The 60,224-nt window shown below is 39.4% G+C and overlaps 4 protein-coding genes across 4 annotated transcripts; all 4 read left to right on the top strand.

The window, feature by feature from the left end:
• Positions 1–1,569: 1,569 nt before the first annotated feature.
• LOC311057377 (cytokine receptor common subunit gamma-like) lies at positions 1,570–18,237 on the top strand (the record flags this gene model as incomplete). Its single annotated transcript, XM_084074336.1, has 9 exons — positions 1,570–1,666; positions 3,107–3,194; positions 4,583–4,715; positions 16,133–16,160; positions 16,543–16,679; positions 16,874–17,024; positions 17,439–17,699; positions 17,790–17,854; positions 18,127–18,237. The coding sequence occupies exons 1-9, from the start codon at positions 1,591–1,593 to the stop codon at positions 18,235–18,237; spliced, it is 1,050 nt and encodes a 349-aa protein (XP_083930462.1). The 5' UTR covers positions 1,570–1,590.
• A 2,908-nt stretch (positions 18,238–21,145) lies between these two features.
• On the top strand, positions 21,146–25,853 carry LOC311057375 (cytokine receptor common subunit gamma-like; the record flags this gene model as incomplete). Its single annotated transcript, XM_084074331.1, has 8 exons — positions 21,146–21,212; positions 22,304–22,394; positions 22,927–23,102; positions 23,402–23,538; positions 23,866–24,037; positions 24,668–24,766; positions 24,932–25,011; positions 25,338–25,853. 8 exons carry the CDS (start codon positions 21,146–21,148, stop codon positions 25,527–25,529), a joined length of 1,014 nt encoding a protein of 337 aa, XP_083930457.1. The 3' UTR covers positions 25,530–25,853.
• A 1,772-nt stretch (positions 25,854–27,625) lies between these two features.
• On the top strand, positions 27,626–35,998 carry LOC311057914 (cytokine receptor common subunit gamma-like). Its single transcript, XM_084075079.1, has 8 exons — positions 27,626–27,713; positions 30,179–30,266; positions 30,467–30,648; positions 31,409–31,545; positions 31,770–31,929; positions 32,315–32,423; positions 33,536–33,614; positions 33,994–35,998. The coding sequence occupies exons 1-8, from the start codon at positions 27,638–27,640 to the stop codon at positions 34,183–34,185; spliced, it is 1,023 nt and encodes a 340-aa protein (XP_083931205.1). The 5' UTR covers positions 27,626–27,637; the 3' UTR covers positions 34,186–35,998.
• Positions 35,999–36,612: 614 nt separating this feature from the next.
• Positions 36,613–51,473, top strand: LOC311057861 (sorting nexin-12). The gene is made up of 5 exons (XM_084074979.1): positions 36,613–37,025; positions 40,866–40,961; positions 44,448–44,572; positions 46,088–46,178; positions 50,442–51,473. The coding sequence occupies exons 1-5, from the start codon at positions 36,861–36,863 to the stop codon at positions 50,526–50,528; spliced, it is 564 nt and encodes a 187-aa protein (XP_083931105.1). The 5' UTR covers positions 36,613–36,860; the 3' UTR covers positions 50,529–51,473.
• The last annotated feature ends 8,751 nt before the right edge of the window (positions 51,474–60,224 follow it).

Below are 60,224 nucleotides of genomic sequence, written 5' to 3'. Positions count from 1 at the left end.
GGAACCTCTGTTTCAGGACAAAAGGCGGGAAAGATCTGTACACAATAGAATCTTCTGTCTTCTTTGGTTAGTCAAATCAAGAGGTGTTTTCTCTGTGCCTTCTCAAACCCCCACGCATCTGGGCTTCTAAACTTAAACCATGGCCAGAACTTTTAGAGTGCTTGGGAATGCAAATTGATGATCGCCTCCCCCCAGATGGGACAGACACTGTTTCCGACTCCAAACACTGTTAACTGCAAAACTCAAAATCACCTAGCACAATATTAGACCTTCCAATGTTTACCCATTTAGATGGAATATTGTGGTTATATCATGTTGCCATGTTTGAAACGATACCACAATATATATATATATATATATATATATATATCCCCCCGGCCTCAGAGGGACCCGGCCATGGCCTCCCGTGCATATGACCTATATAGAATATATATAAGAGGCCTCCCACATACAGGATCTGAAATTAAGAGAAGAAAAAAACAGAAAACAAAAAAACAAGAACACGGGTGGGTCACTCACCCATCCTACCATTATCCTATACAGCACACGGTCTAGTACAAAACCATCAGCTTATTGATTCACTCTGGCTACTTCTGCCAACCAATTATTAACCAAATAGTTGAAAATAATAGTTGTTAATAATTTCAGACAAATGTATCTACACCTAAAACCCAATTTAGTCCAGTCAGAGTTCAATTAACACTTTAAAACTGTAGTATAAGTGACTGAACTCCCAGACTCTCTTGACTCCTAATATATATCCAAAATGTTGAAGGACTTTAACACAGAGTTTCAAGATAAAGTTTTTGTTTTGTATGTGCTTCATAAAAAAAACACCTGTGACCTGCTCTGTAACTGCAGAATAGAGCGTCGCAGTTCCCGCCCACTTCCAGTTGCCTGAAGTAAATACTCAATGCATTTTTCCCATTGACTTTTCCGAAAATATTTATATAAATTAATTTAAGCCTAGAATCAAGCTATCCAGGATCCTGGTGAATCATGACCATAAAACGTTTGATTCTGTGAAAAAACTTTTTTGAAAACGGCAAAACAAAGGGTATTTATTAAACATAGTATATCATATGATATATCATTAAATATAAAATTTAAAAAATCACAGAAAAAAAGGTTTTATGGTCATGATTCACCAGAATCCTGGATGGCTTGATTCTAGGCTTAAATTCATTGATATAAATATTTTTGGAAAAGTCAATGGGAAAAATGCATTGAGTATTTACTTCCGGCACCCGGATTCTGCGCAACTGCGATGCTCTATAGACGGGTTTCCGAGCGACGTCATCACAGAGCAGAATGCGCAATCTGCGCATGCCTGGGGGAAAGGCGCGTTCGAAAATACAGCCCTGAGCGGCAGTGAGCGCACTGGCCAATACAAACTAATAGGCGAGTGTGCTCCGGTGCGTAATTTCCAAACGCACCCATAGGCTTACCCCCTCCTCTGCGCGGTCATATCCTCTCAATGTTTACAAACATGAAACCCGTCTATAGTTTCTGAAAAAACAAGGGAAGTTGAGAGTATGCAACTACCCCCATTAGTTTGTCACATGCACATCAGATAGTTTCTGTTCTGCCATGGCTCCAGTTGGATTGTTTCTCCTTCTCTACCTGACTGGCAGTGTGATTGCCAGAAAACCATTAAATCAAACCAGTAAGTTAGTCAATCTTTTAATCATTCAGGATTAAGGATTACCTTTAAAAACTATTTTGTGAATGTGTTGAATCAAAATGTGTTTGTTTGCTTAAGGGTTTTTTCAGCTCTCTGTGTGTACATCCAGCCTACAGTAATAAAATAGGTAAACTTGTTCATCAGTGTAATCAGCGTTGTCAGGATCTCTATCTAAGCAATAATAATAATAGGCCTATCTAAAAAAAATCCTATTCCACTTCATTCTTTAAGTTGATCTAATGTTGACCTAATGTTACCAATGTTGCAGTTAGAAATAAGAAATTAAGGTTTTATTTTAGAAATACATTGTTTTCATACTGAGGCTAAACACAAAGGGCTTGTGATAATATGTTGTTATAAGATAAAGATAAGAGAAATGTGGCTTCCGTTCCCAGACCATAACTGTTGGTAACATATGCACTGCAGTTACTGAGTATTAACGCATAGGACGGACAGACAGACGGACGGACGGACGGGGTGCAAAACATGCCTTACGGCCTGCCGAAGACAATGAGTACCGGCCGGATATATATACACAGTACCTATACATATACATATATATATACATATATATACATATATATATATATACACATGCAGAAATATTGTAATGTGTAACCAATTTATATGAAATAGTCCAGGGGCCAACACTGATATTTTCACAAATTGGTACCACCTAAGGTGACCGTAAAGTTTTTGTATTTTTGTCTTCCTACATATGTCTCTAGTTTATATTTTGGTAGGATAACCCTTCCAATCTTGTAGCTTAATGGCAGTTATCACTACCTACTGGCTAATGTATCCGGTAGGAGACACAAAGTAGAATCTTTGTGTCTCCTACAGCCGGGCATCAAATTATTGCGACAAAAAACTAAATATATCCATGTATTCAAGGCTTCATGGGGTGTGCAATTGATAACTTCTCAGAGTTTTGGTGTTTGCAAAAAGACTGCTTTCCATAAGCTTGTAAAAGTTTCCTTTACCCTCCTTCGGTCCAGGGTGGTCATAGCTGAATGGGTAGAGAGTCCCCCTGGGAAACCTAAAGAGGAGTTCACCCAAAAAAATATGTATTTTCTATCAATTGCACACCTCATGAAGCCTTGAATACATGGATATATTTAGTTTTTTGTCGCAATAATTTGATGCCTGGGTGTAGGAGACACAAAGATTCTACTTTGTGTCTCCTACCGGATACATTAGCCGGTAGGTAGTGATAACTGCCATTAAGCTACAAGATTGGAAGGGTTATCATACCAAAATATAAACTAGAGACATGTAGGAAGACAAAAATACAAAAACTTTACGGTCACCTTAGGTGGTACCAAAATATGGCCTGGCCCCTGGACTAAAACAGCAATGTCTTTGTTGAATTTTTGTGTCCCAGCCATTATTGTAGTTTTAACTGTATGTTTGTGATTATAGATGTGAGCTGTCTGCTGGTGGATCTGGACTATGTCCATTGTAGCTGGGATGGACAGAACACAGAGGTCAACTACACTTTCTACAGCAGGTTAGTGTCTTCATCACAGATCCATCCAAAGTGGATGGTTGGAATACCCTGAATACCATGAATACTATAATACAGAATTACTCACACACACACACACACGCGCGCACACACACACACACGCACAAGCAAATCAAGTTTTAACTAGAAAAAGTGCTCAGGTCTCCGCCAGGTCAGGTAGGCTATTGTGGCCTCCTGGTGGCGCTATAATAGGCCAACGTGAAAAGGGTGCCATTTCTTCTTAGGCCTTGCACGACTGCATTCATGATTTGAGGCATTTTGTTAAAAACATGTGTTTCGCTAAATTAGACCTGTTGGTGGCGCTATAACAGGCCAATGTTAAAAAGGTGGCATTTATTCCTCAACATAGTGTGAATGTGCGTGCAAAGTTTGAGCGCAATTGGACGGTGCGTTCATGATTTGCGGAATTTTGTTCAAAACAAGCCAATAATGCAAACTTTACATGTCAATATTAGCCAATCAGTATGGAATATGAAAAAATAAAACAGATCCGTCGTGATCACATAACTATAGAGATCATGTGTACCGATTTGCGTGGAATCTGGATAAAATTGGAAGGAGTAGTATAAAAAAATTTGTTTTACATAAGTCGGCCTCCTGGTGGCGCTATAAAAGGCAGGGCAAAAGGTTTTTCCTTGACCTATAGGGAGTTTGCAAACAAAGTTTTACACAGATCGGTGCAATTATAGGTAAAAACACGAATCGGCCTGTTATAGCGCCACCATGAGGCTGATTTGAAAATGTTCAAATGGTAGTTCTTCCTCGCCCTAGTGGGACTGTGCTTGCAAAATTTCACGGAAATTGCATGCTGTGTTCATGATTTGAGGCATTTTGTTCAAAACGGAGCACTCCTGCAAACTTTGGAAGACATTTTTAGCCAATCAGGATGGAATATGAGAAAACTGAAAGACCCGTTTCGTTTAATGACTATAGAGACACTGTGTACCGATTTGCGGGATTTTTGGACAAAATCTGTAGGAGTACTGTCAAGAAATGTGTTTTGCACCAATCGGCCTCCTGGTGGCGCTATAACAGGCCCCTGTGAAAAATTTGGGGCAGAGGTTCTGCTCTGGTATTCAGGGAGTGTGTGTGCACAGTTTGGCTGCGAGCAAGCCAACGGTGCCGGAGATTAGCTGTACACAGACAGATCGAATGACGGACGGACACACAGACGGACGGACAGGGGGTAAAACATACTCTCATGCCTTTTGGCCTGGCGGAGACAATTAGGAATTCTTGGGTGAAGTGAAGTGAACTACGTGCGTGCGTGCGTGCGTGCGTGCGTGCGTGCGTGCGTGCGTGCGTGCGTGCGTGCGTGCGTGCGTTTTCAATGACTGATCTCCGATTATGTTTCTCGTTTCTGTGTTTAGGTTTCATTCGGACAATAACTTCCAAGAGTGTACAAACTATACCTCAGAGAATTGCTATACTACTGGGTGTAAGCAGCCATACAACAAGTTAGAAACTCAGAGGTTCCTTACTTTTTACACAAAGCTGACACATGACAATAGCAGTTTCCTCCAGGAACACAACCTAAAAACCAAAGGTAAGATCATTTGGTTCCTGCTTCAATCATTTTTGGTTTATATTAGGACATAGCACATTGTATATGTGCTAATATTTCATTATTATTGTAATTGTTTTAAGTTATCGTTTATTAGCAGCCCTCATTAAAAAAAAATATTAATTTTAAAATGGTACAAATGTCACATCTCTAGCTTCTTTATGCCATTTAAACGTGAAGCCGTCTCTAAGTGTGCCACTATGAGTGAAGCTACGCTAAACTTTCCCTTTTTTAAGAGAGACATGATCTTACTGTAATGTTCATCAGTATCATTAACTTCAGGGATCCTAATGCTACTATTGTGAACATCCTGGAACTGTTTGGTTCTTCACCTCTTTTCATAAATTCTGTGTTACATTTTCAGTCAAGCTGTATCCTCCAGTCAAAGTGACTGTTAAGAACGACTCCAACAACCTGTGTTTCTATTGGAATCATACCAATGGTTGGTACCAATGTTTGGAAAATGAAGTTCGTGTGGTGTCTGAACATAGCGGACCGGTAGAAATAAGAATCCATATCCGGCGGCGGAGAATAAGCCAACGCTCAGAGTCCGAGTTTACATTCTCAACAATTCACTTTATTGTCAAAGTTCTCAGCAATCCATACATCCAAGTCAATTCAATATATGGCGCGGCCCATAGAATTTCCTTTATTCTGTAGGCCATGGCCTCTGCGTAGATCCAAATCACAGAGCCCCGTTTCTCACAAACACATCACATTATATGCAAGCCACGGGCCCTCTTTCTGACCATTCACAATACAGGTTGCTAAGAACAATGGATTTCTTGGGGTGGGCCTAAAAGTCACACACTGGGTTACGATCTGCCTTAGTTTTAGTATATAACATTTATCTATCAAACTGTACTTTTACACAAGCTCACATTATAACATTATTATTCAACATTTTATTAGCTTCGAAATGAATCTAAACATTGACATGTCTGACGTTGTATGAATTATTTAGATGATTAAAATGACTTAAAAGAAACGCTTTTCTCCAGCTCCTCTCCTCTGGAGAGAGAGTCAAAATCCCTTACACAATGATGTCGTCTTAACCTTGGCTTAGACACAGAACGATCTTTATTTTACTAAAACTTAGTTCTATCCATCTGTATAATTAGAAAAGACTAGTACACTTTGTATAGGCTTATACTACTTGATTCTTGTCATTCTGATGATTTGGGAGAGACAACTGGCAGGCTCTCCTGCATATAATTAGGCTCTCTCTGAGTAAACAAAAGAATTGGGCCGGGTGTGGTGTCATAGATTCACACTCCAGACAATAGGACAGGATGGTTGAAGGTAATTAACTCAACTGCAGCTTTTTGCCACAGACTGACCCAAACTTTGCTAGTTTTGGTCTCTGCCTGTTATGAGACATTTTGACGGTTTCTGGGTTATAATGTATTAATAACATAATATTTTCATATTTCATAAGCACAGGACCCGATATTACACGACATTCCCCTCTTAAAGAATTACTCAATATTCTTTACAATAAAATATTCGGGGCCTGTCGGGCATACGTTCCTATGCACCACCTATAAAGCAATCTTGAAACTTTGGTTAGAAAAGACAAATTATTCCGTTTAGAATGGTCGACCCATTCCCCCTCTAGGCTATTGAATTATAAAGTGAATCATAAACAAATCATTATACATTAAACAAACAGAAATAATATCACTGTACTCTCCGGCTGGACTTGTTTACACAAACCTAAGGAAAACTCAAGTTAATAAAAACATCATTATTACAAGTTGACATGTTACATTGTGTGGACAAATACAGAGACACAGTTCTGTTTCTTTTTTCTTTTCTTTTTTTTCTATACTAACAAACAAACGCAATTCCTTCTCCTCGACTGTTCATTTTGAACAATTCAACATGAGGCATAAGTTTGAATGCCCTCGCCATGATGTGTGCTCAATCTGCAGATTTGAGCACCCACCATAGTTCGGAAAACCATGCCCCACAAGAATGATGCTCCTTTCTGTCCGAATTTGTGAATCACACAGGAAATATCATCCTGAGGCTTGCTGCTTCTGAACAGAAGACACAGTCATTTCAATACTTGACTGACGTGGTCAATCAGGAGTCACTCACCCATACCTGAACTGTACGGGTTCCTCTTCTTCATGTGATCAAAAGAAAGTATCGTGTCTTTCAATTTCGCAGATGCAACTTGATGTGTCTCAGGTAACTCCGGTACCTGGGACTTCCAAACGCTCGCTTACTTGTCAAAAACCATGTAGATCTGAGACCTCTCGCCCTCCCGTCGCCAGAGGTGTTACACCCTGGCCCTGGCAAAGATCCTGGCAAAGATGTTTTGCGGGGCCGGTGCCGATGAGTTGACAGGTAGCTGATGGCCCCACTTCCTGCTGGTGCGGTGACGCAGAGATGGAACTGCTGTCAGGTCTGAAACTCCCTCCTCCGGCGTGGTGGGTTGAATCTCATGCAGGCTGTATCCTCAAGTCTCCCCTCTTGACCATGGTCTGTGATGGTCGCTGATAGGTGGAGGTGTGAAGATAGGTGTCGCTGCGGTTCCCTGGGGGTAGAAGTCCGATCGACCTCTGCTTGTCCCTGGGTCCGCTGCTTCCTTCTGCCCGCCGTCATCCTGGTCCAAATGGGATGACTTCTCCAACTCAGCACCTGCTTAATTTCTCCTAGTACAAAACAAAAGCCTACCTACACCTGTTCTACATAAGCTCAACAGATGTCCTTCTTGCTTAACACTCATACATTCAGGGGTTAATCACTCATAAACACACAGTTTAACTCATGCTGTTAAGATTAGAGAACCTATCACTAAATTGTTGAATGCACTGATTCTTCAGACAGTACATTCTCCTGGACTCTGGTCCAGTCGTTCCTGCATAATTTGTACTACTACTACTACTCCCTCCAATATTAAAATGATCTTTCCCACTTTATCGATATTTTACTCTTCTAATTCCTTTTGTATTTCATCAATCAATCGTTCCATTTTGTTACTCACTTACCACAGCTTTTATCCTTTTTCCATATGACTCCTATATTTCAAGTTCTTTACTGCATACTGCAATCACATCTTACTTTGCTCCAGATTTTCCTGACTATAATTTCCAAAATTTGTGATTCATTAAAGACACATCTCTTAATTTACACACAACTCTCTTTAGAGTGCTCTAATTAACTTGTTCTTTTGTTTAAGAATGTTCCAATGTATTTTGCCATGATTTGATAATCATGAAAATATCCCAAAACTGTGAAGTCTAAAGGACAACCACAGAACTATTTTTCCTTAAATGAACATTTTCCAAAATAAACTGACAATATTTGCAACCTGCTTACTCTATAATTTTGTTAGTAGACTTTTGAAAGCATATTTGCTAAATCTAATATTAGTTTTAAAGGAAGAGTTTGTTATCAAGTTTCAAAATAGGCATAGAAGCAAGTTTTTAGCTCTTTTTTTTTTTAAACTCCCACACCAAACTATAATCTGTGATGTATCATGTCCTTGTGTCAAGTTCAAAAGGTGGCTTCTATTTTCCTTGTACGTGATACTCCTCTGGTACTTCCAGTATCTCCAATATTCACCAACACCTAAAGTAATGTCTCTGTACATTTCAAATGTCTCTTTTTATTTTCCAATCACTTCAAGTGTCCTTCAAATGTCTTTTTCTGCAATAACTTTGCATCTTTTGCAGTCAAAATATCTTCAGGCTTACCTCATGCCCAGACTCCTCCCCTCTCCGGTGACCCATTACACTGGATCACCGGTTCCTTCGCGTCTCCGCTGAGCCCCCTCGGGGGACAACATGATATGGGACGTTGAGACGAAGGTTTTCTGAGAGGCCGCGGACAGGATTATGCAAGATGATGTAACTGTCAGACTGTAGTATGACATCGTCCTTTGAGCTGCACCTGTGTGTTGGCAAAAACCTGTCGACTGGAACTTATGGGCCTCAATTGGAGGTCAATGACCCCCGGACCCCTCTCGAATTCAACGCAGGCACGTTATGACGGGTGTCGATGCACTGACAACAGGCTTGTCCACTGGCAAACACCTGTCTGCCCCTCTGCCATCAGTGGTGACTGCGGTCTCCTGTAGCAACTGGATCGAACTGTCGGGGACACATGGACCTCTCGCACATAGGGAATTCATAGATGAAGCAATTCCTCCACTGTTTTTTACTGGACAACCATGCGGTCGTCAGTTTTAGTGTGGGATTTCTGTGTGAGCTTTTTCGATTACTTCATTCCCTCTTTTGAAAACCAAAACACCCTCTCCTTCTTTTCCCAATTCTTTTGGATAAAATATGCTTCCCTCAGGCAACATTAATTAGTATTTGTTCAAATCGTTTCAGTCACAAATATTGCCACTCCATCTTTTACTCCAGGCCTTTACTAAAATGTTAGGATTTCTCAGTATTCTGTCTACTGAAAGCACGTTTTACACTGTACTTTTTCTCATAAAATGAAACACAAACCATGGATACCATTGTGTCAGCTAAGTCAGAGCGGTTCGTTCAAAGGGAAACTGATACTAGTGTAATATATTGTATCAGAAATGTGTCATTTTACACAGCACACAATATTCTACAATCAGTATTACATATAAACTGTTAAGCATTGTCAATTTAAAAAAAACTGGGTGTAAATTTGGTCAACACATGTACACTCTATGTACATGCTCAAATACATGTATAATTTTGATTTCTGTTAGAAGCTGTAGCAAATGTAACAAAAGGTATTAAGCTCTATTGCCAAGGATAGGAGGTTTTAAAGCTCCACTTAAGTCCTTAGCTTAAGAACACACTCTATTTTAGAAACATATAATCTAATCAATGAATAGTTAAAATCGAGAATCAAAGATCCTTCTTTCTAGAACTAAGACACTTGTCTGGGACTACACTAAGCCCCTCTGGTTACTTTCAGTGTAATCAAATATTCTAATTTTTGCAACAATTTAAAAGTCTGGTTGATACATTTACTTCTTCCAAACAGGAACGGTCCTTGTTAAGCTGGCACAAGACCCTCAGGCCATACTGACAATCGTTTAGTCTCACTTGTGAAGGCTATCTATGAAATAAACAGATTAATTGTTAACACAACAAACAACAATGTTAGTCAAACATACTTAACATACTAGACCTAGAAATAATACTAAGTTACCTCATTAAACTAAGAACTGTTAGAAGAAAGCAACTCTGTCATCATGCAAGAAAATAGTGTCGAAAAGACCTAATATCAACTGTCCTTAATAGACAGGCTTCATACTTTGACCGCCAGAGGGAGCCAGTCTGACTCTGTCAATCTCAGCTTCCTCTAGTGGTAAAATACGCTTTAATGGCGTCTAATAGGTCACTCCCACAGGCAACACGTCATCACGAATGATCACGGGACGATCAGTGCGTCCAGTAGGGTGAACTCCTAATTTCTTCTTTGCAATACTTAAACCCAAAAACGTATTCTAATTTATTATTAGCATCGGTGGTATATCACAAAAATCGAGTATAATTACACGTCTGTAGCTTCAAATCATACACATTCGTGTCATTAAAATAGTAACATAGACCGATTAACTGTTCATAAATTGTCATTCAAATTCAGGTTTAATCTATTTTAAAAGTATTTACTTTGCTTTTAACATCAATCTAAATAGGTTACTGAAGGGTGTGATAATTCATCTCATCCACCAGTGGGCGTCCGTCAGTTTAAAGGGACAGAAATAGTCACGAATGGTTGGGCGGTGTGCCCCATCAAATATTCACGGGTATTAAACAATTTTAATTTATACTTTTAGTAAGGTTTTAAGGCCACTTATAGCACCACTTTCGTACACCATTCAGATATTATGGGAAAAATATCTTATTTGTGTACTTAAGCAGGCAATCATTTTCATCAATATTTCATCGATATTTGTCCTATCATTCACTATTTAGTTATCATCAAACAATTAGTCTCAACTTGCTATGTTCCTCATCTCACACCTCAGTCAGCCTACATGCAACACATTCATGCATTAAATCACACAGATATAACGCATTATAGGCAGACCTAAAAATTAACATGGAAAAGCAACACTATGCTTCCACAGAAATTATATTCAAATAAAGTCGGACATCACTCTCATGATGGCCCATTGATGATCAATTGAATAATAAAAAAACAAATTCAATGCCATATAACAAAGCAATATGTCTCTTAGATACAATAGGCCTACCTTAACTCTCTTAACTTAAACACCAACAGTGATTTTCGCCAATTTAATCTATCCCTCACAATAAGCAATAGGCCTACAACCAACAGCCTAACCATACTCCTCTTTCAATAACATGGAAACAACCATTCAATAAGCACTCATAGCCTACCATACGATTCACATGAAACAAACACATCCAGTTTCCCCCACCAACGGGATTAACACGCACACGCACGCACACAAACACACACACACACACACACACACACACACACACACACACACACACACACACACACACACACACACACACACACACACACACACACACACACACACACACACACACACACACACACTTATTTGTAACAATAGCCCTAACCATAAACAACGACAAGACAAAAGAAGGAAAGCATTTCCAATCGGCTCTTTTTACTGGCTCCCCACAAAGGAACTGTGACATTCAACAAGTGTCCTAAAGACACGAAAATAAACACAAACAATACTTGTGCTACTGCAACAGAAACCTGATCCATGGATTCTTAAGAAGACATGTCTTCCTATAAAATAGAAAGAAAGCAAGAATGCCTCAAAAACGAACAGCGTGTAAAACTAAACGCCATCATGTGCTTAAAACGCAGTCGAAAGAAGCCTTTCCCACACACGAGTGCCTTTGTACAACTACAGGGTATAAAGTGAAAATTTTAAATGCAAAAATAGAAAATAAATACTTTACTCCCTCAAAAGATCTTATTCCATCCACACAAAGGAATCTTGTACAAGCGTTGAAATAAGAATATATTACGAATGTAATATAAGAAAAGTAGTTTCTAAAGATTTAAAAACTAAAACTCAGCAGTCGCGTCTCGCCGGATATGACGTGGCAACGAGGAAGTCAAGACATGTAGCAAAAACTACATTTCTTGGCCAAAAAAAACTACAGAAGGCGCTCGCTGACGGCTCTCACACAGAAGAACAAAGGAGCCATGTGAAAATGCCATCCCCCTCAAAAACAAACAACTACACAAACAGTAGGGCTACATTCCCCCCCCATGAGACTCATGTTACAGTAGATAATGCTTTAAATTAGACCTCCTAACCTCACCTGTTTACAGTCAAAAGCAAGAACGCTTCATTAATCCTGTAGGCCTACACAGCCACATTCTAACTGGCTCTTACAACAAAATTGAATAATTACACAAATTTCCACTCGACACACTGGGCCAAGATAAAATGCAATTTAACTCCACTCTTTCACTCAACCAAAATATTCAAAGCCAGAAAACTAAGTCCAAACAAAGTTTTTTGAAAGCTTATAATACTCCACTCCCCTCTCGAAAACATGATTCCCTATAACAATGTTTTCGAACAAACACGAGATCTACGCCATCACCATAGACAAACTCCTGTAAAAAAAATTAAACATGTATACTGAATGTCTCGACGCTCCAATACAGCAAGAATCATTCACGTAGAAAAATTATAAATGGACCCAAACCACCGTGTACACCAGCAGCTTAAGTCCACGCAGTTACTCCACATACAGCCCCCACCAAAGTGGTGGCACGCATAATAGGAGAGAAATAATACCACATGACACAGCTTGTAAACACACAACAAAAACACAAGACCTCACAAGCAGCAATAACCAATCGGCCAATATCTGAGACCCATTAGAAGCATATCATCGAATAACACACACAATAAACAAACAGGTCACAAACGCCATATGCAAAAGGTTACCGCGCCGTTTGGAAACAGCACATTATAACACGCTCACAAATACTCCATTCAACTTCTCCCGGGGTCACAATAAGTACTCACCAGATGCAAACCCGTCGCTTTCTGGCACGCTGGCGAACGCCAAGTTCCTCTTCTGGCCTCACCGCTACAGTCCTATCTATACGCTGAATGTGAGAACATCACTTTTCAGGTGCCTAATGCCAACCGCTGTGCTTTTAGGACTAGCAACAAATAGATTTCTTTCCCGACCCAGAGTCCCACTCAAGCCAAATGCAAATTTAAATGCCCCTTCAGCCGTCGTGAGTTACCAGGTAGCTCGCGTATAAAAAAACTGATCAGGCCTAGTTACCAGTAGCGAGAATCCATTTACTACCCTGGAGATGAAACATCATTGTCCAGGTGCCGGATGCAAACCGCTGTGCTTTCCGGACTCGCAACTAAATCCCTATCTATACGCTGGATATGAGATACCATTTACCAGGGATAAGATAGAGTTTTAAACAAACCAGATGTGCAACTAGCACTTTCTAGCCTGTACATTTAATTAAGCCATGACTTGAACAGTCATGGAGTAATCAAAAAGCGCGTCTCCAAAAGACGGTATAAGCTGCGGCTCTGAACGCAGACTAACAAACCCCGCCGGAACCAGACACGCATCTCCACCGGAACGCAGACCAGACACACGGTTCGGTTCTTTTCCATCATACCGAGGGAAAGCAGATTAGGCAACGCCAAAACATAGCACACATACCTTTAACGCTGCAAAATCGACCGGTATCCCTTCAGCAAGAAACTAGCTGGTTCGCCAAGTAATTGTGTGGTGTCTGAACATAGCGGACCGGTAGAAATAAGAATCCATATCCGGCGGCGGAGAATAAGCCAACGCTCAGAGTCCGAGTTTACATTCTCAACAATTCACTTTATTGTCAAAGTTCTCAGCAATCCATACATCCAAGTCAATTCAATATATGGCGCGGCCCATAGAATTTCCTTTATTCTGTAGGCCATGGCCTCTGCGTAGATCCAAATCACAGAGCCCCGTTTCTCACAAACACATCACATTATATGCAAGCCACGGGCCCTCTTTCTGACCATTCACAATACAGGTTGCTAAGAACAATGGATTTCTTGGGGTGGGCCTAAAAGTCACACACTGGGTTACGATCTGCCTTAGTTTTAGTATATAACATTTATCTATCAAACTGTACTTTTACACAAGCTCACATTATAACATTATTATTCAACATTTTATTAGCTTCGAAATGAATCTAAACATTGACATGTCTGACGTTGTATGAATTATTTAGATGATTAAAATGACTTAAAAGAAACGCTTTTCTCCAGCTCCTCTCCTCTGGAGAGAGAGTCAAAATCCCTTACACAATGATGTCGTCTTAACCTTGGCTTAGACACAGAACGATCTTTATTTTACTAAAACTTAGTTCTATCCATCTGTATAATTAGAAAAGACTAGTACACTTTGTATAGGCTTATACTACTTGATTCTTGTCATTCTGATGATTTGGGAGAGACAACTGGCAGGCTCTCCTGCATATAATTAGGCTCTCTCTGAGTAAACAAAAGAATTGGGCCGGGTGTGGTGTCATAGATTCACACTCCAGACAATAGGACAGGATGGTTGAAGGTAATTAACTCAACTGCAGCTTTTTGCCACAGACTGACCCAAACTTTGCTAGTTTTGGTCTCTGCCTGTTATGAGACATTTTGACGGTTTCTGGGTTATAATGTATTAATAACATAATATTTTCATATTTCATAAGCACAGGACCCGATATTACACGACATTCGCTACAGGACCAACTATGAGGAATGGGAGGTAGGCATGGAATTTTTTTTTTTTTAAATGAGCAACCGCCCAAATTATAGAATTTTCCAAAGGGAATATCAATCATAAGAATCATGTAATGCTGAACGCCTGTCTGTCTGTCTGTCTGTCTGTCTGTCTGTCTGTCTGTCTGTCTTTTAGATTCTTAGATTCAGCAGGCAGAGTCACTGTACCAACCTGGCCTCCAGTAACTCCCGCTATTAGCTCCAGGTGAGGTTTAAGGTGGCCAGTCACTGTGGAGAGTCCATATACTGGAGTGACTGGAGTCAACCTGTTTACTGGGGATCCAAAGGTATTAAAAAAGACCCACTAGTTTAACCAGACCAAACTTGTTTGAACATATTTACATTGTCATCAGAATGCAGTAGTGGGGATAAAAAAAAGAGAAAGAGGGAGGTCCACAGCAGAACCTTATTTTATATGGTAGGATAATACAAGTACTTTTTATAGATCGAAGCTCAAGGAAAACAATGATAACAGTAGATAATTTGAAAATAGCGTTGGTGTGTGTGTGTTTTTATCTGTCTGTCGTTCTGTCTGTCTGTCTGTCTGTCTGTCTGTCTGTCTGTCTGTCTGTCTGTCTGTCTGTCTGTCTGTCTGTCTGTCGTTTACCTCATAGGGGCAGAGTCAAATTCAGGAACACATTATATATTATATTAGTTTTACTATTGTCTATTTGTCTCTGTCAGAGGTCAGTCTGGCAGAGGGCAGCAGTGTGCTGTTGACATGCAACAGTGCTGCTACCCCACCAGTACACAACTACACCTGGTACAAGAGGACTGGGCCTCCTGGCTCCAGCTCCCTGGTCCAGGTAGCGTCCGAAGAGGTTCTGGTTCTGGCCTCTCTGCAGCCCTCCCAGACTGGACTGTACTTCTGTCAGACCTGGAACTCACAGGGAGAAAACAACAACTCTACTGAGATTCAGCTGAAGATCCGGGACAGAATGTACTGTGAGTAAAACATAGAAAACCTAAATATTGTAATGTGTAACCAATTTATATGAAACAGCAATGTCATTGTTGTATTTTTGTGTCCCAGCCATTATTGTAGTTTTAACTGTATGTTTGTGATTGTAGATGTGAGCTGTCTGCTGGTGGATCTGGACTATGTCCATTGTAGCTGGGATGGACAGAACACAGAGGTCAACTACACTTTCTACAGCAGGTTAGTGTCTTCATCACAGATCAATCCAAAGTGGATGGTTGGAATACCCTGAATACCATGAATACTATAATACAGAATTACTCACACACACACACACACACACACACACACACACACACACACACACACACACACACACACACACACACACACACACACACACACACACTCGCAAATCAAGTTTTAATTAGGAATTCTTGGGTGAACTGAGCTGCGTGCGTGCGTGCGTGCGTTTTCAATGACTGGTCTCCGGTTATGTTTCTGTGTTTAGGTTTCATTCGGACAATAACTTCCAAGAGTGTACATTCTATACCTCAGAGAATGGCTATACTACTGGGTGTAAGCAGCCATACAACAAGTTAGAAACTCAGAGGTTCCTTACTTTTTACACAAAGCTGACACATGACAATAGCAGTTTCCTCCAGGAACACAACCTAAAAACCAAAGGTAAGATCATTTGGTTCCTGCTTCAATCATTTTTGGTTTATATTAGGACATAGCACATTGTATATGTGCTAATATTTCATTATTATTGTAATTGTTTTAAGTTATCGTTTATTAGCAGCCCTCATTAAAAAAAAATATTAATTTTAAAATGGTACAAATGTCACATCTCTAGCTTCTTTATGCCATTTAAACGTGAAGCCGTCTCTAAGTGTGCCACTATGAGTGAAGCTACGCTAAACTTTCCCTTTTTTAAGAGAGACATGATCTTACTGTAATGTTCATCAGTATCATTAACTTCAGGGATCCTAATGCTACTATTGTGAACATCCTGGAACTGTTTGGTTCTTCACCTCTTTTCATAAATTCTGTGTTACATTTTCAGTCAAGCTGTATCCTCCAGTCAAAGTGACTGTTAAGAACGACTCCAACAACCTGTGTTTCTATTGGAATCATACCAATGGTTGGTACCAATGTTTGGAAAATGAAGTTCGCTACAGGACCAACTATGAGGAATGGGAGGTAGGCATGGAATTGTTTTTTTTTTAAATGAGCAACCGCCCAAATTATAGAATTTTCCAAAGGGAATATCAATCATAAGAATCATGTAATGCTGAACGCCTGTCTGTCTGTCTGTCTGTCTGTCTGTCTGTCTGTCTGTCTGTCTGTCTGTCTGTCTGTCTGTCTGTCTGTCTGTCTGTCTGTCTGTCTTTTAGATTCTTAGATTCAGCAGGCAGAGTCACTGTACCAACCTGGCCTCCAGTAACTCCCGCTATGAGCTCCAGGTGAGGTTTAAGGTGGCCAGTCACTGTGGAGAGTCCATATACTGGAGTGACTGGAGTCAACCTGTCTACTGGGGATCCAAAGGTATTAAAAAAGACCCACTAGTTTAACCAGACCAAACTTGTTTGAACATATTTACATTGTCATCAGAATGCAGTAGTGGGGATAAAAAAAAGAGAAAGAGGAAGGTCACAGCAGAACCTTATTTTACATGGTAGGATAATACAAGTACTTTTTATAGATCAAAGCTCAAGGAAAACAATGATAACAGTAGATAATATGAAAATAGCATTGGTGTGTGTGTTTTTATCTGTCTGTCTGTCTGTCTGTCGTTCTGTCGTTCTGTCTGTCTGTCTGTCTGTCTGTCTGTCTGTCTGTCTGTCTGTCTGTCTGTCTGTCTGTCTGTCTGTCTGTCGTTTACCTCATAGGGGCAGAGTCAAATTCAGGAACACATTATATATTATATTAGTTTTATTATTGTCTATTTGTCTCTGTCAGAGGTCAGTCTGGCAGAGGGCAGCAGTGTGCTGTTGACATGCAACAGTGCTGCTACCCCACCAGTACACAACCACACCTGGTACAAGAGGACTGGGCCTCCTGGCTCCAGCTCCCTGGTCCAGGTAGCGTCAGAAGAGGTTCTGGTTCTGGCCTCTCTGCAGCCCTCCCAGACTGGACTGTACTTCTGTCAGACCTGGAACTCACAGGGAGAAAACAACAACTCTACTGAGATTCAGCTGAAGATCCGGGACAGAATGGACTGTGAGTAAAACATAGAAAACCTAAATATACTGAAAACAATGTTGATTCATTTCATACTTCTTTGATTATTAATGTAAAATGTTCTTGCAGTTGATCGTATCCTCCTGCGTGTTGTTATTGGAGTCAAAGTGTTGGCAGTGCTGGTGTTTCCTTTGGTTATGTTGTGGATGTGGTGAGTTTCCTGTCATTACTCATTCAAATGTGACAGTTACATTTTTGTCAGTATTGCAGCAAACACTAAAAAGCTTAAAAGATGCAGTTATTCCTCTTTAAAATAATATTTTTTTATTTATTTAAAGGAAGCAACACTCTGTCATGGACAAAGCAGTGAGGAGAGCTAAATTATTCTAAATTGATTACACCTATTCATACTGAGACTTCATCATTATGAATGTGATTCATGTTACACTGTGCTGTCGTGTTTCAGGAGGACAGTCCAGATTATGTAAACATCAGTGTTGGTCGTAGACGTAGACGAGGCTTCATCTCCTCTGCTGATCCAGACAGCAGGGTAGTAGAAGAGGAATCCAACATGTAAAGGAGAGAGATGCATGAAGACGTTCCAATTGCATTTGGAATGGAACTGACAGCTGAGTCAGCAGACAAACCTTTATCAGTGTCTGCTGCCTGTATACTGAAATACAGCTTGTGAAGCCAAGAAAAAAGAAAAGTGTGTTCATCTGTAGCTAACGTTAACAATGATACTGCATGACTTGATGACTAACTCCTTACTTAGTTACAAATGTTTATTTTTCTTTGTCCTGCTGTAATATGGTGAGCTAACTGTAGACTGAAATTAACTGGCAGTTATACTCGTTTTATGTCCTTTTGCCTACTATTACTGCATCTCGGCAAACATTTTATATAGTTGGCTAGCTGCTGAAAACAACATGCCTAAAATGATGTACAGGGTCTAAACCAGTGTTTCTCAACCTGTGGGCCATGGGGATATTGCAAGTGTGCCCCCAAATAATTGGAAAAATACAAATATTTTATGATTATATATAATTAATTTACAAAGAATTTGTATTTTTTTTTTTTACAATTATTTGTAAAATAATTGTAAACAGGCTCTGAATGCACACGGCCCACCCATCGGCTGTGGTTAGATGGGTGGGCCGCTAACACTTTCAAGATATCTAAGTGGGATCTGATCCAGAAAAGGATCACTCATAGTTTTGTCTGGCTGTGTGTAAATAATGTATTTTAATATGTCAGGTCAGGTGAGAGGAGACACGGAGAGAGAAGACTCCCGACCAAGGTTCTGTAAAGAATGTCCTTCAAAACAAGTTGGCTATAAAGTAAATTCTTAAATGTGGGGTCATTTCTTGCAATATGCAGAGTATACCAGGGGCCCACATGCCCTCATATCCTCATATGTTACCTGTATAGACAAATGCCTTTTTGTTGTAGACTAGAAAACATCCATTTTCTATATAAAATCATGTGGTTGGATGAACGGAATGTTGGTAACATTGAGGCAATTGCCAGACTATACTGGAAACTGCAATTAGGATATTGCATTCATGTTGTTGATCGATGAGCCCTATGAAAGTTATGATTTCACTGTCAGGAAAATTCTTCATAGTTCATTAAAGTTGCAATCCCATAACTTTCATGTCCTACCCGAGGTTCAAATCCGGTGACCAGTGGCGAGTGCCAAAATGTTTGCTATTGAGCTATAGTGGAGAGCACGTTTGGGGAGGAAAGTTATTACCATTTGAGTTTCATGCAATACCTCTTGTTAACCATGTGGGTGGTCCTGTCTGACCACACGATCTGAATGTACCTCGGCAGTTGTGTTAGTTATATTTTATTAACATACTATCCCATATTGGTTAAAATAATGTTTTATTCACTCAGAAAGTTATGGATTGCAGCTTTTGTGTTAGCCTATATTGTTTCTAACATTATTCATGTTTTGGCACCGTCTGCCAAAAGTAGCCTAATGCTTATGTTGTTTGATTTGAGAATTTTGGACAGTATTGCTTACTATTGTCATTTGTTATCTGGATGCTGGTGTGATACTGAATTATACTCATTCTTTGTAATTGTAATTGTATTAAGAGCATGTAAGACTGACATGGCCATCTAGTGGCCACATTTAAAAACTGCAGGAAACCAGATATAGCCTATACTACAGTAAGTAAGTATATGAGTGGCAATGTACAGACATTATCATGCGATATAGTGCTCAGTACCTAAATAGCAGCCTGATGGCCTAGCTGTAGAAACTGTCCTTTAATCTGTTTGTTCGGCATTTAATACAGTGGTATCACATGCCAGATGGTTGCAGCGTGAACAGATTGTGACTGGGTGGTCATGGTGTCTTCATCTGCTTATAGCAGGGGTCTTCAACGTTTTCAGGCCAAGGACCCCTTGGCTGAGAGAGAGAGAAAGCAGGGACCCCCCATTATATATTGTATAAAGTATTTTTCATTTTCATAGATGTCATAGGCAGCTTCATAGACTTGTTTCACAGCGCTATCATGTTGGATTCATGTTAATGTGTATTTCCAGACATTTAACCGTGCTCTAAAAACAATACTTAGTAAACCTGACCTTTCACTCTGTACTTTCTGTACTTTCACTCTTTTTTTCCACTTTGCCGAAACTATTTTTGGCTAAAGTTCTCCTCAGAATAGGGATGCTTGGTTGAAGTGGTTAATGTAAAAATCACAAAGATTTGGCGGACCCCCTGTAGTAACTCTGAGGACCCCCTAGGGGTCCCGGACCCCCTGTTGAAGACCTCTCGCTTATAGCTTTGGCTACACACCACTCACGCTCACCTCTGATGATGGTGCTGTTGCCACATCCTTGCCACAGCCTACGTAGGTTGTTTCCACTTAACTGTGACTGTCTTGGGTCTCAACTTTAGCTCCTTGACATGAGTTGATAGACAAATTAAATACAGTTAAACTTCTCTGTACTATAGTAATATTCCATCACAGAAAATGTGTGATCATTCAGATAAGCTATACATACGTTATTCTGTCAACATAACCATTTGCTTACCAGTTCACTCCATTCTCCACCAAGTCCTACAATAATAATTTCCCATTATCACCTACTCCTAAACCCAAGATAAATGAACACTTAGGATATTACAAGTTTAGTATAAGTTACTGAAATTCAGATAACATTCACTGCAACAGTTAAAACAAGGCAAGTCAAACCTAACAAAATCCAAGAAATTCAAAATCCATTTTGGCCCCTAAAGATGTCCAAAATGGTTTTTTTTTTTAATGGATTTTAACTAAGAATTTCAAGCTAAAGTTTGTGTTTTGCGATGTCTCAGATAAAAATAGCACATTCTTTGTAACTGCAAAACAGTTCCCATTAACAGGAAGTGGAAAAAAAAACCACATACGTAATTCAAGTTGAAAGCAGCTACCCCCGGTCAGTTTGCCACATGCACATCATGCACTGACAGTTTCTGTTCTGCCATGGCTCCAGTTGGATGGTTGCTCCTTCTCTACCTGGCTGGCAGTGTGATTGCCAGAAAAACCCCGGGTAAGTAAATGTCGTTCTTTTAACCATTCAGGATTATGCTATAGATTATATTATTATTTATATTATGTCTACCCTTATATTTCCCTATTTTGGGGGTGTGTTAAATCAAAGTTAGTCAATTTGATCTAGAGCCTTTTCAGGTGTGTGTGATTCTGATACTTGGTTGTTTGTCTAATTTTAAACTTGGATATATCTTATTAAAGAAAGCAATAATGATGATATTTATGAAATAATCCACTTTGTTCTTAGTGGTTGACAAGGATTTGTCAGAGGAAGGGAAAAAAACACATGTAGTCTGAAATGTTATAAAATGTTAAAATTGATACATTAACAAATGACAAAGAAGTATTGGTAGGCCTACATGTCCTGCAAACCCATTTGTTCCGAACACTTTTCTTTGGGAAGTGGTACAGGTCCATTAAGACCATCATATAGTGACACATAAAACCTTGATTCTAATGATTCTTTATTCATACGCCCAGTCTATACTAGAAGTGTCTCTGAGCAAGACACTTTTAACTAGCCTGGAAACCAGACAAATCTGCCACAGCTAACAAATTAGTCTGGCACTCCTCCGTTTGAATTACATTTCACTCACCCCAGAGTTGTGGGTGACCAATCAAAGCCCACTATTCAAAGCGTGATTTATTTTGCTGTGATGTTTGGATCTGTTTGTAACCGCCCCTTGGAAATTAATCATCCACACCGAAGTTCCAGACTCATATCTACGCAGTGATATTAGTCTGGCCATGCCAAGCTAACTTTTAACCCCTAACTGCTCCCTGGGCGCTGTTGTAGAAGCTCCCACTGCTCTTCACGTTTGCACAAATGTACAGGTTACAAAAAGTACCCCAAAGGAGTGGGGTCTAAATGATTACTTATTATTATAAGCTGTTCTGGCCGCTCGTGGTGGCCGATTAACACCGTACCGTGTTTTTCTTTTTTCTCCTCTTTTGTCACACGCATGCAGAAATCTTGTAACATATAACATTTTTTTAATATGTAACCAATTTATGTCACAGCAACATTTTGGTGCATTTTCCTGTCCCATTCATTATTTTGGTTTTAACTGTCTATGTTTGTGATTGTAGATGTGAGCTGCCTGCTGGTGGATCTGGACTATGTCCATTGTAGCTGGAATGGACAGGACACAGCAGAGGTCAACTACACCTTCTACAGCAGGTTAGTGTCTTCATCATCACAGAGCTGGATGGTTGGAAGATCATGAATATAGAAGCAAAGGATTTGTTTTTACACATCAAGTTTTAGTAAAGAATTCTTATGTGATATTGACTTTAACCAACCAATCTGCCACCAGTTGATGAAAGACATTTAAAGGGATAGTTCACCCCCAAAATGACTTTTTTTCTATAGATTAGTCACCCCATGGGGAATTGAATTCATGGATTTTTTTTTTGTCGCAACATTTTTGGGACGAACTAACCCTTTAACTCCGAATGAAAGTGTTAAGGGAAGAGATGAAACATAAGAGATGGTAGAAAATTAAGTGCCCATTTGCACGTGTGTGTGTGTGTGTGTGTGTGTGTGTGTGTGTGTGTGTGTGTGTGTGTGTGTGTGTGTGTGTGTGTGTGTGTGTGTGTGTGTGTGTGTGTGTGTGTGTGTGTGTGTGTGTGTGTGTGTGTGTGTGTGTGTGTGTGTGTGTGTGTGTGTGTTCAATGACTAATCTCTGATCTCTGATAATGTTTGTGTTCAGGTTTAATCCAGATAAGAATTTTCAAGAGTGTACATTCTATACGTCAGAGAATGACTATACTACTGGATGTAAACAGACATATGGAAAGCTAGAAACTCAGAGGTTCAAAACTTTTTACACACAGCTGACACATGGCAATGACAGTTCTATCCAGAAGCACAATCTAAAATCCAAAGGTATTAGTCACATTTTGGTTCCTGGTATTTCATTAGTTTAATGAGACATAGCGCATTGTTTTAGTAATTATTTGTACTGATGTTCGTCTTCAGCAGCCCTCAACATAATTCAAACTATTAACTTTATGTTTCCCATTGAAATGTCAAGCCTTCTTCAAGTGTGCCAGGGGGCAACATTAAACTTTCCCTCCTTATGAGATGATAATGTTCAGTATCATTAACTTACGGCTATTATTGTAAATTTCCCTCAACTGTTTGGTTCTTTGTCTATTTTCATTAATTCTGTGTTCAATTTTCAGTCAAGCTGTATCCTCCAGTCAATGTGACTGTCAAGAACGACTCCAACGTATGTCTCTATTGGAATCACACCAATGGTTGGTACCAGTGTTTGGAAAATGAAGTTCGCCACAGCCTGACGAACTCCAAAAAATGGGAGGTACTGTAGGCATGACATTTATAGAAAGAAGCAAAGGCCCAAATGATAGAATTTTACAAAGAGATTCACATAATCCTGTTCTTCTGTTCTTTGTTTGTTTTTCTCTCTTTCTTTCTTTCTTTCTTTCTTTCTTTCTGTCTTTCTTTCCCTTTCTTTCTTTCTTTCTTTCTTTCCTTCTTTCTTTAGTTTTCGTTCAAAAAGTCAACCTTTTTTAATCAAATAATTTATTCATTTGAGAACATTGATTTAACTGAATACATTTCTCTACTCTCTCATTGCTTTCATTCCGCTCCAACCTCTGCTATAATTTTTTCTCCTTGTGTTCAGAGTTCATTCATAAAGAAGCAGAGTTACTACTGTATCAACCTGCCCTCAAGTAACTCCCACCATGAGCTTCAGGTGAGGTCCAGGGTGGCCAGTGATTGTGGAGAGTCGGACTGGAGTGTCTGGAGTCAACGTGTACCTGTCTACTGGGGGTCTATGAAGAGCAACGGCAGAGGTATAAAATCTAGTCCAATTATGTGGATTTCAGGATCCACATAGAAACAGTGGGGTTCCAATGTGGATCTTGGACTGGGCTACAATGTGGATTCAGATATAATTTGAATAGCATGTATACAGTCCAGCCTGTGATCTGTGGCGTCAGTCGTCTATGGCGTATCTATCTACTTATGACTTCAAATTATGACGCACGCACGCACGCACGCACGCACGCACGCACGCACGCACGCACGCACGCACGCACGCACACACACACACACACTCACACACACACACACACACACACACACACACACACACACACACACACACACACACACACACACACACACACACACACACACACACACACACACACACATACGGATGTCTTCCGGCCAGCGTCTTGTATTGCCACGCCATAAAAAAACAAGTCTAAAATGCCCTGCTAGAGTAGCTACACCAGACCAAAGTGGTTTGAACTGACTGACATTGCCATCAGGGTGCTCTCAATAGTGTGGCTGAAAAACTAGAGAGAAAGTGGGAGTAAGTAGGCCTAAGTCAGTAATACACTAGGTACGCAGAATAAGATGTATGTGGTCCTATAAATCTATTATCCACATTTTAGATATGTTTTTCCCTGTCTCAGACACTCAAAGTGGACCTACATCAGAATGGACTGTGACGTTTTCTGTGGTGGGTAGTACCTGCATTCTTCTGCTGCTCATCCTATGGTGCGTCATGAAAGGTAGGTCAGAGGAGAACATTAAGGTTGGTTGTTGACTGGCTGCAGTGGCTGGTCATCATAGCTTTCTGATTAACATGGTTCATCAGAGTATCCTTGTTTCACACTATTTTCAAATACGTTGTGTTTGTCCTGAAAAAACAACGTACGTTGTCTATCTCCTTACAGGAGATAGAATGATCCTCATCCCTGTTGTTCCAAACCCAGGCAAGAACCTGAATGAAATCCTGATCCATGGCAATGTAGAGGTTAGTAACGTCTCAGTAACTTAAGCATGTATGGAGCTGAAATCACTACTGTAGGTATCAGAGCAGAAAGATTCACATAAACTGTAGTTTGGCTAAAGCGTATTGTCAACCAGTTTTATCCTGAGAAATTGTAGCTGTATATCACTGGATATTGTGCAACAGAGCCCGTTATGATTTTCATATTAGGTATGAATAATGTCCATTCTATGATGTTAATGCTCAAATCATTTCCATTTGATGCAACACTGACTGACGGTAAAGCATTGTATTGTGCAGTGTACGATGTTCTACTGTACAAAACAATACAAATAACTTTCTTTTTTAAGGAGTGGCTTCACATCTCCAAAGGCCTGAAGGAGGGGTTCATGGCTGATTACAATGAGCGCGCCTGTGCTGTTAACGAGTACAGCCGTGTCCCCCAGTCTGCCAGCGAGAGCTCCAATAGTTCCTCCTCTTCCTCGGTCACCACTGACCAAACCGACTGCTCTGTCGCCACCTCAGCCAATGAATCTGAGTGATTCTCCACTTCCTGCTCCTCGCTTCTTCTAAAGAAGGACAGAGTGGTGCGTAGGGTTTTTAACCACTTAAACCCAATCTTTCCCCTCAGTTCAACTCAGATGGTTATGATGAGTGCTCAGGGGGAGCGGTTAGGGGTTAAGTCTTGCTATGGCCGCCCCTTACATATTTGACTGGGGTACAATGCAAAAACTACTACAAAATGCATACATTCCTGCTCTAGTTCATGCAAACAAACCAATACTTGGTAGCCTACTCTGGGGGAATAAGATAGCTATTTTATAATATTAACAGCTAAAATTATAATTGCAGAGAGAAAGTTTGTATCTACCAAATGCAGGTCACAGTATAATAATAATATAATAATAATAAATACATGTATTTATATTTTATTGTATAGCACCTTTAAAAAACAAGTTACATAGTGCTTTACAGTAAATCTGATAATTAAAATTGTAATGTACCCAGGATTCAGGACTATTGAAGAAATTTCAGTTCTTTTTTGCAGCTGTTCTATGCATGGGCTCAGTGTCTATGGTTGATGTAAAAATATTTTTCTTTTTTACTGTCATATGTCATTTGTTTCTCTCACATATATTTTTCTTATTTTAATTTTACTTTTTTTCTTCCATCTCTATACACTTTATATAGCCATCTAATGGTCATCCATTGCATTAGTCGCCTGTGAGTTTATTGGGTTCCCGTTTAGGTGATATCTTGTATGTACTAAAGGGGAAACTGTTGACGGTTACGACCTGAATAAAGCTATTTGTGCCACTATACGTGTGGGTGTTTTATTGTCCATATTTTTATGTATACAGCAATTTTACACCTTATAGTCCCTTCATATAAGCTTCTTTATTTCCTAACTTCACTTCACAGAAAAGAACACAGAATTAGTCCAGGTCATTTGACAGGATGCAAGATGCACGGTGCTAGATATTGTGGCGTCTGTCTGCATGTGGCGTTTCCGTTGTGCTGTTATCATAGCTGTGTGGGTTAAGATTAGCTGTGCTGTCTTGTGGAGGTAGTAGTGATACAGAAACATCTTAAATGTACACTCATTTGAATAAGCTACAGCGTTATAAAATCCTCCCTCCAACCAATGAATACCATTTATTAATTTGCATTACTCAGAGTCCATTGCCTCACTTACTGTATTATTGTCAATTGCATTTTGAAGTTAAATCCACATTATTCTTGAAGTCAGTGGCCAGCAAAAATACTTTCACATGTATTGTTTCAAACAGTGATACTGTACATTATCCCCTTATATAAAATATAATTTAAAACCAGGCACTGGGCAGACATACGTTAATAATAATGTACAGTAAATTGAACGGAATAGTACTCTTATCTATTTTACCTATATAGAATATCTATAAGAGGCCTCCCATATACAGGAAACAACCCCCACACATCTGAACTTAAGAGCAGCAAAAAACAGAAAACAAAAAAACAAGAACACGTATCTGATGTTCTCATGCCAAGCTACACCTGAAATGAAAACACACACCCCTGTGTCTAGCATGACGGGGATATTATTTCTCCTTTCAAACCTTGTATGAAGTAAACAGCATTTTAAGACTTCCATACCTTTAATAACATTATCTGACTTGGTATATGGGTCATTTTCCAAATGCCTTTCATGGGAGAGCACGAACTGGGATTTATGATAAAACATTGGGAGGAGAAATTATCCTATCACAGCACACAGTCTAGTACAAAACCATCAGCTTATTGATTCACTCTGGCTAATTCTGCCAACCCATTCTCCACCAAATAGTAGAATAATAATTTACGACAAATGTATCTACACCTAAAATACACCAATTTTGTCCAGTCAGAGTTCAATTAACACTTTTATAGTGTAGTATACTGTAAGTGACTGAACTCTTGACCCCTACATGTATCCAAAATGTCTCAAGGATTTTATCCCAGAATTTCAAGGTAAAGTTTGTGTTGTGTATGTGCTTCATAAAAAAAACCACCTGCTCTGTAACTGCTGAATTGTTTCCGTTAACAGGAAGTGAAAACCCAAGTGAAGTCGAGAGCATGCAACTACCCCCATCAGTTTGTCACATGCACATCAGATAGTTTCTGTTCTGCCATGGCGCCAGTTGGATTGTTTCTCCTTCTCTACCTGACTGGCGGTGTGATTGCCAGAAAACCAGTTAATCAAACCAGTAAGTTAGTAAAAAAATGTAATCATTCAGGATTAAGCTAGAGTTGGGTATTATTATTTATCTATAATATCATCTAACTATTTTGTGAATGTGTTGAATCAAAATGTGTTTGTTTGCTTAAGGGTTTTTTCAGCTCTCGGTGTGTACATCCAGCCTACAGTAATTAAATAGGTAAAGTTGTTCATCAGTGTAATCAATCAGCTATCTTACGTTGTCAGGATCTTGTTAAAGAAAGTAATAATAATAATATCTAAAATAAAATCCTATTCCACTTAATGCTTAAAGTTGATCTAATGTTGATCTAATGTTACCAATGTTGTAGTTAGAAATAAGACATTTTATGTAGTTTTATTTGAGAAATAAATTGTTTTCATACCGAGGTTAAACGCGATGGCTTGTGATAGTATGTTGTCATAAGATAAAGATAAGAGAAATGTGGCTTCCTTTCCCAGACAATAACTGTTGGTAAATTCCCCATGACGTCGGTCTGCACTGCAGTTACTGAGTATTAACGCGTCTGTAGGTGGATGTGGGTAATGCTTTCATTTCCATTCCCCTAATATATGGTAAATTATACTGTATTGTTGGGTAATTACCACTATAAGGCTAGGCAAATACAGAGAAACTACAGCTGAATAATTACGTAAAACCTCTGCTATTATGCTTAAAGGTGGGGTAAGTGATTTACTTTGGTTAAAATAAGTGTTAAATAGCTCTATATTCTGTACTCATTGCTACAGAGTGTTTGTTCAGTAAAAGGAGACTCCCATGTCTCTCCAGTTCTCTTTATTAAACAGAAAATGCATTTTCAGAGCTCTCTCCTGATTGGCTTAAATTTTGTCAGCTACCTGAAAATGTACTATATTCTGTAAAGAGCTGGAGAGACCCATGTGACCAAACAAACGCTCTGTAGCAATGATTACTGTCAGAATATAATACTTTAACCTTTTTAACAACAACAAAAAAATACCAAAAAATATCAATTAACCTACCTTTAATTTATACTCCATCATACGATGGTATAAGTCAGGCTATAGGCTTCGGGCCCTATCTTGGGCGCTGCCTTATATCCCTTAGCCCTTATCCCTAAACTTATTAGCCATGTTTTACTTTTTTTTATTTTTAAAAACATTTTAAAAGATTTCAACTAGCCGATCTACATCACAGGTTGTGAGCTTGTAGACTGGCTATTTGAACTATTTGGAAAGAAAAATCAAAATAGTAAAAAATGGCAAAAACGTTTAGGAATAAGGGGTAACTCAAATACGGGTATTTGTGACCGGTTTAGTTTGGTAATGACTCAGATATAATTGTGTACTTCCTGGTTAAGTGTAAGTAGTCAACTAACTAAGTAATTATTCTCCACAAGTGGGCGAGTGCATGTTTTGTGTACACCAAGAGAATTGTACCGGTCTGAATGCTAGACCCCTTAAGGTGGCTCTGTTATGCTCTGCGGGCATTTTCCTGGAATGGTTTGGTCCACATAGGCAAGGGTCACTGCAAATCAATACAGTTATTTTCAGTTATGATCACCTATATATCATATGATGAAACACTTCTATCCTGATATAGAGTGGTCTCTTCCAGGATGACAATCCACAGGGCATGAGGGGTCACTGAATGGTTTGTTAAGTATGAAAAAGTGAATCATATGCTATGGCCTTTGCAGTCACCAGATCTTAACCCAATTGAACACCAATGGAATATTTTGGATTGACTCGTGTTTTTATCATCAAAACACCCAACGAGGGAATGCCTTTTGTTAGAATGTGTTCCATTCCTCCAGTAAAGTTCCAGAGACTTGTACAATCTATTCTAAGGCACATTGAAGCTGTTCTGGTGACTTGTGGTGGCCAACCACATTTACATTGGTTGTTTTCTTCTGTTGTGAAGGGCAGTGTAACGTTACTCTGTGATGTGTGTGTGTGTGTGTGTGTGTGTGTGTGTTACAGTACGTGTGTAATATGGAATTATGCACCCGGGAAGTTAGTTGAGTTACCTTCTAGTTTGATTGGATGCATGTTCTAGTCACACTCTTATTAGCTGTACTACATTCTATGCTGGTTTTGATAACGAGACATCAGCACTTCTGTGTGTTAGTTATTATCGGCACTCAGAGAGCTCACTGTATGAACGGACACAGTCTCCCATTCTCTGCCAGAGATGAGAGTGCTTTAATGATAGCAATTGTTCATAATCAGCATCAGATAAGACTGTGTTGTTATTTGAGAGCAACTGTCTGTACTCACCCGACTGAAGTTTCTCAGTAAAGTCTGCTAAACTGGCGAATATTTGCAGTACCCGTCTTTACTCACACCTCATAACACAGCATATATACATATATCATATATATACTGTATACATGCAGAAATATTGTAATATGTAACAAATTAATTGTTATATGAAACAGCAATGTCTTTGTGTCCCAGTATTGTGGTTTTAACTGTCTATGTTTGTGATTGTAGGTGTGAGCTGCCTGCTGGTGGATCTGGACTATGTCCATTGTAGCTGGGATGGACAGAACACAGAGGTCAACTACACCTTCTACAGCAGGTTAGTGTCTTCATCACAGAGCTTAAGCAGATGGTTGGAATATCATGAATACTATATAGAAGCAAAGTGATTACTTTTTAGTAATACCATGAGGATATTGTAAACAATTGTATTGTGTTGCATCACAGAATTTTTGCAAGTATTATCTAGTTTACATGAATCCTTGCATGACTGATCTCCGATTATGTTTCTGTGTTTAGGTTTCATTCGGACAATAACTTCCAAGAGTGTACAAGCTATACCTCAGAGAATGGCTATACTACTGGGTGTATGCAGCCATACAACAAGCTAGAAACTCAGAGGTTCCTTACTTTTTACACAAACCTGACACATGACTATGGCTATGACTATTTTCTCGAGGAACACAACCTGAAAACCAAAGGTAAGTAAGCACATTTTGTTTGTGCTTTTAGTTTTTCCATTGATTTATAATGGCACATTGTATTTGTCCAGCTCAGTGGCCTTGTGGTTAGATCGTGTCTGCCCTGAGGTTGGGAGGTCAGGGACAGGGTTCAATCCCCGGCCTGGTCATACCGAAGACAATAAAATGATACCCAATTCCTTTCTGCTTAGCGTTGGATTGTGGGTAAGTCCCTGTGACACTTGCGTCATGTCCAGGAGGTGTACTTATACATCATGGCCAGGGGATTTACATCAAGTCGCCTGACGCTACAGAAACAGGAGACAGGCTCCTGACCTATAGGCCACATGGCTTGGTAACTGTTGGTTCCCAAGGCTACTTACTTACTTTATTGTATTTCACGCTACGGAAACAGGATATAGGCTCCTGACCAATGGGCCACATGGCTCAGGGACCATTGGTTCGATAGACTACTTACTTTATTGTATTTGAAATAATGTGAAATAGACATAATGTCTTTAGCAGCCCTCACAAGATTCAAACCAAATATTTAATTTTAAGCTTGTGTAAACATCATATATCAAGCCTTATGCCATTGAACTGTCAAGCCTTCTCCAAGTGCGCCACTAGGGGGCAACATTGAACTTTCCCTCATTAGGAGATCTTACTGTAATGTACATTACATTATCATTAACCTCAGGGCTCCGATGCTATCATTGTGAACTTCCCTCAACTGTTTGGTTCTTTGCCTCTTTTCATTAATTCTGTGTTCAATTTTCAGTCAAGCTGTATCCTCCAGTCAACATGACTGTCAAGAACGACTCCAACAACCTGTGTTTCTATTGGAATCACACCAATGGCTGGTACCAATGTTTGGAAAATGAAGTTAGCTACAGGACCAACAACAACAAGTGGGAGGTAGGCATGAAATTAATAAGAAAATAAGCAAAAGCCCACATGATGGAATTTTACAAAAGGAATATCAATAGATTCACATAATTCTGTCCTTCTGTCAAAATGTTGTCACCTTTCCTTCTTTCTTTTTCTTTCTTTTAGGTTTTTATCAAATCATTCATTTGTAGCTGAACAATCTCCCTCATCCACCTCTCCAACCAGCTGTACATTTTTCTCCTTGTGTTCAGAGTTCTAGATTCAGCAGGCAGAGTCACTGTACCAACCTGGCCTCCAGTAACTCTCACTATGAGCTTCGGGTGAGGTTTAAGGTGGCCAGTCACTGTGGAGAGTCCATATACTGGAGTGACTGGAGTCAACTTGTCTACAACTTGACGATGAAGAGCTCAGGTATATAATGAACCCAGACTTATCTAAATAACCGCTACGTAAACCTAACCAGACCAAAGTGGGTTATACAAACTGACATTGCCATTCACTAATGGGGCTGAAAAACAAGAGAGAAAGAGAAAGAGAGAGGTAGCAGGTAAGTAAGTAAATAAGGATGTAAGGATGTAAGCATGTAATAAGTATGCAGGCTAAGTAAGTAAGAAAGTAAATGACTAAATAAAGTAAGTATATAAGTAAACAAGTAAGTAGGCAAGCATTGTATGTAAGTAAGCAAGTAAGTAAGTAAATATTGAGTAAGCAAGCACATAAAGCAAGTAAGCAGAATAAGGTATGGCGACCTATACATCGAATATCCACATTTTAGATACATCTTTCCCTGTCTCAGACACTCGGCGTCAGCAGCGTGGGCCTATGTCAGTATGGAGTGTGGTGTTTTCTGTTGTGGGTACCTGCATTCTTCTTCTGGTGCTCATCACGTTGGTGCATCATGACAGGTGGGTCATTCCAGAGGAAAATCAGATGAAAAAATTAAGGCTGGTTGTTGACTGGCTGCTCATCATAGCTTCCTGGTTAGCAGGGTTCATTGTCTCGTGACATTTTCACATTCACACATTCAACATAGTTTATGTCCTGGATAGATGTTTTGTCTAAATTGCTCACGATTCTACTATATATAGTGTTTATCTGTAGTGTGACTTGGACCATGAAACTGTGGGGGACTGTGTTTTCTGTGCATACTGGAGTGTGATGTTTCAATTACATTCAGATACAAAAATAAAGTGCAGAGTAGCCCTGCCTGATGACCAGAAGCCTAATATATCCTACCCATTGGCAAGGGTGAATGCATCCCCTTTGAATATGAAGTAGAAGTTTGTTTTCCCATGTGGGAGACCTGGGTTCAAATCCAGGTGGTTACATGGGCTCACGTCTGGGATCAGATGTCCTAGTCAGGAGGAGGTCAAAGGGGGATGCATATCGCCCTTGGCCAAGGGGGGGTTCCCCTCTGTCTGACCAAGGTAAAAATCCTGGTTTGGAATATAGAATCCAAATTCAAATAATTATCCGTTCCCTCTAGGGAGCCAGAGGCCCTGGTTGCCCCAGGTTCGATTCCAGGCCATGTCAGCATATGTGTCGATGAAATGAAATTTGTCCCTGAGCAAGACTCTTAACCCCTAATTGCTCACAGGTTCTCATTGGAAACAAGACCGCAAGGACTTTCATGAACGACCTGTTAAAAGGAATTATCCTTTTATCCCCTGACACCAACCTGGTACCAATGTCACGTGATAAATCACTGAAGCAGATGACTTCAGTGATCTACAGCCTTACAGTAGATCAACCAGACTTGCAAAGGGATATGGAAACAAACATAATTGCATCCATGTGATGTTTTTCTTTATTATGAGGTCTTGATGCCTGTTCTTTCTTTAGTTTGGTATGTCCGAGACTAAGGACCACAATGGAAACAATTCTTTATCCTTGATGTCCTTTCCTTTTGAGAAGCATGCCTGTCATGTGTTTTCTTTTAAACTAACATCAAATGAATCAAATTAAATCCAAAGTCTCTATGTTCACATTATACTGAACAGTTTATATCTCCTCACAGGATCAGAATCATCCTCATCCCTGTTGTTCCAAAACCAGGCAAGAACCTGAATGGAATCCTGATCGATGGCAATGTAGAGGTTAGTAACATCTAGAGATCTGTAACTTAAGCATGTATGGAACTGAACCCACTAGAGCCACCAGCAATTCATAAAAAGTTTTCTTAAAAGTTACCAGGAATCACATAATGATAGATACAGTAGATACATATTAATTGATTAGGCAAAAAACATTGGCAATCAGTTTTATCCTGAGAAATAGTATCTGTATATCGTTGGATGCCTCAAACTTTAACTTAAAAATGTATATGGGGCTCTAGTATATGGGGTTCTGGTATATGTTAACATATGTTATCAGTATATAGACTATGATGATCAAGTTCAAATACTTTCCATTTGATGCAGTACTCTGTATACATGTTCGACTATACAAAACAATACAAATCACTTTCTTTTTAAGGAGTGGCTTCACATCTCCAAAGGCCTGAAGGAGGGGTTCAAGGCTGATTACAATGAGCGCGCCTGTGCTGTTAACGAGTACAGCCGTGTCCCCCAGTCTGCCAGCGAGAGCTCCGATAGTTCCTCCTCTTCCTCGGTCACCACTGACCAAACCGACTGCTCTGTCGCCACCTCAGCCAATGAATCTGAGTGATTTTCCACTTCCTGCTCCATACTTCCTGCTTCTTCTGAAGAGCGTCATGTATGGGTTTAAAATGTTAACTGTCCATATAATTTCAGTTGTTGTAAATATAAATAACATCCCCCTCAGTCAGAAACTGCCACAAAATGCATACATTTCTTATGGCCAGTCCAGGCAAACAAACCAAATTTATAGTCAGACACTTGGTTCATCTTTTCTAGAGGAACAAGAGAGCTGTTTTGAAAGGGGTGCTAGGAACCTCAAGCCATGACTTCTGAGGCACTGAGACTGCAGTAGTGGTCAGCAGTGATAGAGCAACATGGGTCCTGAGGATATTAGGAAATGGCATAACAACTAAATTAGGAGAAAGTATAGGAAGAAAATGTGCGAGTAGGCTACATCTTGTGTGTATGTTCGGTTAAGCTGCAAGTTTCTCTGGGAAAGGGGTGAATAGGAACAGACTGGACTCCTGATGTATCAGGACTAGTGGTGGAAAAGTACTTAAATTATTTACTTAAGTAAAAGTACCAATACTGCAATATAAAAATACTCTGTTACAAGTAAAAGTCCAGAATTAAAAATGTACTTGAGTAAAAGTACAAAAGTATTGGCATCAAAATGTACTTAAAGTACCAAAAGTAAAAGTAGTAAATATTTGAAAATAGCAGATCTACAAGCTACAATCTACAAGATCTCACAACGCGTCGCGATGCGACGCGTTGTGAGCTTGTAGATCGGCTATTTTCAAATAGCTTAGGTATATAATAGGTTTAAAGTGGTTAATGTATGTTTCATAATGTCATAATTTATATCTGAAAAGTAACTAGTAACTAAAGCTTTCAAATAAATGCAGTGGAGTAAAAGTACAATATTTGCCTCTGAGATGTAGTGGAGTAGAAGTAAAATTATTGGAAATTGGATATACTCAAGTAAAGTACAAATACCTCAAAATTGTACTTAAGTACAGTACTTAAGTAAATGTACTTAGTTACTTTCCACCACTGCAGGACCATGTACCTGCCATCATATTTGAATCATGTTGCTCAAAACAATTGTGTCACGCCCGCTGTGAATGAATACACCTACAAAAACAGGAAAGATGTAGTGAATAGAATGTGGAACTACTTGATAGTTTATGTAATCCACACGTGTAAAAAGATCTTTTTTGCACCTACATTTTGCAGCTATTTTTTGCAGCTTAATTACACCAGCACTGTTGTGAAGCATTTTTATTAATTGGAGAAATGTAAAGATTACTATTTGTATTTGGCAAAGGAGACAGACTGATAAGAAGAGACGTGCTTTGGTGAGACTACTCAACATTGTAACACGCTAGAATAGTTAGTTCGAAAAGTTAGAATACCGATTTTTAACACTTGAATGTATTGATTTTGGAAGATGGAAAAATCTGTTTAGATAACAGTAATAAATAAACAATAATCAACATTTAGAAGAAAATAGGCCTGTCGCCAGTGAGCTGTGACACTCCAACTTATATATTATGACCCAGCAGGATTAGGAAAATACTTTGTAATGGTGTCCTTACATTGTCTTTAAAAACAAAAAAAGAATGATCAGACAGCTGATCCAGCAGATTCAGAACACTGCTGATTGAGTCCTAACTAATGCCATGAGTGGATCATATTACTCCATAGCTGAATGGGTAGAGTAGAGTAGTAGAGGCCTGGCACTGTCTGTCTGTCTGTCGGTACTCTGACAACAGGTAGGCTATTGCATAAGTGGAGGGGGGTGTATTCACAACGGGCATTGCCCTAGTTAATACAAATACATTTGCCTTGCCTTGCCTTACTCTTTAACATTTTTTTTAACTGTATTCAAGTGTCCTTTTATAATGTGTTTGTTTTGCACTTTAATGCTGGTTTGTGTAAACACTTTGAATTGCTTTGTTGTTGAAATGTGCTTTACAAAATAATAAACTGCATTCTATTATTTTAACCACTCATGCCCTATATAGGGCTTGTGCAAAATATTACAATTTTGATTTTGTTTTCTTTTGAACATTTTTAATCTCTTTAAATTGCTTGACTAGTGTCATAAAAATCTAAAATCTAAAAAACGAAATCACCATCATTTCCATAATTATAGCCTACTGTTCAGTTTGCCCTTTTGTATAGGCCTACTGCTCAAAATAATTAAGGGAACACTGATCCCTTAATTCTTTTGAGCAGTTTTTGTTAGCAGTATGTACACGGTTCATGAAAACTAAAAAAAATGTGTTAAAAAAAGGTCTTAAAAGCCTTAAATTGTTACTTCACTGTGATCCGGACCCCCCCCCTGGGGACTGGGGACCCCCCTGGGGGTCCCGACCCACAGGTTGAGAACCACTGCAAGGCAGAATTGCACGGACGCAGTGACTTCGTCTGTCCGCAAGAGGGCGCGCACACTGTCCCACACACATCAGCAGCAGCAGCAGCAGCAGGGAAACGAACGCATTTGTCTCAGAGGGAGGAGGGCAGGGCGGCTGGGCCCCCGAAACAACACAACAACCTACTTTACTCCTCATCCAGCTGTACCGATCAGCTACCACAACACATCGATGTCTTCTCAAGAGATCTAAGTCCATTTTGTGGGGTGTCATTTACTTAAATGTGACGGGTTTTTTGTTGTTGTTGTTGTTGTCGGTATAGCTCCCAAATAAATAAGGAAAACAACCTTAAAAAAAAAAGATGTCAGAACCTACGGTGGCCGACACTCGCCGGCTGAACTCCAAACCCCAGGACCTGACGGACGCTTACGGGCCGCCGAGTAATTTCCTGGAGATAGACGTTTATGATCCTCAGACCGTGGGGGTCGGACGGACCCGTTATACCACCTATGAAGTTCGGATGAGGGTAGGTTTGGTTCGGAGGGAAATGAACGGCTGCAGCAGCAACAACATGGTCACGGTTTAGCCCTAGCCTAGCTCTGGTCCAGAGCTCTGTTAGGAGCGGGTGCCGTTCCCATGGACTGGAAATTCCACTGCCGTGCGACATCTCCAACTTTAGTAAAAAAAAATAAACAAAACGATTTCGCTACTCACCAAAACAAAGGCAGTTTTGTCTTGTTGAAAGACTATTCTCCAGGATGGGATGTCTCTCAGCACCCCACCTTCTCTGTATAATACACTTTTTTGGGAAGAAAATAAAATATGTCCGCCACATGGAAATTATTGTATTTACTCCACTGCGCCCTCTACAGATTTGGTCAATATGAATTACCATTGACCAGATCTGTAGAGGGCGCAGTGGAGTAAATACAATAATTTCCATGTGGCGGACATATTTTATTTTCTGCCCAAAATGTGTATTATACAGAGAAGGTGGGGTCCTCAGGCGTCTCCCACCGTGGAGAATAGACTTTCAGCAACACAAAGCGGCCTTTGTTTTGATGAGTAGTGAAATAGTTTCCTTTTATTTGTTTTTATTAAAGTGGGAGACCTCGCACGGTAGTGGAAATGTCAGTCCATGGGAACAGCACCCGCTCCTAACAGAGCGTTAGCGAGAACTCGCTAACGCTCTGGACCAGAGCTAGCTAGCCCTAGCCGTTAGCCTGGTTAGCATCCTCCTCTGGATGTGGATGGAAGTTAAAAAACATACCGTGGCTGTAACGTTGTCCTGAGGGAACCCAATGACCCCAGGCCCGGGGTTTTGTTGTGCGGCCCTGGCTACCTCTATAATGACTTCACATTACATATCATTTTAATCTCTGGGACCCCCAATCTGCACTGTATTATCATCAGTGTTCATTTAACTCTGAGAGTGTACATGGTCCATTTGGTTCCATGTGTACACTCTCAGAGTTGCAGACACTTCTAGGGTCCATTTGGTTCCTAACAATCAATCAATCATTTGGCTGGGGACCCCCTGGAACCCCCTCAAGGACCCCTGGGGGGTAATGTTGAAGTTATGTTATATTATCCTCTCAACCACGCTACCATGAACAGTCACACAATGGGAGATCTGCAACCTCTGGTCCATTTTAAATTAGTTTTGTTTACAGATGCAGAATAATAATGCTTTCCAGTGCAATAGAAATGCTCAAAATGCATTTTTAACATGTGAGAGCCACTGTGCTCTGTTGTTGACATGGTTCATAATCGATGGCTGTGTAGATTATATTCATAATGGACATGAATGTGTGGATATTAACTGTTCAGTAATGCTATAAGCCAGGGGTCTTCAACGTTTTCAGGCCAAGGACCCCTTGGCTGAGAGATAAAGAAAGCAGGGACCCCCATTATATATTGTATAAAGTATTTTTTATTTTCATAGATTTCATAGGCAGCTTCATAGACTTGTTTCACAGCACTATCATGTTGGATTCATGTTAATGTGTATTTCCAGACATTTAACCATGCTCTAAAAACAATACTTAGTAAACCTGACCTTTCACTCTGTACTTTCAGTACTTTCACTCTTTTTCCCCCCTATATCGAACCACTTTGCCGAAAATAGCAGATCTACAAGCGCACAACGCCTCGCAGCGCGAGGCGTTGTGCGCTTGTAGATCTGCTATTTTTGGCTAAAGTTCTCCTCAGAATAGGGATGCTTGGTTGAAGTGGTTAGTGTAAAAATCACAAAGATTTGGCGAACCCCCTGTAGTAACTCTGAGGACCCCCTAGGGGTCCCGGACCCCCTGTTGAAGACCTCTGCTATAAGCATTGCTGTTTGTGAGGAGAGGTAGTAATAACTAGTGGAGACATCTGGAAACGTCTCTCTCCCAGGAACACCAAACCAAAGAAAACAAATATTGAGGAATGAAATTCCATCCCAATGAGAAGGGTATGACAGTGACTGAGGGAGGTAGAAAACCACTGACACAGCTAAACCTAACGGCTGGATCATGTTGAGGAAATGAATGTTATCACCCCCATTAAAACCAGCAGAGATCAACAGTTTGCCAGAGATCTGCATGGTTATCACGAGTTAAATGACAAGCCCTTCTTCGATTTATAGTTATTTCTTTGGTATGTCTGTGCTGTTTTTTTTTCTTTCTCACGAAACACCCATAGGCTAGAATGCTTATTGGCAGTTTAAATAACACGACCAATGCCTGGTGTTAAACTGGACTATAAGGCACCAATAGCCCAAGTCAGACCGAGTATAAGAAGCTTCATAGGAAAGAGAACTAGACTGCTGCATTGCCATTTGTTATAACTATTTTGGAATCCACTGCAGTTCATCAGATTCATTGATTCATTCATTTTGCCCATGTTCATGAGAGGTACAAGAGAAGTCTTGTTTCAGCCACAATGATGACGACGATGATGTTGTTTTTTCATGAAAATTATACTTAACATTCAAAACTCAGTCCATGCTGGTCACTGTTCCTCGTTTCTTGCAACCCAATATCTTTTTTTTTTTACATAATATGTCATTGAGATCAGGTTAACCACATGAAAACCAAATCGGCTATTTTCGGCAAAGAGATTTGTGGTATAGAGGGAAAAAGGAGGTGACCAAGTATAGCCCCCTGGGGGACCCCGGTCAACAAAGTATATAGGGTTTACCACTTGAACCCCAGCATCCGTATTGTGGGGAAAGCTTTCGCTGAAAATAGCAGATCGACAAGCTCACAACGAGGGAGAGCGTGTCGATCGGCTATTTTGAGCAAAAGCTTTCCCCACAATATCAGAAAACAGAAAAGACGCTAGTGTAGAGCCCAGAGGGACTCCGCTCATCCATATGGGGTTAAAGTGGTTAAACACTGCCCTGTTCCAACCTCAAGGACCTTGACTAAACGCATGCCTTCATTAGGATTCAAACCGTAGTACCTGCATTATAATTGACCTCAGTTGCCCGATAGTGATAGACTGTTCCTCATTTAGGTCTCTCTTCCTCATAGTATTTCAGTCAAAATACAAACAGTAGTGCAGCAACAACAACAAAAAAGCTGCATCACCAGTGGCTAAAGCCAGGCATCAAATATTCATTTTGAAAAGGCTGCCTGAAAGCCATTTGGCAGCTGGAGGCGAAGGAGTTGACACAACTCACTCCAACTCCCGGTATGTTTTGGTGATGTCTCCCATCCCAACCCATTTCCCTTTAACCACTTTCAACCTCGCGTCCCTATTTTGGGCATGTCATTAGGGCTACAGCAAATGCTATCAACAAATTGACGTGAAAAAGCTTTTTATTTTCTTACAATTGGCTAAATCGATTTGTCTGAGTTAAGCACTTAATCCCTATTCCTATTTTATACTTAGTGATTTTATACTAACCGATGTACAAGCTGACAGCACATCGCACTGCATCGTTGTGAGCTTGTAGATCTGCTATTAACAGTGGCACCCCTATGTCATTATCGGCAAAAAAGCTTGTAGATCTGCTATTATCGTTATTCGTTGTATGATTAATAGTAAAGGACTTACTTTTAGTGGTATTAAAATCAGTTTCATCTCCCTACACAACTAGCCACTCCCCAGTCCTCGCTGTACGATTTCCTTGGGACTGTACAGCCACCTCCTCTCACAATGACACAAATTGTCCCTAAATCACCCTGCTACTTTATCTAGCTATCACCATATAAATAAAACAACTAAAACACTTGCCAAAGAAATTCATCTTTAGCTCAGTAATCATGAAAAACGTGTTCTCCCCCTTTTTATGTGTCACAACAACCAAATCTTAACATGTATGTAACCATGGGCTCTGTCAATGGCATGTCTTGTTTCTTGTGTCTTCTCCATATAGACGAACCTTCCTATTTTCAAGCTGAAGGATTCCTGTGTGAGAAGAAGATACAGTGACTTTGAGTGGCTAAAGAATGAGCTGGAAAGAGACAGTAAGGTGAGTCACACAGCATAACGCCACATTTCCAGGTAGCAATTATTTGGGTCGATCGGTGCCACCCGACAGTTAGCGTGAGCCGATAAGAGATGATGTTGGCGTGGCTTCACCGAAAATAGCCTGCTGTTTCTGGTGCACGACACTGGTGAACACAGCCAAGTATAAAACCGATTTTACACTACCCCCGTACCAGTGTTGATTTCGTCGACTAAAACCATGACGAAAAATGTTCGTCGACTACCTTTTTTCACTTACGAAAACTAAATAAAAACTAAGCTATGATGACTAAAACTAAGACTAAATATACTGACAATTTTGTCAACAAATAAAAAAATAGACTAAAATGTTAGTGAGGGACGAGTGGAGAAGAGATCCAGTAGAACTAAAAGACAAGTCATTTTATGTTTGATTGCGCTCGGGTGTTGCGCTCTGAAAATAGCCGATCTACAAGCCCACAACGCGAGCACGTAGATCGGCTATTTTCAGCATACAACCAAGTGTAAAATTTGCCATTACGACGCCATCAAGGCCTGCCAAAATACATTTTAGTTGACTAAATCAACTGTAGATTTAGTCGAGTATAATCTTATGATATTTAGTCGACTAAAACTAGACAAAAACTAAAACATTTCAGATGACTAAAACTAATAGGAATTGTATTCAAAAGACTTTGACTAAAACAAAATCGACATTTGCTGTCAAACTCAACACTGCCCTGTGCACTAGGTGTTTGGTTTGAGATAACTGTCTCCGTCATTATTTATCGATACATAAAAGAAAAAACAACGCTTCATCCGACATATTACTCTCTCTCTCTTTCTCTGATGATGAACAGTTGAGATCAAAGTGTAATGTCCTGGATTGAATGTCTCTCTCTAGAGATGTCCCTTTCAGTGTCTTGGAATCCCAGACGGAATGTTTCCATAGACCAGCATACGTAGTGCAGTATACAAATAAAAATACCTGGGGGTGACTTGCGTCTTCCTCAGAGTCCCGAGGAAGACGCAAGTCGGAATGTCAGTCACCCCCGTAAATGAATAAAACGCGAAGACCCAGTCGATTGCTCCAGTATTTTATCTGGGTAGTCTCTTCTGTGCCCAGGTATTTTTTCTTTTTTACTAGTCTCGCTGTCTGAGCACCGAGCCCTTCTACCCATAACTGGCTGAAGCACGTTGGACTTATCTTTGTGACTTTATACGTAGTACAGTTTTCTGCTGTGAAGCTGTTCCTCCTGCTTACTTTGCCTGTTTATCCTCAGTAATAACAGTCACTGCTGTACTATACTGTCTGTTCTCAGTATTCTATAGCAACATTTATAGCAGTATGTGGAACTACATTCTCTGAATGGTAGCAGCTGTGCATTAGGGTTGCACTGCATACATGTAAACAATCAGACCCTCACCCACACAGGTGTTGCCCTAAGCCAGTGGTTCTCAAAGTGGGGTCCGACGGGGACCCCCAGGGGTCCTTGAGGGGGTTCCAGGGGTCCCCAGCCAAATGATTGATTGTTAGGAACCAAATGGACCCTGAAGTGTCTGTAACTCAGGACCAAATGGACCCTAATGGGTCCATTTGTACGCTAGAGTTAAATTAACGCTGATGATACTACTGTAGATTAGGGGTCCCAGAGATCCAAATTATATCAAATGGGGGTCCGTGAAACTAATGAATATCAAGCTGGGGGGGTCCTTCAAATGAAAATGGTTGAGAATCACTGCTATATCGTAGCTGTAAAAAAAATTCTCTTATGGGGTAAGAGAAGTAATTGAAAATGGTTAAATCTGTCTGTGGGTTTTATAGTTACTGAACCTTGAGCTTGTGACTGAATTCTAACTACATTGGTTACGTTGGAACACAGGTCCTTTTTTTCCATTTCCTGACAAGTAACCGCTTCTGGACATACAAGGTTTCCACCGGACAGCAACGATCTGTGTCTGCTCAGTGCCCTCTGACAGTGGCCTGTTGCGTAAAAAGCCATGGATACTTTGACTTGGATGAAGTTAGGAGATAAAGAGAAACGTAAACCGTGCCAGGTGGAAGTGAAGTAGCCTATCTAAAGACTACTCTGGCTTTCTGACCAGAACTATATGAAGTTAAAAGGGGCCAGCGGAGTTGTATTGTACTGTACCACATGGATACTAAACATTAACAGTGCCATGGGTGCATTCGCTTTGAACACCATGGACTCACTGAAACGCTGTTGGATGCTTGGACACTGCAGGCTGAAACTTCCCTTAAACATCTGACAAAGTTTGAAACGCAAATCAAATATATAGTATACACATTTCTGTTTAGTCCGAGACCTGACGTTACCGACAATACTGGCTTAGATGTTCTTGGCAAAACCATTTTCAAATTAAATAATTCCTGAAAGTTCGGCGACAAAAAGAATCTTGGTGTGCCCCCTGTTCTAGTGCCTGTGATAGGGGCAGGAGTTTGATTTTACCTTTTTTCACCAACTGATTCTGGATCAACACTGAGCAGCAAATGTCCAGTAAGTCGAAAGGTGACATCTCAGGATTAAATTGCTCATCTCTTGAAGTCATACTCTGTACATTTTTCAATTAAACAAAATGTATTTTTGATATCATCTTTCACAGGTATATATTTCACTAGCCTGGTTCCAGACAAATCTGCCATTGCAAAAAAAGAATTATTTGCCCTCGGCACATTAGGTCTGGCCCCTCTCAATAGAGATTTTATTTCTCTCCCTCCGAAGTTGTGAGGGACCAATCAGAGCCCAGTATGCAAATATGCGGCGGGTTTATCACCAGCGGCTTTTTTTTTATTTGACCCTCGGAAATGCAGGTTCCACACAGAGATTCCAGACTAATATCTACGCAGTGATATTAGTCTGGCCATGCCAGGCTAATATTTCACAATAACATACTTAATAATACCACCTTGAGATCCATCTCTTTTCCAAGTGGGCCCTGGCCAAAAAGGCAGCATAAAAACATCAAAACAGACAGATTAAAACATTGATACTCGAATAGAAGCATATGAAAAAGAAAAGTTAGAAAGAATTTAAAAACATGTGCACTCTTTGGTGGTCAATTCCAATGAGGTAAACTAGCTTGAGTAGCTTCAAATCTTTTTGTAGTGGATTCCAAGGAAATGGTGCATCAAGCATGTTTCCTATATTCTGTTGTCACAGTGTGATCATGATATGAGCAGCTAGGACCCTGCTGCAGCATTCCTTCATAAAATCAATTTTACAGTATGAATTTAAATGACATAATTACTGTGTGTACATTGAACAGTTAGAGACCATAACTTTGTCACGCTACCAAGATGCAGACAATTTCAAATCAGTGGTCATTGGTGGATGCACCCCCCTCCCACACACACACATACATGGTGGTTGAAACATGTATTCGATCAGGAAAAAAAGTAAAACATTTTGCATCCCCATTGTGTACATCTAAATGTTTATTATAATAATTATTATTATTAAATGTGTATTGTGCTCCCTGACACCCACAGATTGTAGTACCACCTCTACCAGGCAAGGCCCTGAAGAGACAGCTGCCCTTCCGAGGGGATGAGGGCATCTTCGAGGAGTCCTTCATCGAGGAGCGGCGATTTGGCCTAGAGCAATTCATCAACAGGTCAGTGCTACCCAATAATGAATTAGTCAAACTGGTATTATAGTTATGGCTGGGCAGTATATTGACTTTATTGACACGAGACATACTGTATATTTCAATTAAGCACGCAAACAATTACATTTTGATATCCTATATCTTATTTTAATGGTTTGTTAAGTGTCAGGGGAACTTTGCCACTTTTATTGTGGAAGACAAATCGTTACTGATGGTTTCAAGGAGGGTCAGGGGGATTTAGATGCTTTCAAGATTGTCAAGATGGTCAATAAGCAATCGGGTCGAGGAAAACAAGCCCAAAAGAAGCGACTAGGCCACATTAGCACTTAAAACCTACTGTATACTGCTATTTGTAAAATAGCCGATCGCGACGTGTTGTGAGCTTGTAGATCTGCTATTTTCACAAAATCGTGAAATAAAATGTGGAATTTATTTGCAAAAATCAAATCAATAACACAAATCTGTAGCGGGGCTGGAGAGACGAATACATATTAATTTGGCGGTCCATGACACGAGAATATTTGAGAACCACTGGTTTAAATAAAAAGATCGGAAGCAAGCCCAAATAAGCAACTACACTAAAGAAACAAGATATTAAAAAAACACAACCCGCAACTAACAATATTTACAAGCAACTTAACAGGAAAAAGAAGCCCAAAGTTGCTTATAGTAAGGGAACATGGCAACACTGGTTGTGGTTCTTCCAACACCCAGTAATAACAGAATGTCACCCTGCAGTGCTGGTGAACTAGGCTGCCGCAGCTTCATAGTTCATACGCAGGACATTGGCAGCTGCTGTGGACATTATTATAGAACTAGATGTCTAATAAATGGAAGGTTGGCAGTGTTCCATAACCCCATTTAACCTGGCATCCCTATTTTAGGCATATACTGTAATAAATGTCACATTGCAGCGCGTTGTGAGATTGTAAATCGACTATAATTGAAAAAGGGCTTAAGTGGCTAAAGTTCACTTGACAAAAAAAACATGACAGTATGGAACAATTTAAAGGATCATGCAGACCTAATTTTAATACCTCAAAATCCATAGACGTTTCTCTCTTGCTACAATATATTTCCTAGCAAATGTGTGGGTCTGAAATGGTTATAAATCAGTGTTGGGAGAGAGAAAACATGGTGTAGAAAAACGCATTATGCTGAGGAACATTATTTGTGCGAAGGTATGCTCCACACATTCTTTGGCACTGCTGAAATATCAGGCTGACATACTACCATTTCATGCCGGTTTCAGAGTTTGTTTGGGTGGTCTTCACCGAATTCAGGTGGTTTGCAGATCACAGGTGAATCAAAGCTATCACCGTGTCTTCCGCAAAGTCATCTAGACACACATTTCCCGCTTGAACGGAGACATTTAACAGAGCTAGACGTTGCCAGAAATGTCTAGCCCAAGATGAGGCTTACCAGCTAATCCTCCAGCCGCTGTCCAAGAAAAGAGACATCTGCGGTATTTAATAATTATGTGCATCGAGTGAATTTGATCTGTACCGTGTCTTCCTGTAGAATTGCAGGTCACCCCTTGGCCCAGAATGAGCGCTGTCTTCACATGTTTCTGCAGGAGGAGAGCATTGACCGCAACTACATTCCTGGAAAAGTACGGCATTAGGGATACCAGGGGGGGGGGGGGGGGGGTCAAACGTTGGGATGTTGAACAGTGATTTTTTTTGCCTATATCTTCCCTGTCTCCTTTCAATGTTTTCCTCTTTATCTTCTCTTGTATTCTTCCTTGCCTCTGCCTTTCGCTCTCTTCTCACTTTCTCTCCCTCCGTCTCTCTCTGTCTCTGTATACAGTTGTAAAGTCATATTCTTTTACACTTTAAGTTCGAACTACGAATTATTCGTCTGTCCTACATCAGGATATGTGTTCAGACAGTTCTGTCTGTGACTCTTCCTCTCTCCTCCTTCTGCATTTGTTTTATAACTGTAAAATAAGCTGTGGTCGTATCGTGAAGTCTTGCCTCTCTAATCGCTAATTTCAGGGACAACAACAACAAAAGAAATCCATTGGACGATACATTTGATCTGTCCTTCCAAGAGTGTCATATATTCAGGATTGTAATATAATGTGAATAAAGTAGAACAATATTGAAATATGTGCATTTGTGTTGACGCTAATGTGTACTTCAGACATGCAGAGATGCTGTAGATTAACTCTGATCCTGTTTGTTTTCTCTTCTTTGTTTTTAGGTATGAAAGAAGTAAGTTTGTTTTATTATAAACATCCTTTCCCTAAAAGCTTTTTTCCCCTCCTTTTTTTCTTTTCTTTCACAAATCACTGGTGGTTGCATGGGCACTTAAAAAAAAATGCAGATCCATCTATTGCTTTGCAAGATCTACATGTCTAAATAAACTAATAGTCCTTATGGAGATCTGGCTGTAATCTGCAATACCTTTACATCCATGCGTACCCATACCTAGATACCCAGAGAACAAAAGATTGGGGAAATGAGTTTGAAAACTACGATCTGCTATATCGTTGCTGTCTGGCAGAAACCTTGTATCTCCATTTTCAATATTTATATGTTTGTGTAAATGAATGGCTTACTTCGTCATACTACACACGCAAAAGTAGCAAAAATATTTGATCTATTAGCTCACAACGTGTCACATTTTTTACTTTTACATTTATTTTAAGTGAAAGTGGTTAAATCTGTGTGTTATAAATATTGAACCAATGAAACATATCAAGAGCTTGTGACTAAATAATAACTACATTGGATCCATTGAACATACAAGGTTTCCAACCGGCAGCGACAATATAGTATACAGTATATGTCATCATACTTTATACAGTCAAAAGTCAAAATAATGTTGTGATATGGTATTTTGTCCTGATCAATATCACCCAGCCCGACTATATATATAATTCTGCCGGTTAGACTGCTGCAAATGAAAGGATATTGTGTAAGAGAGGATTTTGTAACACCTTTCTAACCCACAGAGACATGTGGGGAGTTCTGCAATCCATTTTGTTAGCAATTAGCATGCAGAGAAACATTTCAGATTAAGACGTTGCAGTTTGAATTGAACATACAAATGATTGATAAGTTTTTGTGTACTTGTACCTGTATGTTAACCACTGTTTTATAACAAAAGAATACATCATAAGTAGAGCACACTTAAATCTTTTTACTCATTTTCTCACAAATGTTTTGCTAGTAACTACTAACCAGCTGCATGGCAAGTTTGCACGTTTTTGATGATGATCTGTTTTTGCTTATGACTAATTTATGCTCTGTTGCGTGATGGTGTCGCACGCCAAGAACAGCGTTGTTGGTCGGCTATTCGTGCAAAACCGTCACGTGACGAAGTGTGAATGGGGCTTAAACATGAACGATGTGTGCTTTAACGCTTCACTGTGAGTGTTATTCATGCCGTTGAATTAGATTTCCATCCCTAAATTGGCTGAAAATATTTTTTCCCAGACCTGCGATTTCAATGAAATGCATTGTTCAGTCTCGCACCAAGACAAACATTTCTTTGTATTGTGTCTGAAAGGGCATACAGCATTGTGATGTAGCCATGTGATAATAGCTGTTGCCTCAGATGTAAATTCTATTTATTCTATTTTCAAAGCCTTGCATTTTCCGACTGTGTAGTGTGTCAAACTGCCCCCCTCCCCCACAAATTCACATCAAACTTGTCCAAAAATGGATAGCCGGAACATCTCCTCATACTGCCCATTGGTTGGTCCTCTGCCAGAAACATATTCTGTAGCTCGCATAGAAACCACTCAACACGAGTCTTGAGCAGACGTTTTGCAACGTTTTGATCACACATGGTGGCGAGCAACAAAATGCAAACCATCGAAATCCACTGCAGTTCTGCAGCTTCAGATGTGCATCAGCAATAGAGCACCGAAGTCTGATGTCATTTACACATCCTACCTGGGTCACGGTCCCCCCCCCCCCATTCTGAATTCCCATAGACGTGTTTAATATTGCGTCATATAAGAATTGTGTTTCAAAAATAAACAAATGAGCCCGGCGGTTTGACTCATATGGATATGAAGCATCAACTGACGGCGAGAAAACGCTAACGTTACCGTCGCCAAATTAGTCAAATGTTCGCCCCGAGACACTATCAAATATGAGTGACTGACTATCGTAAACGATACAGAGCCACCTCCCTGACAATAGCGCCGGAACAATTGGTTTATTTTTGGACCACAATTCTTATGAAACGATTCTAAGATGACCCAATGTTATTCTCCATGGAGAAATTATTTCCGTGACCCAGGGGATGAACAAGTGACGTCAGGACTTCGGTACTCAATACACACACACTGCATGAGTGCATGTCGGTCCAGAGAACATTATGTTTAATTATGCTACCCTACCCTACTAGCTACAGTGATCATCTTTTGCCAGATGCCTGCCTAGCAGAACAGGGGTCAATTACATTTCAGCGCAGTCAAATCAGATTTTTGCTTAGGCTCCAGAGTCATTTCTTACTTATTGTTTGAGTTGATTAATAATAATTCATTTAGGAATCTTTAAATAGGATTTAATGCAAGCATGCTGAAGAGGAAACCCATTTGATAGCTGATTTTCCATTTCCTCCCTGTTCAAAAATGGACCCCAACCTGGAGACCGGGAGCTATATTCCCAAATTGTCCCAGCATACCGTGCCTATCCAGGATTGGTCTTTAGGTCAACCTCCTATTTGTTTTTCACTCTAGAGATTAGATGTCCTCTTATCTGGATTTAGGGACATAGTCACAACAGCTGTCTGTGCATCTCTGCATTGCCTTTTTTCTTCATCGGACAACTGTGTCACTTTAAGATAATAACTGAAAAACGCTTTCAAATCACATAGCATTACATTTAAATTAAGCTTTAGACAGTGGCTAGGATTGTGCTACCTGTAGTTGCATTTTATCTTTTTGTATTTGCTAATTCAACATGCACATCTGGCCACTGAAAGTGACGATGTGTGTTTAGCTCTGAACAAAACGGGTTGCCTGCAGGCCTAAAACTTATGTCTGAACTTGAGATTTCCTTCTATTAAATGTTTCTGTCTGGATTCTGGAAAAATAATTCATGTATAGGCAGTCCCTGTACATTTTGGAATATAGTATTCTCTTAACAATACCTAGAGTATTCAATACTAAGAGTATTCTTCAGCTGTAGTGGATTATGATGTGTCCAGTAGAGTACAGCCAGTCTTCCCCATTGTACAATGGGGGAAGACCAAATTCCTCTCAGGGAATTAGGATGTGGAATTGTGTAAAATGTTGAAGATGGTGTGTAAGTGATATGTTTTGTTAAGATAAGTGTTAAATAGCTCTATATTCTGATTGTATCATTGTAATAGTATAGTGTGTCTTTTTTTCAGTAACAGGGGTCTGGCCTCCCCATCTCTCCAGCTCTTTAGTAAACAGAAAATACATGTTCAGGTCAGGATACCAATTTCAATACAATCGGGAGAGAGAACTCATACAGGATAAACAAGTGATTCTGGAAGTGATGAAACAAAGAAGTGGGTAGACAGAACACTAGTAGAACTGGAACACTAAAAATATGTGGTGTTCGAACCCTTTTACTAAATAGACGCTGTATATATCAATGATATACAGTGTACTGAATGATTACCATCTGAATATAGAGCTTTAACTTTTAAACAATAAATAAAAAAGATATGTATAGTGTTTTTTTTTAACAATAAAATATAACTTGCGCCACCTTTATGGAACCATGACTAAAACAAATTGTGCTTAACAGGGTCCCTACGCTGTATCTACTTGCATCAGTAGAGTCAAAGTGGATTAAACACATCTGTTTTAATTGAGACTGTTTCAAGGGAGACTGCATTCTTATCTTGTGTGTTTTCTCTCCTCTCTCCCTGGTTGGAAAAGACCATGAAAGCTGCTGGAGCGGTCCCATGCACATTTATTTCTACGACGTCATGTCACGTTAAACTTGGTGGAAAATGTCAGAGCTGATGAGCATTAAAGATGTAGAAAAGAATATCCTGTTTCTCCTAGCCAGAACCAAGTAAAGAAAATCAATGTATCATATAGAAATTGTATGGTTTATCTTTTTTAGCCATTGCACCACATTACACAATTTGAATTTCATAATCACAAAAAAAGAAGAAAAAAACATTCCACACTCCCATATGTCATTCTATCATATCAAGAATTTATTTTTATTATTATTTTTTTACATTGAATATTGCATTGTTATGGGTGTCATTTTTTGAATTATTTGGATGCTCTTAAGTAAAAGGCGTCATTCCCTGCTTTCAAAAGTGTATCCTTTTGCTAACAAGAGATTTGGTACTGATGATTCCTTCCAAAGCTGAGCAACATGTAGCATCCAAAAGAGACAATAAAACAGCATTCCATGTGTGTGAACGTTTTCTTTTTCTCCATGAAGATGAAATGGAATATGTTTTTTTTCTGACATGTGATTATTATTATTTGCCCCCTTCCTTTACCCCTGTCTTAGTTTTAACTGAATTACGTTTTGGCTGTGTGTCAAATCAGCAACGCGTTAAAACCCTCGGTGTTAATTCAACTCGGAGAACCAAATGAACCCTTTACAGGTCAGGCCATTTGGTTCCATTTGTACATTCTCTTGAGTTCAATTAACACACTGGATTTTAGTGTGTACTGGGAATGTTAAGTCAGGTAAAATACCCACATCTAAGCACTGTGACAACGGGGTTAAATATTGTGTGAACACTGATTGTTCAAGGAAGTAATCTGCAACTACTTTGCTGACCTGAAATATTGCTCGTTCTACCCTTATTTTGTAATGCTTTTTTTCATTATTATAATTATAATTGTGAGACGTACTCCTACATGTAACCATTGCAATTTCACTATGGGTGAATAGAAACTTCCTTGTTTGTATCCACCAATAAAAGTCCCTGCTGCCTGCTGTATCCTGTCAAATAGATAATTATTTTCAACTGTGAGATGATAATTCAGGCCTACTTGAGTGTATGGACCCCATAGTATATGCCTTGTAAGTATGGCGTTGTGGAATCAAACGTCAGCACTAAGTCAGTTAAACAGTTTCAACTTAACATGTTTATTGTCTCAGTAGCTTTCATCCATCAGATTGAGGTATCTTGTGTGCAAGTTAGAAAGTTTGGCCTAATGGTGGTGCTAGAGGAAAGGCCATGGGGTCACCAAAACCAGTATGGTGCACAACAAATTGCATGGCTGTTCAGGAAGTGGTTATTGAAATGATGTTTTTTGGGACCAAAATGTTGGACCGACTGACATACAGCTGCTACATTTATGATTACTTGCCGACAAACTGATTTACAGGCTTACAACGCGCCACATAACTTGTAAATCAGTTCTTGTGTCATGCAACAGTGTCTATTATACTTTAGGAGGTGCTAAGAGTAATGTGTTTTTAGAAGGTAACCATTTAAACAATATATACTATACTAGTATAACACTACAGTACATATATGTAGAGCCCTGGGTCCTCCACTGCTCTATACTTAGCCAGTTCCTTTTCCCCTCTGCATCAAATCTCTTTGCCGAAAATAGCAGATCTACAAACTCACAATTTGTAGATATGTTATGTTTGCCAAATATTTGCCGCAGAATAGGGACTCTAGGGTGTGTGTGGTTATTATGTTGAGCTATAACACAAAAAGTATAGGTTACTGTAGATGTCTGCAGTATGGTACTTTCCACACTAAATCACATTATTTCCTATAGGAGGGGTCATAAAAGGAGTTCAGAGAAATGCCTCTCAGAGACTGACAGATGGCCTAATTTAGCATGGGGAGAAGAAATTACTAATGTCTTTAACGTCTAGATTGATTGTGGGAACTAAACAATTTTTCTGGCCATTTGACTTGATCCTACACACGAGTTAACCATTTAAAACCCTACAGTATATACTTTGTTGACCTGTGGTTCTCAGGGCTCTGATTCTACACTTGGTCCACTCCTTAATGTAGGTTAACCACTCTTTCCTATATATTGTATGAATTGCATTCAATACAATTTGATTCACAAGCAATCAGTTAAAAATGCTTCGTTCAATTGTACTTACAGTAGAGTGGTTTGATTAATCCTAAAACAACTGCAAGCAACCATGCATTGTGATTTCTTTAACCGCAAGCAACCATGCATTGTGATTGTCCTTTTCCCTATGTAATTGCCAGTTCACAATAAGCTTGATAATGTACTGTGAAAATGACCATCTTCCAAACTTTTTCCTCATGGCTTTGTGCATTAAGTGTAGGGATTAACATGGAAAGGGGAATGTTGGCCGAAGGTGGATTAAAGTTGTCCCAGAATAGTGGGTACATTTACTAAAGTACTGCACTTAAGTACCATTTTTATGTATTTTTACTTTGCTGGAGTATTTACAATTTACAGAAAGACACTTTGACTTCTGCTCCACTACATCTCAGAGGCAAATATTGTATTTTTTACTCCACTATAATTATTTGAAAACTTTAGTTACTAGTTACTTTGCAGATTTTGAAGACATGCCACTTCACCCCTATATAATACTTTGGCTATTTGAAAATAGTCGATCTACAAGCTCAAGAGATTGTAGATCTGCTATTTTCAAAAAATGTTTTAATACATTTTAGACATACTGATAACTTGCATAATGACTACTTTTACTTTTGGTACATTAAGTATATTTTGATGTCAATACTTTTGTACTTTTAGTCAAGTAAATTTTGATTACTGGACTTTTACTTGTTTCTATTACAGTATCTTAAGTAAAAGAATTGAGTACTTTTTCCACCACTGATGTTTCCCTGTCTGTTTGGTCTCTGTGACCAACATATCTCGAAAAGTAATTGGCCAGCTTGCCATAACATGTTCTCTTCACATCCATTATGCTCCCAATGGGAAAGAAACATATTGATTTTGGTTACCCTGTGACCTTTCCTCTAGTAGTGCCACCACCAGGCCAAACTTGAACATTCAACTTAGTAATGAATGTCTCTTCACCCCTTAGTCATACAGACACAGATTTGCTGTGCACGTGCATGCTCCCAAGAGGAGGGAACTATTGATTTCGGTGACCCCATGGCCTTTCCCTCTAGCAACACCTTCACGCTAAACCTTTAAAGTAAGTTAGTAGCCTTGCCAAGCCATGGGGCAGGAGGAGCCTATCCTGTTTCTGTTGCGCGAGGCAGTTTGATGTACAAGTATACCCCCTGGACATGACACTTGTATGTCACAGGGACTTTACCCCCGATCCAACCCTTGATGCTGAGAGCCAAGTAGGGAGGCATTGGGTCCCATTGTTATAGTTTTTGGTTTATGACCCGCAGGGGAATCAAACCACAACCTCCCAATCTCAGGGCGGACACTCTAACCACTGAGCTGGTTATGCTAAATCTTTAACTACTCCTATATCCTATCTACTTCGTCCTCCAGGGGTCCGTTCTTATTCTCGGCCCCCTCCGTTTTCCCTCTACACCAAATATCTTCGCCGAAAACAGCCGATTTACAAGCTCACAACGCATCACATTGCGACGCATTGAGAGCTTGCAGATCGTCTATTTTTTGTCTATTATGAAATATAGAGACGGTAGGGTTCATGTGGTTAAATGAGCTAACTCGGGAGATCTTTAGGCCTTAGTTGGCAGAGGTCTCTACTCACGTTGTTACTACACATTTAATGAAGCTGGCTTATATTATGATACTTGCAGAATAATTGTTAGCTATTGAGTTATATGTAGGGACCCACAATATACACTGCATATCAGCTTATTATTATCAGCCAATAACACATAAATGCTTAAAAATGTGTTATTGGTGTTGAGACTTATAGCAATGCCAGATTTGTACCACATTACTGTGTAATGTTTAGTTAAAAATCAAAACAGGTACTAATAAGGCCATGTTTTTTAGACATACACCAAACAAAAATGGACAAAATAAACATGGAAATGATTGGCTATGGGATACTGTCCAAAAATGTAAATATCACGCATCTCTAGTATGAACACCTATAAGTCTTAGAATAGTGATGACATAAACAACTGAAAGCATGCAATTAGGGATAAGTCCACTTATATACTGTAGCTGACATACTGTGACGAGACACTGGAAGGCTGTGACCTACAAAAAGGGGAAAAAAGCACTGGGCATTCTTTGATCTGCTGGCCTTGTCCTGTGTAATGAAAGCAGGCAGAATGGATGGGTAGAATGAACCAAGGGAGGGGATTAGGTTCTGTTTTCTTAGTGGTTCTGACACAGCAGCCCAGTGTGCAGCCGTGACGCTTGTTGTAGTTGGAGAGACACCCAGTTGGGTCAGTTTGATAAAGTGGAAGTAAATTGAAAGAGCATCTGCAAAGCAGTGTCTCTCTGCATGCACAAAAGGAAAGGTGAGGACGAGAGAGTATATAGCTACAATACTACTATGCCATACCTGGGGTAAAGCGAAGGTCGCCAATACAATATATAGGAAAAAGAGGTTACATTTATGGAAATCTAAGAAATTTGCAGTTCCTGAATGTACATGAACAGATTTATCTCATAGTAATTTACCTTTCTTCATGTAAGTTCTGTATAATTTTATCCAATAAGCAAACAGTTGATTGTTTGACTGCTACCACAATCAATCAAATAATAATTCAATCAGTGAGTAAGTAAGTAACAATCTAAACTTTAGATAAGATGATTAGTCTGCTGATTGCTTATCTTGGTTAACAACAAATTCCAGTACAAGTTCTTCGCACACTTTTTAAATGCTGTATTCAAAGTAGACGGACGCGCCCATTGGTCGATTCATGAGATGTTGTCACTCGTCTCTCTCTCTCTCTCTCTCTCTCTCTCTCTCTCTCTCTCTCTCTCTCTCTCTCTCTCTCTCTCTCTCTCTCTCTCTCTCTCTCTATATATATATATATATATATATATATATATATATATATATATATATATATATATATATATATATATATATATATATATATATATATATACATATATATATATATATATATATATAGAGAGAGAGAGAGAGAGAGAGAGAGAGAGAGAGAGAGAGAGAGAGAGAGAGAGAGAGGGGGGGAGATATAGAGATAGATAGATAGATAGATAGACAGACAGACAGACAGACAGACAGACAGACAGTCAGTCAGTCAGTAGACTTTAGATGCTAAAACCAGAACATTCACACATAATTCACACATTTTAACTTACACAGGTGGTTCAAGTTCAACAGGAAAATACTGAATAAATAGCTCAGAATTTATTGGGGCTTTAGCCTACTGGTTTAAAACCGATTACAACTGACAAACTTCTAATTTATATCTCCCCATTGCATTATTTGAGCAATAATTAAAGCCCTCTACATTGTTTTTGTCACAAGCCTTGAACACAGCGACTGTATCATATACAGTCTGTAGTGTAGGCAGCTGATGTCAGTATGATTAAGCTAAACAGTCATTGTCTCAATGGAAATGTTTTCCACTTTGTCATTTGACATTTGACAAACCAAATGTTCGGCATTTATTTTAAGAGACAAGCCATTCAAAATGAAACTGAAACATGACATCATATTTGATGCTGCAACAGCAGCCGATGTTGCAGTACTATGCCATCGTCAGTATGATGCAATAAGTCATCTTATTGGGCAGAACCCACAGACAGACATTTGTGGAATGTATAGACAGATAGAAGGGAAGATATCATATATTTTGTGGAGGCCAGCAACATTAGATGGATACATCCAACAACATAGAATTCGACACTTTCAGATCTAATGAATGTGCTAAATCCAGTCTGAGAACTGCAGATGGGTCGCTTTGAAATGTAGTCACCATGAGTAGCTTCAATATTTATTTCTCAATTTAAGTAGGTTTTAATTCAGAGCGATTCAAGATTATTACAGTTTTGTATTTTTCCTTTGTTTTCATCTTTTAGTTTAGTTTCAGTATTTGCCTGGAGGACAAATATTGAAACTGAACATTCTGAACATCTTGTTCAGAACAAATGTTCAGAATAGGTATTTATTGTGTAATGTACACATCACTTTGACTCACAGTCAATCCCAGTTTCAGTATTATGCTCCAACAATGCCTCGTGGTTGTTTGGACAAAGTTGACCAAATGGACAAAAACGAAAACTCAAGACATTTTCTGTATATTTTTATGTTATTCTAGATAGAGTTGTCATGTGTTTAGATGTTGTGAACTATAATAAATGGAGTGGAAATGTACAGTAGACGTTAATTTCTTCACTCATGTCTGCAGGCCACCTAAAGGGGCAACGGATGGGCGCACACATGGAGAGTACTGTTTTGTTTAGATTTGGTTTCCCTCCTTTTCGTTCATAATCTCAGAGGGACAAAAGACCTAGCGGGGACTAAAGGACAAAGACAGTTTAGACATGGAGCTGATGCTGTTTCCATATATGGTCATGCCACTACAGTAACCCCCATAGTAACACCTCTCTCTCTCTCTCTCTCTCTCTCTCTCTCTCTCTCTCTCTCTCTCTCTCTCCCTCTCTCTCTGTGAAACAGATCCAACATGTATAACTTTAATCAAGACATGTTTTGTAAAAGAGAAAGTGTGGTGTTTAACACTTAAAGGAGTAGTTCACCCAAAGAATGACTTATTTTCTATCAATTACACAGCCATGAAGCCTTGAATTGAGGGAGATTGTTTTGTTTTTGTCTCATTCTTTAAGACAATAATCGCATTCCTAAGCAGGTAGACTCCTTAGACTCTGTGACGCTTGTTGTAGTTGGAGAGACAGTTTTATGAAGTGGAAGTAAATTGAAAGAGCATCTGCACAGCAGTGTCTCTGAGCATGGACAAAAGGTGAGGAGAGTATAGCTACAATACTACTATGCCATACCTGGGGTAAAGCGAAGGTCACCAAATGAAATATTTAGGAAAAATAGGTTACATTTATTGAAATGCCAAGAAATGTGCTGAATGTATGCACACATTTATCTCATTGTAATTTACTTTTCTCCATGTAAGTTTTGTATAATTGTATCCAATAAGCAAACAGTTGATTGTTGGACTGCTGCCCCAATCAATCTAATTATAATTCAATATAGATGATTGGTATGCTGATTGCTTAACTTAGTTACAGCCTCTGTTCATTCTATTCCTTGATCACTATTGTTTTCAAATTGTTCTAATCTAAACTGCTGTTTAGAAACAGTAAGTGGTCAATCTATACCATTTAGTTTCTAAACAGTAGTCAAACAATCCACTTCCTGGCAATATCAAGCACACAAACAAATCTCAAAAAGACATAACTGACAACTAAGTTTGTCCAGAAGACTTCAAATATTCAACTCTTAACAACTTGGACAGATTGAAGTTAACCTAAAACTTACAAAGGTGGTTCAAGTTCAACAGGAAATATGAATAAACAGCTCAGAATTTATTAGGGCTTTACTGGTTCAAAAACTAATATCTTCTAATATCGCCCCATTGTATTATTTGAGGAAATTGGCTATAATGAAAGCACTCTACATTGTGTTTGTCACACTGTTGGACAGCTGATGTCAGTAAAGTTAAACAGTCATTGTAGCAATAGAAATGTTTTCCACTGCCTTGTTTAGTTGTTTTTCAAGCTTCTCATTCATTTTCAAGCCATTCAAAATGAAACTAATGTATATGACACATCAGTGCCATCATCAGTATGATGCAATAAGTCATATTATTGTCCATAAACCACAGACACAGACAGAGATTTGTGGAATTTATAGACCATAGACGGGAAGATATAATATATTTTGTGGTGGCCAGCAACATTAAATGGATAAATCCAACAACATAAAGTTTAAATTAAGCACTTTCAGAACTAATTGATGCATGTATTAAATCCAGTCTGAGAACCGATGGGTCGCTTTGAAAAGTAGTCACCCATTAGTGGCTTTATCATTTAATTCACTAGCTTGTTTTTTTTCTCAATTTAAGTAGGTTTTATTTAATTCAGTTGGGGGACATACAGACAGAGCATGATTATTGCAGTTTTGTATTTTTCCTTTGTTTTTCTTTTTTACTTTGCTAGTTTTAGTTTAGTTTTTATTGTTTAAAAATGTTTAGTTAATGTTTTTGTTTAGATTTGATTAGTTTCAGTATTTGTCTGGAGCAGGGGGTTTTCAACTGATTGTGAACCAGGGACCACCACCCTGACTCAGAATCAACCTGGGGACCACCGTTGTGTTGGGAGGAGATATGGGCTAAGATTAGTTTCTCAACCAATGGTCCACGGACTACTAGTGGTCCATGGCATAATTAGGCCTGCAGGTGGTCCATGGGAAAACAAATTAAAATGTAAATAAACATAAATAAAATACCTTTGTTAAATGTAGTAAAATATGTTTAAATAATATTTCAGAAGTCCATCAAATGTCAGAAAATGTTTAATAGGCGTGCTGTGGGAGAAAACGTGGGAGAAAATGCTTGAAATGAAATAATGACTGTTAAGGGCTTGATTTCATATGTTGCATGATACTATGTGCAACAAAAAATATCAAGCCCAGCCATTATTTATCTGAAATATACGAGTGGTCCAGAGCTAAAACATGGTAATAATGATGACTCAATCAGGCAATCTGGTACAATTCCCCCTCTTGAGATTCGAACTCCCTTTTCTGTGGAATTTCTTGACCTTAGACTTCCCAGTAGTGGCATACATACTAGACGGAGATGGGGATTGACGTACGTCGGGGGTGAGGAACTGGTACGTTCTTTACGTCAGTGCAATAGGCCTATATTCATTCATACTCGAAGTAAAACTGACAATATTGACCATCATCAGGTCACCACCAGGTCACCACCAGGTAATTTAGTGCACTGTTCCGTGGAAGAAAACAGTGGAACGATGCTATTGCCTCCTCATTGTTGTTTGGACAAAGTTGACCAAATGGACAAAAACTAAAACTCAAGACATTTTCTGTTCATTTTTATGTTATGATGAATAGTGTTATCATGTTTTTAGATTTAGTTAACTATAATGACTTTGATACAGAGATACTGAATGTTATAGCTAGTGTGGACATTCACTCTAAGCTTATCACCAGAAATGACCCCCTCCCCCAACTGTTTACTGTACATATTTTTTCTCTTTTTTTATTACTATTAGTATATATGATGTTTTGTATGTTATTGTTTGTCTTTAAATGTCTCGATGAATTGAATACACAACACCACAATGGAAATAAGCCATTTTGGTTGATTGATTGAATGCTTTATTAACAGTTTGCTAAAAAAAAAAAAGCACAGAAAGTACAGTTTAATACAAATACAATGCTAAAAGGATTGAACCCAAGAAAGCACTACAGTATGGCTTGTTTCCATTGGGGTCCTGTATATTCAATTCATAGGAATTTCCCTTTGGGCTTTTTTTGTATTATCCTTTTAGCACCTTTTGTATAAATCTGTAACTCTGTACCTTTTTTGCAAACTGTTAATCAAGTATTCAATCAATCAATCAATTGTTAACTGTCTGCAGGTCCCCTAAGGGGCGATGGATGGGTGCACACATGGATAGTAGCCTACTGTTTTGTTTAGATCTGATTTCCCTCATTTTCTTCAAAATGTGAGAGAGAGACAAAAGACCTAGTGGAGACAGTTTATACATGGAGCTGACGCTGCTTCCATATATGGTCATGCCACTACAGTAACCCCCATAGGTAACACCTCTCTCTCTCTCTCTCTCTCTCTC

Source organism: Gymnoscopelus microlampas (genome assembly GCF_963454915.1).
Source record: "Gymnoscopelus microlampas genome assembly, chromosome: 12".
Taxonomy (NCBI): domain Eukaryota; kingdom Metazoa; phylum Chordata; class Actinopteri; order Myctophiformes; family Myctophidae; genus Gymnoscopelus; species Gymnoscopelus microlampas.
The sequence above is the reverse complement of the archived record's forward strand: the minus strand, read 5'-3'. Positions and strand labels throughout refer to the sequence as shown.

What these genes read in the sequence shown, in the direction of transcription:
- LOC311057914 (XM_084075079.1), top strand. Translation starts at nt 27,638, where the DNA reads ATGGCGCCAGTTGGATTGTTTCTCCTTCTCTACCTGACTGGCGGTGTG. An exon ending in ACACAACCTGAAAACCAAAG is followed by an intron (nt 30,649 to 31,408) that starts GTAAGTAAGCAC and finishes TTCAATTTTCAG; the next exon opens with TCAAGCTGTATCCTCCAGTC. An exon ending in TGATCGATGGCAATGTAGAG is followed by an intron (nt 33,615 to 33,993) that starts GTTAGTAACATC and finishes TTTCTTTTTAAG; the next exon opens with GAGTGGCTTCACATCTCCAA.
- LOC311057861 (XM_084074979.1), top strand. Translation starts at nt 36,861, where the DNA reads ATGTCAGAACCTACGGTGGCCGACACTCGCCGGCTGAACTCCAAACCC. An exon ending in CCTATGAAGTTCGGATGAGG is followed by an intron (nt 37,026 to 40,865) that starts GTAGGTTTGGTT and finishes TTCTCCATATAG; the next exon opens with ACGAACCTTCCTATTTTCAA. An exon ending in GCAACTACATTCCTGGAAAA is followed by an intron (nt 46,179 to 50,441) that starts GTACGGCATTAG and finishes TGGTTGGAAAAG; the next exon opens with ACCATGAAAGCTGCTGGAGC.